The sequence below is a fragment of the Manis pentadactyla genome, chromosome 11, assembly GCF_030020395.1.
Source record: "Manis pentadactyla isolate mManPen7 chromosome 11, mManPen7.hap1, whole genome shotgun sequence".
Taxonomy (NCBI): Eukaryota; Metazoa; Chordata; class Mammalia; order Pholidota; family Manidae; genus Manis; species Manis pentadactyla.
The window spans coordinates 61,060,023-61,132,111 of record NC_080029.1 but is presented as its reverse complement, the minus strand read 5'-3'; positions in this window follow the sequence as shown (position 1 = coordinate 61,132,111).

The following is a 72,089-nucleotide window of genomic DNA, read 5'->3' as shown; positions in this document are numbered from 1 at the left end:
TAGACTATGTGTTAATCCAAGCTAGACAAGGGCAATAAAACATCCACGTATGCAGAAGATTTCTCTCAGAACAGGGGGGTGAGGTTCTAAGCCTCACCTCTGTTGATCCCCAGTTTCTCACCTGATGACCCCCCTCCAACTGTGCCTGTCTTAGGTTGTTCCTCCCTTGAGGAATCTTACCCGTCTCTGGCTAACCAGTCATCTTCCGGGGCCATACAGGAAAATGGAGAGTTGGTAAGTGAGAGAGAAGCCTTATTGTTTGAAATGGTTAGCTTTTTATTTCTTTGCATATTTATGCCCTGTAGCTTCTATGCCCAGCATTTGTCTTGAGGTATCTTTACCACTTAGAAGAATTATGATACTCGGTAAATTTGATATGAGGCACGAATTCTATTTAAGGGTTGTAATTAGGAAGGAAGAAGAAAAGCTATAGAAGTAGCAGGTGGCAGAAAACATGGGATGATTGATTATTTCTTTGACATATCTTCTTGTAGAGTAACTTCAGCATGTATAGGTTTTAAGCTACTACTTAAATTGCACGCACACATTAACATAATAGGAGTATAGTTACATAACCAAAGCATACCTGTAATTACCAGCCATCTCCAGTGAAACCAAGAAAACCAGTTATGCACCTTAGGCATTTGTGAAAACTTATCTATGATATGGTGGATATTGTCCAACTGAACTTGAATAGTCTGAGAGAAATGAGACAAATTAAAACAACCCATTCCTGGGGAATGTTCACATCCCTTATGTTCTTTTAACAGTAAATAGTCTGTAGTTGTAAGATTTTAGAGCGCTACAATTTGCACTTCTCCTAATTCTTGATTGAGTTCCAACAGTATAGATCCAGTCAAATTTGTTGTTTTACTGTATGCACAGGCCAGCTTAGATATCTCCTTCCTCATTCCCATGGCAAGTCCAGGAACTGGTGGGATGAGTGCATCTACAGCTGTAGCAGTGCGTGGATCTTTGTTGGGGTTTTTTGATGATCATCTTCTGGCATGAGTCTTCCAGAGAGTGCAGATGTTGGAAGTTCTTTTTCATATCGTATCTTAGTTCATTTTTGGGGTAGCCCAACTAGGCTATGATCCTCTGTATAAACACAAACAGACCCTTTGCCTACACTTTTATATGCCCTCTATACAGTTGTGTAGAACACATTGGACGTTACCACACAGGAACTGCCTTCTTTTTTTTTTTTTGGTATCACTAATCTACACTTGCATGATGAATATTATGTTTACTAGACTCTCCCCTATACCAGGTCCCCCCTATAAACCCCTTTACAGTCACGGTCCATCAGCATAGCAAAATGTTGTAGAATCACTACTTGCCTTCTCTGTTTTGTACAGCCCTCCCTTTTCTCCTACACCCCCATGCATGCTAATCTTAATACCGCCCTACTTCTCCTCCCCCTTATCCCTCCCTACACACCCATCCTCCACAGTCCTTTTCCCATTGGTACCTGTTAGTCCATTCTTGAGTTCTGTGATTCTGCTGCTGTTTTGTTCCTTCAGTTTTTCCTTTGCTCTTATATTCCACAGATAAGTGAAATCATTTGGTATTTCTCTTTCTCACTTGGCTTGTTTCACTGAGCATAATACCCTCCAGCTCCATCCATGTTGCTGCAAATGGTTGGATTTGCCCTTCTCTTATGGCTGAGTAGTATTCCATTGTGTATATGTACCACCTCTTCTTTATCCATTCATCTATCGATGGACATTTAGGTTGCTTCCAATTCTTGGCTATTGTAAATAGTGCTGCGATAAACATAGGGGTACATTGGTCTTTCTCATACTTGATTGCTGCATTCTTAGGGTAAATTCCTAGGAGTGCAATTCCTGGGTCAAATGGTATGTCTGTTTTGAGCATTTTGATGTACCTCCATAGTGCTTTCCACAATGGTTGAACAACTTTACATTCCCATCAGCAGTGTAGGAGGGTTCCCCTTTCTCCACAGCCTCGCCAACATTTGTTGTTGTTTGTCTTTTGGATGGCAGCCATCCTTACTGGTGTGAGGTGATACCTCATTGTAGTTTTAATTTGCATTTCTCTGATAATTAGCGATGTGGAGCATCTTTTCATGTGTCTGTTGGCCATCTGTATTTCTTTTTTGGAGAACCGTCTGTTCAGTTCCTTTGCCCATTTTTTAATTGGGTTATTTGTTTTTTGCTTGTTGAGGCGTGTGAGCTCTTTATATATTCTGGACGTCAAGCCTTTATCAGATGTGTCATTTTCAAAGATATTCTCCCATACTGTAGGGTTCCTTTTTGTACTATTGATGGTGTCTTTTGCTGTACAGAAGCTTTTCAGCTTAATATAGTCCCACTTGTTCATTTTTGCTGTTGTTTTCCTTGCCCGGGGAGATATGTTCAAGAAGAGGTCACTCATGTTTATGTCTAAGCGGTTTTTGCCTATGTTTTCTTCCAAGAGTTTAATGGTTTCGTGACTTACATTCAGGTCTTTGATCCATTTTGAGTTTACTTTTGTATATGGGGTTAGACGATGGTCCAGTTTCATTCTCCTACATGTAGCTGTCCAGTTTTGCCAGCACCATCTGTTGAAGAGACTGTCATTTCGCCATTGTATGTCCATGGCTCCTTTATCAAATATTAATTGACCATATATGTCTGGGTTAATGTCTGGATTGTCTAGTCTGTTCCATTGGTCTGTTGCTCTACTCTTGTGCCAGTACCAAATTGTCTTGATTACTATGGCTTTATAGTAGAGCTTGAAGTTGGGGAGTGAGATCCCCCCTACTTTATTCTTCTTTCTCAGGATTGCTTTGGCTATTCGGGGTCTTTGGTGTTTCCGTATGAATTTTTGAATTATTTGTTCCAGTTCATTGAAGAATGTTGCTGGTAGTTTCATAGGGATTGCATCAAATCTGTATATTGCTTTGGGCAGGATGGCCATTTTGACGATATTAATTCTTCCTAGCCATGAGCATGGGATGACTTTCAATCTATTAGTGTCCCCTTAAATTTCTCTTAAGAGTGACTTGTAGTTTTCAGAGTATAAGTCTTTCACTTCTTTGGTTAGCTTTGTTCCTAGGTATTTTATTTTTTTTGATGCAATTGTGAATGGAGTTGTTTTCCTGATTTCTCTTTCTGTTGATTCATTGTTAGTGTACAGGAAAGCCACAGATTTCTGTGTTTTGATTTTGTATCCTGCAACTTTGCTGTATTCCGATATCAGTTCTAGTAGTTTTGGGATGGAGTCTTTAGGGTTTTTTATGTACAGTATCATGTCATCTGGAAATAGTGACAGTTTAACTTCTTCTTTACCAATCTGGATTCCTTGTATTTCTTTGTTTTGTCTGATTGCCGTGGCTAGGACCTCCAGTACTATGTTAAATAACAGTGGAGAGAGTGGGCATCCCTGTCTAGTTCCTGATCTCAGAGGAAATGCTTTCAGCTTCTCGCTATTCAATATAATGTTGGCTGTGGGTTTATCATAGATGGCCTTTATTATGTTGAGGTACTTGCCCTCTATTCCCATTTTGCTGAGAGTTTTCATCATGAATGGATGTTGAACTTTTTCAAATGCTTTTTCAGCATCTATGGAGATGATCATGTGGTTTTTGTCTTTCTTTTTGTTGATGTGGTGGATGATGTTGATGGACTTTCGAATGTTGTACCATCCTTGCATCCCTGGGATGAATCCCACTTGGTAATGGTGTATAATCCTTTTGATGTATTTTTGAAATCGGTTTGCTAATATTTTGTTGAGTATTTTTGCATCTATGTTCATCAGGGATATTGGTCTGTAGTTTTCTTTTTTGGTGGGGTCTTTGCCTGGTTTTGGTATTAGGGTGATGTTAGCTTCATAGAATGAGTTTGGGAGTATCCCCTCCTCCTCCATTTCTTGGAAAACTTTAAGGAGAATGGGTATTATGTCTTCCCTGTATGTCTGATAAAATTCCGAGGTAAATCCATCTGGCCCGGGGGTGTTGTTCTTTGGTAGATTTTTATTACTGGTTCAATTTCATTGCTGGTAATTGGTCTGTTTAGATTTTCTGTTTCTTTCTGGGTCAATCTTGGAAGGTTGTATTTTTCTAGGAAGTTGTCCATTTCTCCTAGGTTTCCCAGCTTGTTAGCATATAGGTTTTCATAGTATTCTCTAATAATTCTTTGTATTTCTGTGGGGTCCGTTGTGATTTTTCCTTTCTCGTTTCTGATACTGTTGATTTGTGTTGACTCTCTTTTCTTCTTAATAAGTCTGGCTAGAGGCTTATCTATTTTGTTTATTTTCTCGAAGAACCAGCTCTTGGTTTCATTGATATTTGCTATTGTTTTATTCTTCTCAATTTTATTTATTTCTTCTCTGATCTTTATTATTTCCCTCCTTCTGCTGAACTTAGGCCTCATTTGTTCTTCTTTTTCCAATTTCGATAATTGTGATATTAGACCATTCATTTGGGATTGTTCTTCCTTTTTTAAATATGCTTGGATTGCTATATATTTTCCTCTTAAGACTGCTTTTGCTGTGTCCCACAGAAGTTGGGGCTTAGTGTTGTTGTTGTCATTTGTTTCCATATATTACTGGATCTCCATTTTGATTTGGTCATTGATCCATTGATTATTTAGGAGCGTGTTGTTAAGACTCCATGTGTTTGTGAGCCTCTTTGCTTTCTTTGTACAGTTTATTTCTAGTTTTATACCTTTGGGGTCTGAAAAGTTGGTTGGTAGGATTTCAATCTTTTGGAATTTTCTGAGGCTCTTTTTGTGGCCTAGTATGTGGTCTATTCTGGAGAATGTTCCATGTGCACTTGAGAAGAATGTATAACCTGTTGCTTTTGGATGTAGAGTTCTATAGATGTCTATTAGGTCCATCTGCTCTAGTGTGCTGTTCAGTGCTTCCGTGTCCTTACTTATTTTCTGCCCGGTGGATCTATCCTTTGGGATGAGTGGTGTGTTGAAGTCTCCTAGAATGAATGCATTGCAGTCTATTTCCCCCTTTAGTTCTGTTAGTATTTGTTTCACATATGCTGGTGCTCATGTGTTGGGTGCATATATATTTAGAATGGTTATATCCTCTTGTTGAACAGAGGCCTTTATCATTATGTAGTGTCCTTCTTTATCTCTTGTTACTTTCTTTGTTTTGAAGTCTGTTTTGTCTGATATTAGTACTGCAACCCCTGCTTTCTTCTCACTGTTGTTTGCCTGAAATATGTTTTTCCATCCCTTGACTTTTAGTCTGTACATGTTTTTGGGTTTGAGGTGAGTTTCTTGTAAGCAGCATATAGATGGGTCTTGTTTTTTTATCCATTCTATTACTCTATGTCTTTTGATTGGTCCATTCAGCCCATCAACATTTCGGGTGACTATTGAAAGATATGTACTGATTGCCATTACCGGCTTTAAATTCGTAGTTACCAAAGGTGGAAGTTTAGCCTCTTTAGTATCTTACTGCCTAACTTAACTCGCTTATTGAGCTGTTATATACACTGTCTGGAGATTCTTTTCTTCTCTCCCTTCTTATTCCTCCTCCTCCATTCTTCATATTTTGGGTGTTTTGTGCTGTGCTCTTTCTAGCAGTGCTCCCATCTAGAGCAGTCCCTGTAATATGTTCTGTAGAGGTGGTTTGTGGGAAGCAAATTCCCTCAGCTTTTGTTTGTCTGGGAATTGTTTAATCCCACCATCATATTTGAATGATAGCCGTGCTGGATACAGTATCCTTGGTTCAAGGCCCTTCTGTTTCATTGTATTAAATACATCATGCCATTCTCTTCTGGCCTGTAGGGTTTCTGTCGAGAAGTCTGATGTTAGCCTGATGGGTTTTCCTTTATAGGTGACTGTTTTCTGTCTAGCTGCCTTAAAACTCTTTCCTTGTCCTTGATCTTTGCCATTTTAATTATTATGTGTCTTGGTGTTGTCCTCCTTGGATCCTTTCTGTTGGGGGTTCTGTGTATTTCCGTGGTCTGTTCGATTATTTCCTCCCCCAGTTTGGGGAAGTTTTCAGCAATTATTTCTTCTAAGATACTTTCCATCTCTTTTCCTCTCTCTTCTTCTTCTGGAACCCCTATAATATGGATATTGTTCCTTTTAGATTGGTCACACAGTTCTCTTAATATTGTTTCATTCCTGGAGATCCTTTTGTCTCTCTCTATGTTAGCTTCTATGCGTTCCTGTTCTCTGGTTTCAATTCCATCAATGGCCTCTTGCATCCTATCCATTCTGCTTATAAACCTTTCCAGAGTTTGTTTCATTTCTGCAATCTCCTCTCTGGCATCTGTGATCTCCCTCCGGACTTCATCCCATTTCTCTTGCGTATTTCTCTGCATCTCTGTCAGCATGTTTATGATTCTTATTTTGAATTCTTTTTCAGGAAGACTGGTTAGGTCTGTCTCCTTCTCTGGTGTTGTCTCTGTGATCTTTGTGTGCCTGTAGCTTTGCCTTTTCATGGTGATAGTAATAGTTTGCAGAGCTGGAACAAGTGGCGGCTGGAAGAACTTTCCTTCTTGTTGGTTTGTGGCCCTCCTCTCCTGGGAGAACAGCGACCTCTTGTAGCTTGTGCTGGGTAGCTGCGCGCAGACAGGGCTTCTGCTTCCTGCCCGGCTGCTATGGAGTTTATCTCCACTGTTGCTGTGGTTGTGGCCTGGCTCGGGCCTCTGCTCCAAAGTGGTGGAGTCGCGTTGGAGGGGGAGTGGCCAGGAGGCTATTTATCTCTGTAAGGGGCCTCCCTGCTCCCTGCAGCCCTGGGGATTAGGGTGCCCAGAGATCCCTGGATTCCCTACCTCTGGATTAAGTGTCCCGCCCTGCCCCTTTAAGACTTCCAAAAAGCACCCGCCAAAAGAAAACAATGACCACAAAAAAAATAAAAATAAAAAATTTAAATAGTTAAAAAATAAGAAATAAATAAAAAATGGCTGCTCGTTTTTCTTTATTCTCCAGCGCCAGTCACACGCATCTGCTCACTGGTCTTGCTGCCCTGCTTCCCTAGTATTGGGGTCCCTATCCCTTTAAGACTTCCAAAAAGCGCTCGCCAAAATTTAAAAAATAAATAAATAATAAATAAAATGGTCGCTCGCTTTTCTGGTGTCCTCTGGTGCCCGGCCTCCGGTGCCTGCTCACTGTTCTTGCTGTCCTGTTTTCCTAGCATCCAGGGCCCTGCACTCTGGCCCGGATGGCTGGGGCTGGGTGTTCGGCAGTCCTGGGCTCCATCTCCCTCCTGCTCTGCCTATTCTTCTCCCGCCAGGAGTTGGGGGGATGGGCTCTCAGCTCCCGCCGGGCCAGGGCTTGTATCTTACCCCCTTCACGAGGCGCTGGGTTCTCTCAGATGCGGATGTGGTCTGGATATTGTCCTGTGTCCTCTGGTCTTTATTCTAGGAAGGGTTGTCTTTGTTATATTTTCATAGATATATGTGGTTTTGGGAGGAGATTTCCGCTGCTCTACTCACGCCGCCATCTTCCCAGGATCCTCTAGTTTCCTCTTGAGAATGCTTTTGCTGTGTCACACAGAAGTTGGGTCTTTGTGTTGCTGTCATTTGTTTCCATATATTGCTGGATCTCCATTTTAATTTTTTCATTGATCCACTGATTATTTAGGAGCATGTTGTTAAGCCTGTGTTTGTGAGCCTTTTTGCTTTCTTTGTATAATTTATTTCTTGTTTTATACCCTGTGGTCTGAAAAGTTGGTTGGTAGGATTTCAATCTTTTGGAATTTACTCAGGCTCTTTTTGTGGCCTAGTATGTGGTCTATTCTGGAGAATGTTCCATGTGCACTTGAGAAGAATGTGTATCATGTTGCTTTTGGATGTAGAGTTCTATAGATGTCTATTAGCTCCATCTGTTCTAGTGTGTTGTTCAGTGCCTCTGTATCCTTACTTATTTTCTGTCTGGTGGATCTGTCCTTTGGAGTGAGTGGTGTGTTGAAGTCTCCGAAAATGAATGCATTACATTCTATTTCCTCCTTTAATTCTGTTAGTATTTGTTTCACATATATTGGTGCTCCTGTATTGGGTGCATATATGTTTATAATGGTTATATCTTCTTGTTGGACTGAGCCCTTTATCATTATGTAATGTCCTTCTTTATCTCTTGTTACTTTTTTTATTTTGAAGTCTATTTTGTCTGATACTAGTATTGCAACACCTGCTTTTTTCTCTCTGTTGTTTGCGTGGAATATCTTTCTCCAGCCCTTGGCTTTCAATCTGTGCATGTCTTTGGGTTTGAGGTGAGTCTTTTGTAAGCAGCATATAGATGGGTCTTGCTCTTTTATCCATTCTGTTACTCTGTATCTTTTGATTGGTGCATTCAGTCCATTTATATTCAGGGTGATTACTGAAAGATATGTACTTATTGCCATTTCAGGCTTTATATTCATGGTTACCAAAGGTTCAAGGTTAGCTTCTTTACTACCTTACTGTCTAACTTAACTCACTTATTGAGCTATTATAAACACAGTCTGATGATTATTTCTCTCCCTTCTTATTCCTCCTCCTCCATTCTTCATATTTTGGGTGTTTTGTTCTGTGCTCTTTTTAGGAGTGCTCCCATCTAGAGCAGTCCCTCTAAAATATCCTGTAGAGGTGGTGTGTGGGAGGCAAATTCCCTCAACTTTTGCTTGTCTGGGAATTGTTTAATCCCTATTTCATATTTAAATGTTAATTGTGCTGGATACAGTATCCTTGGTTCAAGGCCCTTCTGTTTCATTGCACTAAATATATCATGCCATTCTCTTCTGGCCTATAAGGTTTCTGTTGAGAAGTCTGATGATAGCCTGATGGGTTTTCCTTTGTAGGTGACCTTTTTTCTCTCTGTGGCTGCCTTTAATACTCTGTCCTTGTCCTTGATCTTTGCCATTTTAATTATTATGTGTCTTGGTGTTGTCCTCTTTGAGTCCCATCTCTTGGGAGTTCTGTGTACCTCTGTAGTCTGAGCAACTATTTCCTCCCCCAGTTTGGGGAAGTTATCAGCAGTTATTTCTTCAAAGACACTTTCTGTCCCTTTTTCTCTCTCTTCTTCTTCTGGTACCCCTATAATGTGGATATTGTTCCTTTTGGATTGGTCACACAGTTCTCTTAATATTGTTTCATTCCTGGAGATCCTTTTATCTCTCTCTGTGTCAGCTTCTATACGTTCCTGTTCTCTGGTTTCTATTCCATCAATGGCCTCTTGCATCTTACCCATTCTGCTTATAAATCCTTCCAGATTTTGTTTCAGTTCTGTAATCTCCCTCTGGATGTCTGTAATCTCCCTCCAGACTTCATCCCTTAGCTCTTGCATATTTCTCTGCAGCTCTGTCAGCATGTTTATGATTTTTATTTTGAATTCTTTTTCAGGGAGACTGGTTAGTTCTGTCTGTGCAGATCCTCTCTCAGGTGTTGTCTGAACTATCTTGGACTGGACTAAATATTTTTGCCTTTTCATGGTGATAGCGGTGGCTGTAGGCAGGTTGCGGGTGTGTCAGCTGGGAGAAGAAAGTCCTTTCCTGCTTGCTGGATGCCTTGCCCTTCTCCGCTGCCTGTGTCGCTTACCCGCACTCCTGGAGCAGCCATCGGGTTAGTCCCCTAAGCTGCTGTCGGTGGTCTCTCCGTCCGAGCAGCGCAGAGCCCTGCGCGGAGTGGCAGGCACGCCAGGTGCGCTCTTCCGTGATACCGGTGTCCCTGCCGGGCAGCTGTGAGCAGCAGCGGCCTTTGGGTCTGGCCCAGGTGGCTGTGCGTTGGGCTGGGAGTCTGGTTGGCTGCTGGGAGCGTGCCTGCTCCCTCTGGCTCTGCTGCAGGTGTGGCTCCACTGCCACCAGTGTGCACAGCCGCACCCGGGCTGTTCGGTCACTGCCACTTCGGGCTTGCACAAGCCTCTCCTGGTCTCCTCTGGTGCCGTTGGCGCACACAATCTGCTCCCAGTCCCGTCTGGCGCCACCGCTCCCTGCACACACTGCCACTCTCCCACTACTGGGCCGGTGTGTCGGGGTCCACGCCAGTTGGAGGAACAACTGACAGGCTGCTTAGTGCCATGAGGGGCTTCAGAGCTGTGAGGCCTCCCTGGGGTTTAGGGCTCCTAAGTTTCCCCGGGATTCCCAGCTTCTGGCTAAGTGTGCTGGGACGACTTCATCCAGCTATGGGGTCCCTGTCTCTTTAAGACTTTCAGAAAGCACTCGCTTTTCTTTTGTCTCAGGGGTGCCAGTTGCGGGGACCTGCCCATAGGTTTTGCTTTTCCGTTTCTCTAATATCCAGCACCCCGTGCACCTTGTGTCTGCGTTCCGAGTGCCGATTTCTAGAGCTGGTTGTTTAGCAGTCCTGGGCTTTCACACACTCCCCATTCCAACTCCTTTCTTCCCGCCAGGTTCTGGGGTGGGGGAGCGTTTGGGTCCCGCCTGTCCATGGTTTGTATCTTACCCCCTTCATGTGATGTTGAGTTCTCACAGATGTAGATGTATCCTGGCTGTTGTACTGTATCCACTGGTGTCTCTTTTAGGAATAGTTGTGTTTATTGTATTTTCATAAATGTATATGTTTTGGGGAGGAGATTTTCTCTGAACTACTCATGCCACCATCTTCCCGTGATCCTCCCCATTTCTTTATAATAAACCTACTTCATATATATAGATAGATAGTCATCCTATTAATTCTGTTACTCTAGAGAACCTAGACTAATGCAGAGGCTTTAAGAAGAGTATGTAAATTTATACTTCCACCAGCAAGATATCAAAGTCCCCATCCACTTACATGACAGCCAATGCTGTGGGTTAACTCTCTATATTTACCAACTTAATACAATAAAAATACCATCACATTGCTGTTTTAATTTACACTTATATTGGTTAAAAGTATTGTTATATCCCTATGTTGTTTCCATTTTTTTCTGTGATGAGTTACTTCATTTGTCTATTTTTCTATTTATGTATACTTTGTAAAGAAGCTTTATAAGTCACAGATAGTAATTGTTTGTAATTTACACTATATACACCACATTTTCAGTTTTTTTGTTTTTCCTTAAGGTTTGCTTTTATTTTATTATTTTACAAGGGACTTTCATTTAGGTAAATGCAAATCAAGCATTTCTCTCCTTCATGGCTTCTAGTTTAGTGTCATTTAAGAATCTTTCCTTAAAGCAAAACTATCTAAATATTTACCTACATGACCTGGAACTTTTAATATTTCAATTTTTTAATAGATTTGTTATTTCATTTGGCATTTACTTCAGTGTAGAATGGGAGGTAAAGATGTAACTTTTTTCCCCCATTACATAGTCTATTCTTATTCCACTAAAATGAAATAAAATTCCATTGTTAGGTGCTGTTTGTTTTAATCAGAATGAGTATGAGCAAAATCAGGCGATAGAAATAATGGTCCCTTTCTTCAATAGGTCTTGTACAATGGGTTTTAATTTATACTGGTCTGTATTAATTATTTAACCTGGCGAGGGGGTGGGGGCAAAGAGTTCCATTTGATCAAGCCGATCATAAATGCCAAAGGCTTAATTGTATTCAATGATTTTTGGAGCTGGAACATCCATGCCCACTATGGGGTACTTACTGTAGGCCATGGGGCACTACAACCATGAGGAATTCAGGCAAGGCAATATTTCTGATGACTAAGGTGACGTGTAGCTATTTGTCCCCTATGTTCAGTATCTCCCTCAGAAGTATAGGGGTAGCTTATTTAATTTAGTAGTATCCTCAAGCATAAGTGCAATTCAAACCCCAGTATCAATTTAGGCCATGAAGTTTTGTCAATTGGCACGTCTTAGCAGATGCTAAAATAGAACCTCTGTGGTACAGACACAATAGCCAGCAAATACCTTTTTACCTTTTGCATTTAAATTCTTTTAGTACATTTTGAATTCCCAATCAGTTCGAATCACAGAACTCTGCAATAGTTCCTGTTTCCTTCCACTGTATGAAGAGATCATTTTATTTTATTTTGTTTTGTTTCAGTGTTTGGTTCCTGGGTATACTATGGAGAAGAGAGGAGCCCTCTCTGTCCTAATAGTATGTATAAGTCTCACCAGAGGATACCAATTTAGTATCACTGGGACTAGGGGCCTCTCCCATGGCAGATGTTTTTGGGTTTCAGGGTTAATTTGAGATTGACTTGAGCTTGAACTAACCACTCGACACATTGATAAGCTTGAGCCCCCAGTGGAACCCACAATCTTTGTCAGCTTGTTTTGTAGTTATACAGGAGAGTAATGGTGTCCTCTAGTCCACATCAAGGGGTGTCAAAGGAGTTTTTCCCCTATAACCTTGAGGATTATCATATTTATTGCAACAGAGGCATGGGCAGTGCAGCAGAAGCATTGAAAAGTGCTAAGGAGCTCTCAGAATTCAGGAGTTTGAGCCTCAGTATGTAACAGTGACTATTCTTCCTCACGCAAGCAACCAGCTGATGGTCCCGATATATCACACAGGAGGTCAATACCTGGCTGAGACACACAACCAATGGTCACAGGGTAAGAGCTGGTGCCCTGAGCCAAGAGGCAGCCATAACTTATGCTGCAGATGAGACACATGGACAGGTCCAGGTCAAAACCCACAGCCCAGATCCACGTTCAAGACGGCCTCAGATACCACACTCCTGCTCCTAAATGCTTATTACTGAAACTTTCGACCGGATATTTAAATCTGCAACAGATGTTATATGTTTATTTAACAGATGATAAATGCATGATAGCAAAGCATAACTCAAAATACAACAGAACTCAAGCTTACCAGGAATCGGCAGCACAGCTCAAAACACAAAACACATGCTTGCAAGCAGTCAGTGGAGGCCATTAGCAAGCCAGAAGCAAGAGACGAAGGACCCCCAGGCATCGCAACACCAAATGTTTTGCAGCTGCCCTGCAAAGTGTGGAATCAAATCCCCACTTGAAATTGTTTCAGATATCCAGAGAGTGATGGAACCACCTGTGCAAAAAAAGCGTATTACAAGATTTATTACACACATAAAGGGGCCTTATGCAGAGAGCAAGGCAGGCACAAAAGCTGGTGCAAAATGATTTGAGTGAAGGAAGGTGCAGGTGGCGTTGGCTTTTACTGGGGTCGGGAGTGGGGCTCTGGTCAGGGTTCTTGCCCACAGGTCGGTGCGTGTAGCTGGAACCACTCCAGGGCTAGGGAGGAAGTGCTCAGGGTTTCTTAACAGCTCCTCCGGAGGTGAGGCAAGAGGGGAAAGGAAGGGGCAGGGCTAGAAAGCTGTCAGCCATCAAATGTCAAAAATGCAATCACAGTCTTTACCACAGCGTTGATTTTTCTTTTTGTTCCATGATTGTTAGATTTTGGCATCATGATATTTACTGCAACAGAGACATGAGCAGTGCAGCAGAAGCTATATAAAGTATTATATAATATTATATAAATGTTTTATACATGTTTTATGTATATATCTTTATATATGAATGTCATTTAAAATGAGTAAAGATGATTTTGGAAGCTTTCTACACTTTTCTATTCTATAGCATAATTTGGTGAATATGTGAATCATTTATTCCCTAAAGATTTTTTAGAGCTTACACAGAAGAACTTATGGGTCATTTTTAGAGCTAGTTCTCTGAGAATTTAATTTTTTCAATGGTTATTGATAATCTTGACTTCTAGTTCCACTTAGGTCATTTTTTATTATGTTATATATTCCAGATTATCCTATTTAGTACATAAATATTTTTGAAAAAACAACATAAATTTTCCTTTAACTATATTCCTATTTTCCAAGTTTCTTTTGGTGTTTACAGGTATAGGTACCCCAGGTTCAGAATACAGAGTTAATCATAATCTTCACTCCATGATGTATCACAATTATTGACCCATTCCCCTAGTTTGATTTATTGATTTATTTAATCCACTGCATTTATTCACCTCCTTCTCCCTCTTACATCCTTCATATGTATATATATTTGTGATTTTTGTATTGTTTTGTGCATGTATTTTATTTAAATAAAAAGCATCATTCTGTAGATACCATTCTGAGTGTATGACATTTTAATTCAGCACTATGCCTTTTAAAGATGTGTCCATATTTCTGGACACATATCGGTTACTCCTAAATGCTGCATAATAGTCTGTAATGTGCATCTACTTATCCATTTCCCCTGTGATGGACACTACCATGCCCTCCAAGTCCTCATTACCATGAATAAGACTGTAATGAAGATTGCATTACATGTCCCCTTATGGGCCTGTGTGGAATGTCCCTGGGGTTTGTGATCAGGAAACAGTCTGCCGGAGTCTAAGGCACACACCTACTCATTTGATTAAGGATCCCCAAGTGCTTTTCTAAAATGGCCGTACCAGTCTATTCTTAAATCACTGAAGTGAGAGTATATTACTTTTTAGTTGAAAAAAAGTTTCAGATTTTTAAAATAACAAACATAGGTAACTTCTTCAAATTAATGGAAGTAAAATACCAATGAGAAAGGCACACCTCCTTATTCAATCATTCATTTATCACATATTTAATGAGCACATATCATGTGTAAAATGGTATGTGTTGATGTTCCAGAGTTGTCCAGACACAGTTTCTACTCTAAGGATACTTAGAGTCAAGTGGAGGACACAGACATGAAACTGACTGTGAGACACTATTACCATATACGTTTCTAGAAGATATGTGATTCGGGACATCAGAAAGAATGTCATCATTTCTTCAAGTTATCACAGAGGAAGCCATGCTTGAGTGAGAAACTGAAAAACATGGACATAATTTACATGCAGAAGACAGAAGGTGAAATTGCCTGGTGCATTCAGGATCTTCAAAAAGTTAAATGCAGCTGGAGTGCAGGATACAGAAATGAGAGATGAGAGTAGAACATTAGGAAACAACCAGTATTGGATGGAGAGTCTCGTAGGTGCCAAAGAATTGGAATATGAGCTCATTTATGCTATAGGAATATCTCTCTGATATCACCAGGAAATATAGATTAAGACACCCAAGGATTTGAGTCCTTCTCTCTATAAGACCAGAGTTCAAGAAGGAGATCTGGAACAGAATGGAAGTTCAGCAGCCATCTTCATCTACACAGCAGCTGTTGCCCACGATTTGAATGAGATTGTGCAGTATGTAAAATGAAAGCAAACAACATTCATATCTAGAGGATTAAAATGTAGTAGGAATAATTCTGCCAAGGCAAGAAGACTCAGAAAAGAAGGTAAAATTGTCATTTTTAGCAGTTATTTCTACCTTAAATTCTGCTCAGTCAATCCTTATCAACTCAGTTTGTGCTATATTCTTGCACTTATGCATATGTAGCTTTGAAAGGGTCTTTAAGTCTGTTCTACACTAATTTTTTTTTCTTCACTAATTAGACTGTCACTTCTTGAGGAAGTTTATAATAACCATAAATTAATCTTAAAATAAAAAGTGTAAATGTGTGTATAGAGAAACCCTGATAAACTTATTTTTTTGTTTTATGTCCATAAATGTCTAGTAGGGAGTAATGAAACAGTATGCTATTTAATAGTAATGTTAATGAGTCATAGAGATTTTTAAGAATTTCAGCTGATTCAATCATATCCATCCAGAATACACTTCGTTTTGATTAATTCAAAGTCAACTGATTTGGCACCTTAATTAAATCTGAAAAATCCTTTCATATTTTATTGGCAAGAAGCAAACCACAAGTTCTGTCTATACTCAAGGAAAGGGAACTATACAGGGGTGTGACTCACTCAGAGTCACCTATGGTCTATCTGCTATACATGCCCTTGATCAATGAACATTTATTGAGTCCATTTTGTTCCAGGTGATGAGAAAGAACAGAGTCCTTGATCTCACATAGTACATGTTCAATTATGGGAGACTGATAAAAGTAAACATTAACACACACATATATAATAAGTGCTATGAAGGAAGTACAGCAAGATAAGAAAGAATGAGGTATTGGCTATTTTAAGTAGACTAGTAAGGAAAAGCTCCATCATGTTCCTGAGGGAATATACACATAAAACATCATCCAGTGGAGCAAGACAAATAACCTTTAAATGATCAACTGGAAGTTGGGCCTCAACTCCAATTGAAGATGTTCTGATTAAATTCAGACCTTGAGGAAGGCTCACTTTTTTCAACCATAATTACACTTAAAGCATGATGGAGTTATACGTCTGCTCTTTTCATTACTATTCCTAGTTGGTACTATGGCTCCAAACCAAGACAAGACCCACTGAAAGCATACCTTCCATTCCAAAGACAAAGTACTGAGAAATCCCAGTTTCTAGAATTCTGCTTCACTCTACTGACAACCCCAGCCTATTTTCAAGTAGGGAGTAACCCCAAAATAGAGATTACCCATTTCTTTTGGGAATTAGAGGAAGAAAGGAATTTAATCACAAATGTGCTGACCTTTAATCAGGAGAAAGAATTCCATCCCTAGGAAATAATGTCTAATTAGAGTATTTTGACACTTCTCTTCCTTTGAGAGCATCATGTGAATAAAGAGGATTTGAGCTCTCTCTGGGGTGAAAAACTAAAGTAAAAAAGGAAAAAAACTCAAGAGTTTAAGGTGTATTTTTGTTCTCTAATAAAATCAGAAATACAAATATCCATAAAAAATAAAATTGCCATTGCGGTAGCCATTTTTAATCTTTCAATATTCAGTAGTACTGGTATGAAACTGTAAAACCCAGAAGTTGCAAATAATGTCAATATTTATTAAAAGAGTTAATATCAATCAAAAAAAGTTAAGACCCACTACCCTTAGAAGTTACTTAAATATGTGCATGTTTTAAAATGGAACCCTGATCCAACTGACTGATAAGCATTTCATGGACCTTAGAGAGTAATTGGTAAAGTTATGGAACTTTAAATTTGTAATCTCATCCTGGTTCAATCCACTTTATTGAAATGAAAGAAAATTACTAAGAGGATATTGCTGAGGAATAAAGATTCAGGATATATATTTAAAATAATTTTTTCACTTTCATTTGCGATGAATTGAACATTAAAAATATTTCATAAAGTTTATGAGCAGAATTATACAACCTAGTAATGAAATGCAAATATCTCTGTTCATTAAGGCTCAACTGTTTCATCAATTTTGCATGCATAGTTCAGTGGGGACTGATAATTATACTGCAATGTGAAAAAAAATGTTTATTAAGTATCAGTATGAGGCAGCTAGGTGTATCTAATTGTACCCACATAATATGATTTTACAAGGTGATTTGATTTTTATTTATTATTTCACAGTCTTAATTTTACTGAATTTGATGGAGTTTGGCATATTTTCAAAGTAAATTACAAGTGATGAAAACACTTAGATAAACATCCAGAGTCCTTAAAATTAGGAGTCTGATTTTGATGGCATTGTGTGCATATGTGTAATATAACCCTCTAAGATTATGGAGAGAAATGTCATTGATTTTTTTAAGGTTGTAGTTCTGTGTGTGTGTTTGTATAGTGTATTTGTTCATTTGATTAAATATTTTTATAAATTTAAACCACTGAGACTTTTGATTTTAAAATTAGAATTTTTTTGTTTGATAAATTAGTTTTGTCAAATTCCTTTTTCAACTTCATAATACCAATTCCATAAAATAGGGTGTACTGAAAGGAAAAATTGCAACCTTAAGATGAATCTTCAAAGTAGTGGGATTTTTCTTGTCACACAACAACACAATAGCAATATTGTCTGTAGGAATTTGTAATTTGATGTGCTTGCTGATCAATCACATTCATAGCCATAGTTTTATGGACACCAACTAATTATTCAGTGAGATTCTTTTGGAAATACCCAGCAACTACATCTTACTCTTCAACAATCATCTCTAATCAGTTTTCACTAACTTACTCCTAAAGTTATAGAGATTTTCCTCCTTCCTTCAACTCCCAACTAAACTGTCCCATATATATGCAAACAAAACTGGGCAGATGGCTTTACTACCATGGACAGATGTGACTTTTTTCTGAGTAACTCCTGATCTGAATTTATCTTTCTTTTCCTTCTGATTATGTTGTACATTTGATTTTTAGAGATAAACTATTCATCTTGTCTACCTTATTTTGCTCCATATGTGCTCCATCTCTTTGCTACTGATTTATTTCCCCTTTTCCTCAAACATACATGGTATTTCCCATTAAGAACAACAAGAAATAAAACCCTCACTATATTCTTATTTCTTTCAATACATCGCTTTGACTTTTCCTTTACTGCCACCATCCTTGAGTGTTTTAAATGAACTATTACTTCTTCTTACTCTATCCTTTTTGCTTAAAAACCTAGAATCTAATTTTCAACCATACCACTCTACTGAAGCTACCATTTTGGAGGTAATCTCTAACCTCTCTTTTAAATTTGAGTCCATTTCTCCATCATCAGCCTAACCTTGCTTCTTTCTCTGGCCTGATGATCAGCCACTCTGCAAACCACCTCCTGGTTTCTGTGATAGTTCATTCTTCTGCTTCTTTGACTTCTTTGTCCTCTTACTGGTCTTACTTCCTCCTTCAAGGCCCTCAACATGTATTAGAGTATAACATAAATAAACAAGAATTAAAAAGCATAACTGTGCAGCTTCGTAGATTTTCACAAAGTGTACGCTCTGGTGCAACTAGTGTCCAGGTCAAGAAACAGAATATCAGTACCATCCTAGAGGTCGCTATATCCCAAGCTATCCTAATAGTTAGTCCTTAAAATTGCATTCTTTTTCTTCAACAAGTAATTATAGTATCTGTTACCATGGAAGACTCAAGAAACTACATTTTATTATGACCCTGAAGCCTTAGCATGGATTAGAATCTAGAAATTTGGGGAACAGAGCACAACTGGTGAGGAACAACATTGTACAGAAGGTTGTAGCTCAAAAAGCCTCCACTTTCATACCTTAGGTCACCTCCAGTTTGTAGTTCTAGGTACAATAACTTAAAGTGGAATATTTCACATTAGGTTTTCATCATTGACAGAATGTTCATTTTCTTAATATTTACTAGTATGTCTCAAAAATCACATCCAGAATTTTTTCATCATTTTTTTCTGTCTCCAAATCTTTAAAAAAAAAAGATTTTATTGCAAACAACCACAAAAGTAATTTAGAAGAACTTGAATTCAAATGAAATATAAAATCTCAAAGCAATACATATACACACACTTGGAAATACTTACCAAAAAAGAATAAGTAAGAGTTAAGAGTCTGGAAACTGTTAAAAATACCCAGGGATGAAAACTGCCATCTGCACTGTCTTCCATGAAAAGCCCACTGTGAACACTGCAAGAAAAGATCCTACTGACAATGAGTCTAAATGCTTTGTTTGGATTTCTCAGGACTCTGAATTGCATGGTCACACTATGGAGAGGAAATGGCCCCCCTGTACCAACCTAAGAATTATGCAGTCAAGACAGAAGGAAGCGCACACTACGAGAAGGCATCAGACTAGACTATTTGCCTGCCTTTGTGCTACCCATGAAAGTATTCTGAAAGGTGCACTGTGACCTAAATTGGCTGCAGTCCAGTAACATTACCAAATGTAACCCAAGTAATAATAATAATAGTAGTAATGGTAAGAGCAGTAACTGAGGATCCAAGAGAGCAGGCACAGAGTGTCCAGCATCTATATGACAGACCTTTCTAGGCTACAATTCTTGCAGCCATTGTAACACACACCTACAAAAAAAAAGGCAAAATCCTAAATTACAAATAACATTTATTTTCCAAAGCACTGTTTCTTTTTTCTTACCATCTCATGTTTTCTTCTGGAGTTTTCTGGAATACAAAACTATAAACCATACAGAACTCACAAGTCTTTAGGGTATAGTGATTAGGATGAAGCAAAAGTTTATGGATATTTAAATGGCCTCTAGGGAAATCAAGTTTGCTGTGATTTTTCTGTGAAAAACAAAGCATTGCAATTTGTTTTTGCTCCATGATTACTTCGGGATGCCTAACCTCATTCCTGCACTTTCAAGGCCAAAGAGTGACCCTGTTTCAAAGGTTTCTGGGCCCTCTGCTCCCTGACCTGGGGAGAAAGCATTACACAAGGGTGATGCCCCAGAGCAAGTGTAAATTTTACCTGGGCTCTGCCCCTACACACTTCTTGCCACTTAGCAGCACTATGAATTAATATGATTCTTACTGCAACTTAGTGGCTTACTTTTAATCTTCAGTCTTTGGAAGGTATTGATCATACTCATCAGGTGATGGAGGTGCTGCAGACATCAAGGCTTTTGTAGAGCAGCATATTCAGTGTCTGCTTAAATTCTTAGTTTGTTCTTTCTTCTCTCTGAAAATTATTCCTCATTTTAATTTTCAGCTTTTTTGTTTCACCCTGATCATTACTAGCCTGAAACTAATTTCAAAAATGTTGTCAAGTATGATACTGATCAACTTAAACACTTATGTATCCAATATGTATCCAAATATTCTATTCAGAAACATTCATTCAAATCACATTTAATAAGTAACTACTGCATACATAGGCACGGAGCCCAGAACTGGAAACATCATTATAAAACCAAATACAGTATTTGTCTTTATGGAGCTCAAGGCTTAGTGGGGAGATATAGGCATGAGTCAAATAATCATAAAACAAATATGAAATTTCTATTACATCAAGTGTTATGCAAAAGAGGCATATCATGCCATGAGAAGGCATAGTATTTTTTTGAAAGATCACATCATTTTTCCCTGGGGAAGTGAAGTTGGAACCTAGATCTGAAGGATGATTAAGAGTTAAACTGAGAGAAGAGTGGAGAAATTAGTGTACTGGGTATAACAAATAGAATAAAGAAGACCCTGTGGTAGAAGGGTACCCAGTGAGTACAGGGATTGTAAGTGTAGCTGAAGCAGGGAAAGCAAGAGGGATTTTGGTATGAGATAAGTCCTATTAATTTTACCCTCAAACTACCTCTTGGTTGTGTTTCTTGCTCTCTGTCCTTACTCCTGCCACCCTACTTGAAAGTTTGCTCTTATTATTTCACTCTTGCCCCCTTTAATTGATTCTCTGCAATGTAGCCAGTGAGCTTTTCCAAAGGCAAATTACATTATGTCCCTTCTCTAACCAAATCAATCAGTGGCATTCTGTTTCTCACAGGATAGTAGAACTCCCAGAACTCCCTGAAGAGTCTGGCTTACCCACTTCTCCAATCTCACACTCCCATGACTCTACCCTGTGCCTACAATGCGGACACTCTGGCCTCTCTGTTACTCCAGGGAACATTTATGCAAGTGTTACCTCTGCATCGAAGATTCTTACCTCTTCACCTGGAAAACCTGGCTTCCTCAATGAGAACCCTGATAATGTAAACACCACCCCAACTAGGTTAGGTCTCCCTCCATTTATATTTTTGTAATAGTATCCTATACTTTTCCTTCCTGATTCATGCAAAGGATTACATTATTGGCCCCAATTTTTTCACTCTTCACTCTGTCCAAACTTAACCATGAAACTTTTTAGTTCCTGCTACAGAAGACATGTGTACTTCTTTATTCCTTGCTGTTGGGCTTAGCTACTTAACCTGCTTGGGGAAATGAGATATTAACAGACACCAAATAAGCTAGGACATGAAAACTTCTTTTGTGGTTATATTGCCCCCTGTGTGAGAAGAACATAGCACAGTTAGCACACTAGTCCAAGAAGAATGAGACATGTGGAATAGACCCAACCTGCACCCTAACAGTCTTGAGCTGAGTCCCGCAAAGATCAGCAGAGCCGTCCTGCCACAAAGCCATGAGAGAAATAAATGTTTTTTATTGTATTTATGTTACACAGCAGTAACTGATTGACTGATGCAACTTGTAACAGATATGATCTGTTCTAAAATGGGAAATATAAGGTATGCCACATTATTTGTCAAGACCAATAAAATACAATCAGTAGTATAGGTCAACACTGAGTAATTTTTAGAGGTGACGATTTAAGCTACCTGGAAGAAGTTAGTGATAAACAGAAAAATAGTTTACTGTTGCTAACTACCTGGATAATTGTGAACAAGTTATGCAACTCCCCCTGAGTTTAAAATGAGAGAAATAGTCTCAGCAGGAATAGTAAATAGGTTTGTCTTGAGAACAGACTCCAATATATGGTTATAACTTTCTGGAATGCTATGTTGACAGTGATCCTAAGGTCAAGTTTAGGCTCAGTTAACTAAGTATCATGATCAACTGGCAGTGTTTTCCCTGGACAAGAGATGACGGTTTTGTAGCACCAGAACCACGTATTTGACATACTTAGATGAGAGGATCTCTACCATTCATTTCATATTCGACAACCTATAACCTGAGAAGAGTCAATAAATTGGCAGAGGTGAGATCTAACTACAGTCTCAGACAGGCAATAATTATCTATTTTCTTTGGTTTTCTCCAGGTTTCTCAGCAAAATGGTGGGTACACGGAAGTTTAATAAAGAGTTGTGATTCTTTTACTCGTTGTGGCAGCTCAAGAGTTCACTTGATGGGCTTATAAACCAGAAGCTGCTTAGATGCAAGTGACAAACACTCACCTTAAACAAACTCAGGGAGGAAAAAAAAGGTGAAACTTACTGGCTTATATGACTGAAAAGTCCAGATGTTGTTGGCTTCTTTCATGATTAGATTTGGGGGTTCAAAATTGTCATAGAACTTAGGTCTTTTCTTTCCATCGCTCTGCTTGGCCCTCCTTGGGGACTCCACATAGTAACCAGCTCCTCCAGTCCCCCTTAATAGTGTTGGGAAAAAAATAAAGACTGAGTCTCATTGGACTTAATTCACCCATCTTAAGTCATCTGCTTACTCCTGAACCAGCCTGTATTTCCAGGAGGGATGTGGTATTGCATTGACCGTGCAGAGGACATAATGTGCCTGCCTGCGGGGTTGCAGTTCCTGTTTATTTTTTTCCCTATATTCTTCCTATATATTCTGAATTTTCTAAATTGACTATATGATACTTTAATAATCAGAAAAATGTAGGCATTATGCATTTTAAAAAGCACCAAAATAGAGGAGCAAAAGTTCTGATTCACTCTTCCTTTGGACAACATATGACATTACCATCTTTGAACCTATCTACTACACTCAGTTCTAGCAAAATGAGATCTTCAATCTATCGACCTCAGTTTTCTAAGCTTTATGTTATGAATTAAGATTGCTTTTGAACTAGGTCATCTTCATTCTGCTAAAAATATTTTTTACGTGAAAGTTACTAGACACCCTGACATAAACCCAACTTGCTTTAAAACGTGCTTGATGTGATAACAAAAGATCCTGGACATGGTGGTATATTGCTTTGTTCCACAGAGAAGACTCCATTATTTTTTGTATTTTATATGCCACTGTTGTTTGTGGGATTAAAAGATGCTTCTAAGTATAGACCTTCAACATAAACTTTGAGGCAAACAAAAGGATAAAGTTAATCATAAATTCAGAAAAAATCTGGTGCACCCAAAGCAAGTCTATGGTATAATGAGTAACCCTAACAATACTAATTTTGAATATGTATTGTTTATCCAATGCCATGTACTGTATGAGATTTCCTCCAAGACTGAAAGTTCATCATTGTTCAGTTCTTCAAAGGAATTCTTAAGATCTTACACTGTATAAGAACCACAGAATAAGACTCCAGTTATGTGCAATAGATTGCAACTAATAGTATAATTAACAATGTTAATTACCTTTGTGTTTAGGTCACCATGTATTAAATAAGCAAATCTACATCCTGCTTATCCTGACACTAGGATACCTCTTCCTTGACTGCTTTCCTTTGGTTAAATTCTAACACTGCACCCCCAACCTCCCACCCCATCCTTCCTTCAGCCAGTTCAATTTCTTCAGATCCTGCTCTGGAAAGAATCAAATAAGATCACCTATGCCAGGGTTTAAATAAATAATTTAAAATGTTGTTCATTTTATATATTTGGCAACAGTTTTTTTTTCTCTTTTGGGAAAGAGTACTTTTATTTCTGTAACTCAACATCCTAACCAAAGGAAGTAGATGAAGGTTTTGTCACCTTAACAGGCTAGTAAGCAAAATCATATGTTTACACACACACACACACACACACACGTACCTATATATAGGTAAAATGTGGATTTCAGGATGTTCAAATCACACATAAAGACAATAGATTAAAATATACTAATATTAAAAGCTGCTTCCTACTGGAAAGTTTGTCTCAAATACCTGCACAAATACATATCTAGATCTTGTTCTAGAGAAACACAATGAAAATTGAAGCGAGGGAATAAGTGAATTCAAAACAAAGAAAGTCTGTGTTTCAGATACAGCCAAAAATTCAAAATTAAACATTGAAACTCATCTTCAGGATCCTTTCTCTTTTTAACAATGAAAGAAAGTCCTCCATGGAGCACAAAAGTGGAAATAAATGAGGACCTATCATGCAGAGGTCAGTTCTGTCTAGCCATTTGTCCAGTGCTCCCTCTCATCTATCTACATCTGCCACTGAGAAATATTATTTCTCGGTTGGGCTGCAGGAGTCCCTCTACTCTGTCACACTGAAATCATGATGGTGTGATGTACTATTAGGGAAAACCTGGGACTGTTGCACTTCTGTAGTTTAGGTACAGAATTTAAAAACTTCATTTAAAATAACATAATTTGGAAATAAACCTTAAAGCAAGATTGCTTTAGCAAATTATAGTAATATTATATTAATATTAATAGTATATTATGCAGTCTTTTAAGAGAATATTTAAAAATGCTCTGTGGGAAAAGAAAAAATTTTATGATATGATTGAATGTATAAAAAAGCTGAATTAGAATGTGTGTCACAACTATCAATGCAAAGGATTAAAGACAAGTCTTAGAAAGTAACATGCAAAAGATGAATAATTGTGATTGATTAGGGGTGACATGTTTTACTATATTCTTCAATGTTGGTAATAATGATTTCAAGTAAAAAGAATAGGGTTAATGTCTTCATATTTAGTTGTGGCTCCATTGTTAACGGTTATTCACGGATGTGCTTTCACTGGAATTATGGAAGGTCACAATACCAACTGTCTCATTTCTTAAATACCTCATTGTGGAACATAAATCTTCCTGTTAAAGCATCCCGTGTTTAGTATTTCTCATCTGATTTCCCCATTTCTTCTTAGTCAGTGAGTGATATCACCAATGAGCTTGATTCATTTTCCTTCAGTTAAGAGCAAATATTTTGATTATTCATATTATCTTCTAAATATCATGCCACTAATTATATACACAACATGGTTCCTTCACAATCTTTCACAACATTATGAGTAGAAAGAAAGCATATGCAGACCTCCAAGAATTTTAAGTTCAAGTAGCTTAAAAAATATCAGTCTAACTAAAAGTATGTATGTATTGACTTGACTTTGATAACTATGAAGGAAAGTAAAAGAACAACTAGAGAATGTTAATAACCCACTTGCATAAAAATGTATAATTGGCTAATGTGTATCTGAAACATTAAAAAAATATATCTAGGGATGATTTAAATTTGAATATTCATCTTATATCATTAGTTGCTGCCATAGAATGGAGGGAGGAGAGATCTTCCTGCAACCATTAAAGAGGATTTCTGATACCCTCCATGGGTTAACACTCAAAGGCAGCTACAAGGAGGCAAAACCTTGTGTGTCTGAAAACCACATAATCCTCCTGTCAGATAACGGCCAGAGGTCATTATCAAGGTGTCAGCAAAGTTCCCTAATGGTCCTTCTCTTCCTTCTTATGTTGCCCTATCAGGATCACCACAGCCCACCTTCTACCAAACCACTGCCACCTTCCCAATACTGAAAGATCCTTGTTTTGCCTTAAGTTCTTAAAATGAAGATCACAGTGAAGAAATAGATGAGTTTCATTTTCTCACTAGCTTAGTCCCACAGCAGAACCTCTACATAACAGAAATTAAAATTAAGTAGTAAGTTTCAAAGCCCTCAGCACCACATTCTCCTCCCACCATGTTACCTAAATTTCTGATGTCTCAAAACAGCAACCTTATTCCATAATGTGCAGAACCATCACTTTGTTCTAGCAGCCTTCTCCCTTGATAGAAAGCCCTATCATCTTTGGTATTTTGTCTCAGCCTCACTCATCTTCCTGTTGTTGGTTCGCAAACTGGCCCCTGTACAGAGGGCAACGACAGACAGAACAAAGAGGGGAGCCACTCCAGGTTGGCAGGTGACAGGTTTAATAAGCAAGTGAACTTCCAAGGCTTGGCAGTTCCACAAGAGAAGCAGATCTCTGTACTGCTCACGGAATCTTAGAAGTTTATGCAGAGACATTAGCTGGGTTCAGTCATGTGTCTCACCACATCACTACCTCAAGGCTATGTCCTTGGGGCAGCTTCTGGATGTGGGGGAGGCAAGCAGAACACACATTCCAAGAACAGGGAGACGAGGGGCTTTGACTGCCGTGGTCCGGCTCACAGGCCAACGGACAGTCCAGTCCTCTCAATGACCTCCTTCAATACCTGTCCAGACCCCACAATGATCACGAGGTGACTATTTATAACTCACTTTGGTATTGGGTTCTAGAAGTCTTTTATCTCAGTTCAGCATTCTACATAAAAATTAAATTATAGAAACCTATTCTAAGCAGGAAGAGATAAATGGGTTTAGTTTGCTGTGTCATTATAGTAAGAGTCATGATTTCTTGAGTACTTGGAGGCCAGGTATCATGCAAAATTATTTTAATTTCATTTAATCTATACAAAAGCCCATTTAACAGATAAAAACAGTATGGAATACTCAAAATCAGGTCTGACTCCAGTGGCATCATACTCCACTGTCATCTAATATGTACTTTACTATAATATAGTATATACTATGTATACCATCCCAAATAAATCTACATCTCAACTCAGTCCCCATTCCTAAATTGCCCTGTCCAACATCTCCATGCTCAGGTCATATGCCCTGTACTCATCTTTATTAGAGATCTTTAAAAAAAATCCCAATATTGACTGTAAAATGGGACAGTCTCCCTGTATTAGTTAAAAATTGCTGCATAACAAATTGCTCTGAAATTTAGTAGCTTAAAACAAACACTTATTATCTCATATGTTCTGTAGGTTGTGAATCTGGGCCTGGATTTCTTGGGTGTCTCTAGCTCAGTCTTTCCTGAGATGTAGTCAAGCTATTGGCCAGGGGTAGTCTCACGTGGAGGCTTGACCAGGGGTGGAGGAAGTCAGAGGCTCTGTTCCCAAGTTCACTCATGCTGTTGGCAGGTCTCAGCATGTCCTTACCACAGGACCTTCTCATGATGTGGCAGCTCACCTCCTCCAGAAGAGGGATTTGAGAGAGAACAAGAGCATGCCCCAAAGAGGGGAGCCACAGGCTTTTTATAACATAATCTTGAAGGTGACATCTCATCACTTCTTCTGTATTGTCTTCACTGGAAGCTAGTCACACATCCAGCAGCGGCGCTTACATAACAACATGAACACCAGGAGGAAAGATCACTGAGGGCCACTGAGGGCCACCTTCGGCACCCTCTTCAGCACTCTCCCTGTCACATGGATCTCTTCATCTCCACATCATAACTGTGCCTGCCTACCACAGGGCTATGAAGACACATTTATTGTTCTCTGAGCCATTGTTCCTGAGCTCAAGTTCCTGTCACCCTTCCAAAAATGGTACCTGAAACCTCTGTCATATAATTCTGGAAATCTTTTTTTTATGCTTCTTATTGTGTTTAAGCTTTCCAGCTGTTGCTGAAGCTAGATTTGATTTGAAGGGAATTTTGGCCTGCCCTTCACCTGCTTTTCAATTTATTCCCTGGCTGTCCCCAGTGTTAACACATAGGCTTCGTCTGCCTTTCTATTATTTGTTTCCTACCTAATCTGTAGGATTATTCAGGAAATATTCGTATTTCTCTGAATATACTCATCTGCACTTCAGATAATATTTACCAGCCTTAAATGCCCAGCTGCACCCCATCCCCCCATTATGCCCCAGTCCCTCATTCTTGCCTTTCCCAGGATAGACCTTTGCCAGGGAACATCTTTTCTACTCTGGCCTCCAGAGATTTGCCCTTGCTGTCAGATTTTCCCGCACTGGCGTGTAGTCATCTCTTTCACCATTGCCCCTAGGAACCCAGAAATCCCTCAGTCCTTTCAGGTTGTTGCCTCATAACTCTTACCAAGTTGCTAAGTCTCATTATGCTCTTTGGTGAAGCTTAGTTCTTCCTAAATCCCAATCTAATGTTAGCACTCACATCTCCATAGCAATGTTTGTAAAATTTATTTATTTTTTTATACCACGAACATTTTGCAGGTGGGGAAGACCTCATGACACTTCCTCCAGCAGTTCCCACTTTCTGGTGTTGACATACCACTTTTGTTCATCACTTACCTTTTGATAGATATTTTGGTTATTCGCAGTTTAGGACTACTGTCAATCAAGCAACTGTCTTTGAGTGGACTTACATTTTCATATCTGTTTGATATAAATATCTATGATCAGAATGGCTAGGTCAAACAGTAAATGTATATTTAACTTCTTAAGAGACCCACAGTTTTTCCAAAGGGATTGCAATTTTATACTTCCATCAGCTGGATATGAGAGATGCGCAGATTGGCAATTTGTGTATCTTACTTTGTGTAGTCAATTTGCAAGTAGTCTGTCAAATTTTCCATTGGGTTGTTTTTCTTCTTGCAATTGAGTTGTAATTGTTCTTTTTTCTGGATGCAAATCCTTTGTCAAATATACATATTGGATTATATTCTCCCACTCTATGTCTGTTGATTTTCTGAATGGATATCTTTTGAACAGCAAAAGTTTTGAATTTTGATAAAGTCCAATTTATTAAATTTTTTCATTTTCACATTTTCTCCTACTTTTTAAAGAGTTTTATAGTACTTGATTTATATTTAGACTCATTACTGTTTTAGAATTAATTATTATATACGGCTTATGAAGTAGGGCTAATGTTCCTTTTTAAAAATGTGTCTCTCTCGTTGTTCTAGTACCATTTGGTTTAAGACTTTCTTTCCCCATTGAATTATGTTGACATTTTTGTTGAAAATCAAATGACTGTGTACATGTGGACTATGTGCTTTCTATTCTGTTCCATTGATGTCTCTGTCTATCCTCTTGGCAATACCACAATGTCTTAATTACTGTAGTTTATAGTAGGTGTTTAAGTCATATAATGTATGTAAGACACCCAAATTTTCCCTTTAAAAAATTATTGTGACTCTTCTAGGTCATTTGAATTTTCACATAAACTTTAGAATCAGCTTATCAATTTCCAAAAATTTTGCTATATTTTATTGGAATTGCATTGAATTTATAGATCAATTTGGGAAGAACTGATATCTTAACAATATGGGGTTTTTAAATCTACATGCATGCTATTTTGCTCCATTTAGTTAGAATTTCTATAATTTCTCTAAGCAATATTTTGTGTTTTTTAGTGTAAAAGTCATATGTGGATTTTAAGTTGCTTCACCTATTGTTATTATTGTAAATTGTTTAATTGTATTAAATTTCAATCTCATTTTCCAATTGTTTGATATGAATATATAAAAACACAGTTGACTTTGATTTATCAACCTTTTATCCTGCAAACCCGGTAACTTCACTTATTAGTTTTAATAATTGTTTTATGGATTTCTGAGGATTTTCTACATAAACAGTCATATCATCTGCAAACAGAAACAGTTTAAGCTCCATTTATGCCTTTTCTTAATTGCCTATTGCTGTGGCCAGAATCTCTAACAATGTTGAAATAAGTAGGACAAGCAGACATACTCACCGTGTTCCTGATTTTAAGGAGAAAACATTAATATTTAACTATTAAATATAATGTTAGCTGCAGGTTTTCCATAGATGCCTTTTAAAGTCTTGGAGTAGTTCCCTGAGAGTCCAGTTGTGTTTAGCATTATCTTATTTTAAAATCACTGGGGGTTGAATTTTGTATAGTGCTTGTTCTTCATCTGTTGAAATAACCATATGAATTTCTCTTTTTGTATTTACATTTATTTTTGAATGCTAAACCAACCTTTCATTCCTTGAATGAACCCTATTTGATTATTCTATATTATCCTTTTTATATAGAGCTGGATTCAATTTTTAAACATTTTCTTAAGAATTTTTGTGTGTATGTTCATGAGGGCTGCTTGTTCAGTTTTCTCTTCTTTAACACCAATGTTTGCTTTTACTATAGTAATGCTGACCTCATAAAATTATTTGATAAGTGTTCCCACCTCTACTGTTTTTTGTAGGAGTATTTGAGTGTATATTATTATTTAATCCTTAAACATTTAATAGAATTTTGAATTTAGCAGTGAAGGAAGGCATGGACCTGGCATTTCTTCAGGAAATGTTTTTAATAAGAATTTAATATTTTTAGTATATATTGGTTCTTTCTGGATATCTGTTTCTTCATGAGTGAGTTTTGGTTCTTTGTATGTTCAGGAATGTCTCCATTTCATCTTGGTTGTTAAATGTGTTGGCATAATGTTATTTACAATATTGTCAATATCCTTTTAATATCTGTTAAGTCTGTATTGAGAACCCCTCTTTTATTACTGATATTGTGATTTATATACTTTATTTGTCTTTTTAAATTCTTATTAGGGATATTTCCATTTCTTTTTTGTTAATAAACTTTATCCTTAGAGTAGTCTAAGGTTTATAGAAAACTAAGTAGAAAGTACAGAGTTCCCATTACCCCCATCCTTAGTTTGCTCTATTATTAACATCTTCCGTTAGTGTGGTATATTTGTTATAATTGATGAGTCAACATAGATAAATTATTATTAACTAAACTCCATTGCTTAATTAAGGCTCATTCATTGTTTGGTATAATCTATAGGTTTTGATAAATGTGTAGTGACATGTATCCACCATTACTGTATCATAATTTCAATATCTTAAAATTATTCTGTACTCCACCTATTTATTCCTCCTTCTGTCTCTACAAACCACTGTCAACCACTTATCTTTTTACTGTCTCTGTAGTTTTTGCCCTTTCTATAATGTCATATAATATCTGACCTTTTCAGACTGGCTTCTTTTACTTAGCAATATGCATTTAAGGTTCCTCCATGTCTTTTCATGGCTTGATATCTCATTTCTTTTTAGTGTACAATAATATTCCATTGTATTGATATATCACTGCTTATCTATTCACATATTGTGTAACCAAACAAGGGTCTGCTGTCTGCTGCTTACTGTAGTCAAACATGGGGCACCAGCTTTTGCAAAAGGGTAAGAGCTTATTATGAGGCTGACCATCAAGGAGACAGTAGATTAAGCTCAAATCTGTATCCCCATGCCAACCTAAAGGTTACACTTTCAAAAATGTGGGCTTGGGAAGAGGGGTTCAGGGTCAGAAAAGGATTGGTTAATAGGGGAGGGAGAGTTTGGAAAATCCCTTGGGCAGTTGTTAGTTGTATGTACAACTTTGTGTGTGTGTGTGTGTATGTGTGGTGGGGGTGGATGTTTGACATGAAACATGCCATGAAAATTCAGGTTGTGACACAGGAAGAGTTCTATTGAGGTATCTCAGGACATCCATGCTGGTTTTAACCAGTTTTTAGTAGTTCTGAAAATCTCTTCAAGTGCAAGGACTTCCTTATATGTCATTCTGCAAGATGAACTCAAGGATTTTTTTGTTACAATGCTATCTGTGGAATATGGTTTCAATTGAAGGGCATCTTGGTTGCTTCCAAGTATTGGTAATTATAAATAAGTTGCTATAAACAGCCATGTGCTAGACGTAAGTTTTGAACGCATTTGGGTAAATACCAAAGAGCACAATTGCTGGATCGTCTTACAAGAGTATGTTTAGTATTATAAGTATTATTTGTTAACTACCAACTGTCTTCCAAAGTGCCTATGCCATTTGCATTCCCACCAGCAAAGAATGAGAACTCATGTACTTCCACATCCTCACCAGCATTTGGTATTGTCAGTGTTTTAAAATGGATTTCAGCCATTGAAATATGTCTGAAGGATCCCACTGTTTTAATTTGCAATTCCCTAATAATATATGATGCTGAGCATCTTTCCACATGATTATTTGCCATACATATATCTTCTTTTGAGTGATGTCTGTTCAGATCCTTTTGCCCACTTTTAAATGGGTTTTCTTCTTGTTGACTTTTAAGACCTCTTTGTATATTTTAGATACCTGCCATATCATGTGTTTTGCAAAGATTTTCTTCCATTCTGTGGCTTGCCTTTCCTTCTTTTAACTGTACCTTTTGCAGAGCAAACTTTTTTTATTTTACTTAAGGGAAATCCAGCTTATCAATTCTTTCTTTCATTGATTGTGATTTTAGTATTGTATCTAAAAAGTCATTGCCAGACCCAAGAACATCTAGCTTTTGTTCTATGTTATCTTCTAGGAGTTTTATAGTTTTGCACTTACTTTTAAGTATATGATCCATTCTGAGTTAATTCTTGTGAAGAGCATAGGGACTGTATCTAGATTCACTTTTTGCATGTGGCTGTCCAGTTGTTCTAATACCATTTATTAAGACTATCCTTTCTCCCTTGAAGTGCCTTTGCTTTTTTGTCAGATCTGGATCAGTTGACTTATTGCCAGCATCTATTTCTATGCTCTCTGTTCTGTTACACTGATATATTTGTCTATTCTTTTATAGAATAAAATACCACAGTTTCTTGATTACTGAAGCTTCACAGTATGTCTCAAAGTCAGATATTGTCAGTTCTCTGACTTTGTTCTTTCCCTTCACTACTGTGTTGGGTATTCTGGTTCTTTTGTCTTTCCATATACATTTTAAAATCAAGTTGTTGATATCCACAAAACAAACACTTCCCGGAATTTCATTTTGGATTGCCTGGACTCCATAGATCAATTGGGAAGAACTAACATATAGAGAATTCAGAGTGTATGGAGAATCTATTTAGATCTTTGATTTCTCTCATCAGAGTTTTATGCTTTTTCTCATTTAAATCTTATACATATTTGGTTGTATTTTTTACTTAAGTATTTCATTTTGGTAGGGTTCTAATGTAAATAATATTGTTTTTAATTTCAAATTCCTATTGTTTATTGCTTGGCTTCTACTCTGGTAAGTTGTGACTTCTGTCTGTCTGTCTCCCCATTTGAAGGGCAATAATTTACCCTGTAACCTTAATTTTCTGAAGGATTATGAGAACTAGTTTTTAGCATTGTTAATTTTCTCTATTGTTTGTTCTATTTTATTCATTTCTGCTCTTCTCTTTATTATTTCCCTCCCTATATTTGGGGATATTCTTATTCTGGTGCTTTCTGATGGAACATTAGATCACTATTTTTAGCACTGTTATTTTATAACATAAGCTTTTAAAATAATTTCCCTCTAACCGCTGCTTTAGCACATTCCTCGAAATATTTTCTAAATTTCTTTATACTTCTTTCTTTGACCCATGGATTTAGAACTGTGTTGTTTAATTTCCAAATAATTATGGCTGTCATGGAAATCTTACTGCTTTTTACTGTCTAACTTTTTATGATCTAAGAATATAGTCTGTGTTAGTTTTATCTTTTAAAATATGTTAAGACTTATTTTACACCTCGGCATATGGTTTACTTTGGGAACTGTACCATATGAGCTTGAAATATTGTGTATTCTGCAGTTTGGGGGTTTAGGATTCTATAAATATCAATTACTCAAGGTGAGTAATAGATGAAAAAGAACTATCAACCTAAAATTCTATATATAACAAAAATATTATGTAAAAAAAAGTGATATACATTTTTAGAAGAATGGAAACAGAAATTCGTTGCCACCAGAACAACACTACAGGAAATACTAATGGAAATTCATCAAGCTGGAGGGACATGTTACCAAAAGGAAGCTTGGGTTTTCCGGAATGGATGAAGAACATTGTAAACTATAAATATATGGGTAAATATAATAGAGTATATTTCTTTTAATTTATTTTAAATACACATGACTCTTTCATACAAAATTATAATGTTGTCTTGTGGGGTTTATAGTGTATGTAGATAATACATTTAACATTTTTCACTTACTGAGTCTCAGCTGCTACAGAAAAACACTACAGAAAAACTTGGTTGTTTGGATAAACAATGTCAAATCTTCAAGGGTCCTTTAAATAATGCTAACTCATGAGTTTTCACTGACTTCAGAAAAAATATTTGTTAATAAAATAATTTCCCTGTTGAATATTAGCCCAAATTGAAAATATTACATAACTTTGATGTTGGATGGGTGTTTTAAGATTGTCTAGTGTCTTAAGTGATTATTTTTAAACCCAGCTGGTGTAAGCAGTGGACCCCAGGGCACAGCTGAGAGTAGGATCTGGGTTCCCCAACTCCTCATCAAGCACTCTGGTTCTATCCCCTTGCTTTCTTTTATCCTTACTTTCCATCTTGTTGTGGTCCATGTTATCTTTAATTCTCTCTTTTAATGTTTTTTTTAATACTTGCTTTCTTGGAGGTTTCTATACACAGGAACTATTTCCTCTATTCCTCATATATCTCTTCCAATACTATATATATTAGGGCTTTACTGATAACAGAGGCCTCAAAAATTCTCATGGATTAAATGAACCCTTGTAAATGAGAATAAGCCTTCTGAAAGTTCAGAGGGACTTCCAGGCAGTGTATGCCACAGGAAGGGGCAACTACATTGTTAAGGCATAAGCATAAAATGTAAACTCTGAGGGGACTCAGCCACTGTCCCTTCCTAAGCCTTCCCTGACCAGATCTGCAGAACTATAGACTCCCTCTCACCCTCTCTAGGGTCATATGTGTTCTCATTGAACTTATTTTCCTTTAGGCTTCCCTAAATTGGGCCTCCCCAATAATTCAGTAAACCTTGTTTACATTTAATAAATCAAACATGTTTCTGTAAGCTTTTAAGCCAGAATTTGAATCATAGTTTTTGCACAAGAAGCAGTGCAAATGGTGATACAGCTATTTGTGCCAACTTCAAGAAACACTTGCATAACTTGCTGCACTGATGGACAGTGACTGCATTGGGTTATGGGTGGGGACTTGATAATATGGGTAAATGTCGTAACCACATTGTTTTTTCATGTGAAACCTTCATAAGAGTGTATATCAATCATACCTTAATAAAAACTTAAAAAAAAGAAACACTTGCATAATCCTTAACAAACCATCATATAAGCAAAAAAAAAAAAATGTAATTGCCTTATTGCAAAATGATCACTTAGACCATGATTCTTTTTTTCATCATCATAAATCTCCATGTTGTAGAAGACACGAGTCCTCTGGATAAATTTCTCTCTCAAGGCTTACAGCAAAAAGCTTGCCAATGTGCAATCCTTTATGCTAAACTGAATGATTTATAGAGTGCCCAGCAACTTTTTAGCACACTGTCAGTTTATGAAAATAAAATAATGAGTTTTGTTAAAGAAAGTAACACTTTGAAAAGTAGCAATTCAAAGGTGCTATTTCTAGCCATATATTACATAGTTTCCTAGTATTCTTAGTTTAGGGTGGTAATTATGTAATACTGGTAGAATTTTCAAGCTAAGTAAACAATTCATAATATCTCTTCTACCTATCCCTTCCTTTTCATTTCCTCTGTCAGCCTCTTACCCAATTCTTTCTCTTTTTTGCTCATGGATGACTACAGTAGCTACCTCATTTGTTTCCTTATATCCGTCAGCCCAATTCAACCTGTGCTGCCAAGTATTGTTCTAAACACATTGCTTTCATCAGTGACTCACTTGCTTAAATTATCTTAGTAATTCCAATTATCCACTCTCTATGTATCCCCAATTTCTTAGCCTCACATTCAAGAGTTCTGTGACCTAACCCCTATTATCATCCACTACCTTCACATGCCTACCCCTTCCAACCCAACTGGACACATTTATTCTTTCATGTATTCTTCCTCTTGCCTCTGATCCCAATGTACCCTGTAGGATGCAGACATCCCATGTCCTCTTCTCCACCCTCCAAACAGGACAGTCTCCCATGGCTTTCTCCAGCTCATTATTACTTTATTACTTGACATTAGATTTGTAGCCCTTGCTGAGTTTTCTTTTTCAGTGTTTAATCTGTATTGACTGACCTCAAAAGACAGTTGCTCTCTTAATCATATTTCCAACCTTCCTTAAAGATGATTTAGGGACTGAGGCCACACACCCGACCCTTTCTTTTTACCCTCCTACCTACAGAGTGATGAGCCAAGGAGGCCCAGGTCTGGATCCAAGCAAGGCTTAATCACTTTTTTCAGAGCCGTTAGTTTCCTCATATGTGAAATGGAGATAGCACACATCTCATATAATTTTATGCTAATAATAGCACCCATGTCATATAATTATTGTGAGAATCAAATGAGAAATCTATAAAAGGTATTTAAGCTATCTGCTGCTGCAGAATAAGCACTCGGTAATATTACACTTCACATTGTCATTATTACCACTTATCCTCCTTTTTTTTAATTCTACGCTACTTTTAAAGACTGCAGACAGTTTCTAAGAATATGCAAGGGTAGTTGAAGCATTCTTGGCTGTGGACAATGGGACTAACTCACTTTCCCTTGCTTTCCACATTTCTCTGTCAATTTCTCTGAACCCTGAGAAATGAGGTCATTTATACCATGGGAGTGAAAAGATGACACTCAGAGTTGGACTTCTGTCAGAATAGAAGAAGCTGGCCTTTACCCTACTTTAATTTGGGGCTGTAGAACCAACTAAGTATTGCCACAAAAGTCACTGGATGGGATACTTGCAATAATGAGATCCTCAGAGTTCATGCATGGTGAGAACTATTAGGATCTTGTTAACAAAGATTTTAGCATACTGAAAGCCACCAGCAGAGAAGGTCAAAAGAACTAAGACTAGTCTGTGCAGGCCTTGAGGATGCTCATCACTACCTGCTTGTAAAGACCAGAGAATGATCTAGTCCATATGCTGTACTAAAAGCCGAGCCACTGCCATAAGAAACTATCTGTGAAGTCACTTCTATTTTGCTAAAATTTGTCAGTTATAGATTGAACGAACTTCAGAAAAAATACTTCTTTCACAGAGACTCTATGGACATTGTTTTTTCTTTTACTTTCCTTGGCTTGTGGTCTGTATCTAGTGCTTGAGGTAAAGAAATGTGAGTTCATAAAAGTCAATGTGTTCTTCCCTTCCTCCACCTCACTTTACTTCCTTATAAACATATGGCTATTGACTTCTGGGCATTTTGGGCACAATGCAGTTGTTTACCAAGAGCAACCTTCCTACCAATTACTTGAATGGAGGTAGGACCCTCTGTGCTCTAAAAACTTTCAAAGTTCCTTTGGGGCCTGGAAAAGGCCTAACTCCCCTTGCTTGTATTCAGAACACTTCAAAATTTTATTTCAGCCTATATCTTGAGTCTTATGTCCCAGAACTCCCTATGGCATAACCTATGCTTCAGCCTAATTCATTCATTTATCTAAGACATAGTTATTGAACACCTTCTTTGAACCAGACCCTGTACCAGGTCTTGAGGATTCAGTGATGGCCAGGACACAGTGCCTTAGCCAGTGGGACTTAGGAGCTAGTAAAAGAGACAGATATTAAGAAAATTGATTGGTCACAATTTTAAACACAGGTATTGTAAGCACAAATATACAGTGTACAATGACACTGTATAACAACAGACCATCCTACCAAGTCTGTGGAAATTAAACTTGGTGAAAATTATATATAATCTGGACTATAAGATTTAGTAGGTGTTAATCAGGTGAAAGTAGAATGGGCAAAAGGAATGTTCCAAGATGAGGGAATGGCATGTCCAAAGGCCCTGTGGTAGGAAGGTACTTGGTGTGGTTGAGCAGAGTATCAGCAGTTAAATCCATTAGAATTAGTCAATGGACAGATCATGCAGGATTTGTGAAATAATTTAAGTATTTAACTATGTTTCTTTTACATCATGAGATTTTCTGCCTTGGGCTTTTGTGCATCCTGTTTTCTCCTCCCTCTCTCTATTTTTAATATGTTTTATCCTAAAAAGCTAACTTTATGTGCGGTGTCCCCTGTCCAGGCACCCCTGTCTTGAATCTGGGCACACCAAGGTAGGAAGGGGCTCCTGTAGTTCTAATCCCCAGTGGCTTCTGTTTAAATGCCTTGACCACGTGGCTCCTCAGTTAGGGCAGCACAGCTCTCGTGCCTCAGGAACTGAACACACAAAACAATGATAGCTGCGAGAGTAATTGTTTCCTCAGTTTTTCCAAGGGCACAGCTGATCAGTCTGAGAAATGGACAATTTTCTTGTCCCTTCCTGGAGTCTCTTGCTTTCCAAACACTGACCACAAAATATCCCCAAATCTAGATAAGGCTCAGTGGGTCTTATATCACCATGGGATTAAACAAAGTCGAGTGCATGAAGATCGGTTCTGGCAAATCATGAGGACTGCCCTTCTACCCACACTCCAGCCACAGCTTTACCTTTCTCCAGGTTATCACTTGGCAGGGTGCCATATTAACTTACTGCTCAAACTCAGGCACTTTGGAGAGTGAAAGTTAAGGCAATAAATAGTTGTGCTGGAAATAGGCATAAACTGAGACTGTCCTGAGCAAACTAGGACTCAGGTTCCAACATCAGTCAATCCCTAGGCTCTAGGCCCCAGGTTTCAGGACAGAGTGGGAAGGTATGTGATATGTAAGCACTCAGCCTTCTCTTACCTGGGGGTCCATGGGCAGTCTGATGAGTGCTTCATGCTCTCTCTTCCCCCTCTATTCATCTAGTTCCTGGTGTTAGATTCCAGTCTGAGTCTTCCTCTGGTCTCTTAAGATACCCCAAACATCCCTTAGTTTTCATATTAATAGAGAGAGATTCGCAGACATGGCCTATCATGAAATATCCATTGTCCCTACAAGTAAAACAAAAAGAGGGGTTTTTCCACTTTCCTAAACTCTTGGAGGTTATCTTGGAAATATTCACCCTTTAAGACTAAGGAGCCATCTTCTAAGTTTCCTTTTGGAGTCTTATCTCCACCCAGTCCTATTGTCTCAGCCTTGAGGACAATATTAGTAGCTGACTGGAAGGCATATAAGTTTGATGATGTTCTCTTGTCCTTTCTCCCGGCCATCTGGCCCTCTGAAGACTATGACTAGGATTCTTATGATTTTACAAAAACACTATAAAGTGGCCACTGAGTCGTTTAATATTTTAGTAGGTTTTCATCACTTTCAATTGGCAGGGCATGAGTAAGGCCACAGAAATTGACCCATTTATGTCTGGCTCCTGCAAACCATCAGGATGGAGCTAATACCTCCAGCCTCTCCTTTTGCAGCTGTTGTAGAAGTTCAGAGAGACGTTAATATCCAGGAATGTGAAGCTTGGAGGGCACTATGCCCTTCAATTTTGTACCTGCCCAATCCTACTTGAAACAGACTGGATGCACAGGTACAAATCTGAAGATTCTGGGCCAAAACTATCTCTAACAAAGTCTTTAAATTGTTATGATAAAGCACTAACTGTACTAAATATGTCAGTCAAGGTCCAATCAGGAAACAGGAACCACATGGGAAAAATTTAATATAAAAATCATGAACTAGTGAAAGGTGGTGTACTACTAAGTGAAATAAAAGAGATCTTTAAAGGCGCTGACACGGGGAGCGCTCCTGCAGGCAGGGCTAGGAGCCATCAAGGAAGGAACACACTTCCAGGAGGCCCCCGGCCCAGGAATGAGATTCACATCTGAGAGAGGGTTTGCTTATGGACCCCATGGAGTTCACTGAGATGCCAAGTCTTTAATCTTAACCTGATGGACATAGAAAACATTTACCTGTTTCTCGAACTAACTCAAAGCCTGTTTCAAATTACACAAATATTCAAACACAGTCTCCAAAGTATTATTTCCTTTGAGGATATGATGGTCTCAAGTCTTGGATCATGGGCTTAAATATCCCTCCAATGTTGTATGAAGTGACACTTTCATGTCTAGAAATTCTTCTTCTGGAAGGTCACCATTGCTTTCTTCCATAAAACAGCCTCCCCACTACCCCTCCCACTGCATCCATCTGTAGTTTGGGTGCCTTGTGTGGGTTAAGGCTGTGTAAGTGTTCTTCTACCATGGGATTCTGCAACTGTGGCTCCCAAGTACCCTTCTCTTCCTTAAAAAATCAAAGTAACATAGGGAATTCAAGTCCATTTTTTTATGATCCTCCCTTTCAAATTATTATTTGATGAATAAGAGAGACACATCCCATTAGTAAAGCATTAGAACATGTATTTTCCCTCCTCTTGCCAAGGGCTTATAATTTTCCAAAAGTTTTAAAAGTCAGTCTCACATAATACACTGGTTTATCTCAATTCAGTGACTCCTGAGAGCCCAGAACCTTCTCTGAATAACAAACAAATTTTCAGCAATTGTTTCAAAATATGTTGGCCCCCATCGTAAGGAACTATAATCAGTCCATGGAGAAGGTCTGGTCTGTGCAGAGATTAATAGTAATGTCTAGTTAATCTCTACATAACAGATATAAAATTCAGCACACAAGCTCACATGAACAAGAAATAACACATTATTTCATTTGCTTGAAATCCAATAAAATCAAACCCTGAGCCACCATCCCTCTCAAATATTACTGGAGCTCCCCTGCTTGGATACAAACACAGGTATCCCTTCTGAGAACCTACTATCCCCTGGAAGACTCATACTAAGCATTGCCCAGCTCCCAAGATTCTTTCTACTCCAACCTCCAACTGCTTATTTTTGTTATAAAGAAATTATTCTCCATTCTCACTGACACTCATTTAGCATCATATCTCCAATGACCTCATGTTTTTGGATAAAACAAGCCAGGAAGGCAAGTGCCCAATAGCCAGCCCTACACTTAGGCATTCCCCATGGCAGAGGCACTAAAAGAGCTGGCGATCTTAGGAAACTGAAGGATAAATATTAACATATCATAATATTTTAATAAATTATCTGTCACAGCTGTAAGTGATCAATTCTTCCTTTTGATAATCATAGCACATTGTATCTTATTACTCTTGACTTTGTGTGTATGAATGTGTTTGTATATACATATATATATGTTTTATTTCCTTATCAGCTAAAAGATTTATAAAGGAAGTAATATAACTTATTCTTCTATAATGCCTCATAATCACTAGTATGAAGTGGGCTCTAAATAATATTTTGAAAAATGAATGAATTAATTAATGTTTATAAAACAACATAATGCTATTTCGTCTTAAATGTAAATTATGCTTTCTAAGTAACAAAAAATTAGACTAAAAAACTGAGACAAGAAATTTGTTTTATTCTCAGTTATTCAACTGTTATAAGACATCATTCTAACTGTAAATGCTCAAAAAGGCTGAATTTGGTTTAGAGTATTAAATTTGTGTCTCAACTAAGGATTGGTCCAGGAATCATTATTTAGAACTAGTACCTCATTCCTTGGGAAGATATTCTTGTTTCAAGGCTACTAAAGAAACCACCTTATACAATTTTTTTCTTTATTAAGGTATCACTGATATATTTCCTATAAAGGTTTCACAAGAAAAACAATGTGGTTGCTACATTCACCCATATTATTGAGTCCCTCCCATACCCCATTGCAGTCACTGTCTATTAGTGTAGTAAGATGCCAAAGAATCACTACTTGTCTTCTCCGTGCTACACTGTCTTCCCCATGACCACCCCCCACACCATGTGAACTATTTATAATACACCTCAATCCCCTTCTCCCTCCCTGCCCCACTCCTCTCCTTTGGTAACCACCAGTCCCTTCTTGGAGTCTGTGAGTCTGCTGCTGTTTTGTTCCTTCAGTTTTGCTTCATTGTTATACTCCACAAATGAGGGAAATCTTTTAGTATTTGTCTTTCTCTGCCTGACTTATTTCACTGAGCTTAATGCCCTCTAGCTGCAACCATGTTGTTGCAAATGGTAGGATTTGTTTTCTTATGACAGAATAATATTCCATTGTGCATATGTACCACATCTTCTTTATCCATTCATCTACTGATGGACACTTAGGTTGCTTCCACTTCTTGGCTATTGTAAATAGTGCTGCAAGAAACATAGGGGTGCATATGTCTTTTTGAATCTGAGATCTTGCTTTCTTTGGGTGAATTCCTAGGAGTGGAATTCCTGGGTCAAATGGTATTTCTACTTTTAGTTTTTTTGAGAAACCTCCATATTGCTTTCCACAATGGTTGAACTAGCTTACATTCCCACCAGCAGTGTAGGAGGGTTCCCCTTTCTCCGCATCCTCACCAGCATTTGTTGTTCCTATTCCTTTCTATGTTGGCCATCCTAACCGGTGTGAGGTGATATCTCAATGTGGTTTTAATTTACATTTCCCTGATAATTAGCAATGTGGAGCATCTTTTCATGTCCCTGCTGGCCATCTGAATTTCTTCTTTAGAGAATTGTCTGTTCATATTCTCTGCCCATTTTTTAATAGGGTTATTTGCTTTTTGGGTGTTGAGGGTGTGAGTTCTTTATATATTTTGGATGTTAACCCCTTGTTGGATAAGTCATTTACAAATATATTCTCCCATACTGTAGGATGCCTTTTTGTTATGCTAATGGTGTCCTTTGCTGTACAGAAGCTTTTTAGCTTGATGTAGTCCCATTTGTTCATTTTTGCTTTTGTTTCCCTTGTCTGAGGAGATGTGTTCAGGAAAAAGTTGCTCATGTTTATATTCAAGAGATTTTTGCCTATGTTTTCTTCTAAGAATTTTATGGTTTCATGACTTACATTCAGGTCTTTGATCCATTTTGAGTTTACTTTTGTGTATGGGGCTAGACAATAATCCAGTTTCATTCTCTTACAGGTCGCTGTCCAGTTTTGTTAACATCAGTTGTTGAAGAGGCTGTCATTTCCCCATTGTATGTCCATGGCTCTTTTATCATATATTAATTGACCATATATGCTTGAGTTTATATCTGGGCTCTCTAGTCTGTTCCATTGGTCTATGGGTCTTTTCTTGTGCCAGTACCAAATTGTCTTGATTATTGTGGCTTTGTAGTAGAGCTTGAGGTCGGGGAATATAATCTCCCCCACTTCATTCTTCCTTCTCAGGATTGCTTTGGCTATTCATGGTCTTTTGTGGTTCCATATGAATTTTAGAACTATTTGTTCTAGTTCATTGAAGAATGCTGTTGGTATTTTGATAGGAATTGTGTTGAATCTGTAGATTGCTTTAGGCAGGATGGCCATTTTGACAATATTAATTCTTCCTATCCATGAGCACAGGATGTATTTCTACACTTTTTATCTCCTGAACCCAAATGCCTTGAACTGTTGTCTCAACTCAGTGTGAACATTCAAGGTCTAGGTTTACAGACCTAGCCAAAGGTTATACTACAAGTTTGTTCTCAAGGATAAACATCAGGTCTTTCCCACCAAAAGATAATTAGATAATAATAATGTGGGGGTATATTATAGATGCATTGAACAGATCTTTACAAAATTGCAAATTGTATAAGCTTTTCTTAATAATTTTATATGCTCAGTCTGCCCTAGTGAGGCTAACAAATACTTTGGTTTGAAGAACTAGAAATAGTTTCACATCCAAATCAAGAGATGAGTAACATAAGGAAATATTTCAGAGAAACATAAACTTCATTAAGGTTTTAGAGCTCAAAGTTTCTTCTTCATTGTATGCTCTTAAATGTTAATTATTACAGAGCACTCATATAAAACTACAAAGGGGGACAGTTTAGTTTAGTGGTCTTAGAAATACATTTGCTTCCACTAAAGGACCACATTCTTTTTCTATCTTAAACTCAATTTATCTTGTCACATTGTTAGATAAAGGCATTTCCTAAATATTTTAGTGTCAAATAAAATCATCACCTTCATTAGCTTTAGGAAATTGGAAAGATCAGATTGATAAGAAGTGTCAAGAGTTCTAAGTTGGCAGCTTTGATTGTGGCAAATAGCCCAGCCTCATGCTAGTCATTAATATCAAAAACTAATCTGCTACACATGTCCACACACAGACCACTCACACAGGTACACACATACGTGTGTGTGTGAGAGAGTGAGACTGTGGTGGTGTTTGGACTTGCCCTCAGGCACTTTGGTTTTCAAGCCTTCTGGATTCTTCTTGGCATTTTTTTCTAAAGAAGTCATATTGGGAAAGCATTAAAAACACAATGAATGTCAGTATAACTTAAACAGCATCCTTAGTCCTTCAGTAATGTGCTTTGGCCCTGGACACCTGCTCTCCAAGAAAAAAACAGATTACATTCTCCTTTGAATCTAATAAACCACAATTTTATGTCATTTACTTGGCCAAGGACTAAATATGCAAATCCCTGACGTATTCAGCTCCCCACTCTAATACCAACAACAGTAACACTACTAATAAAAATCCCTTGATTCAGGCAGGACCTATTAATAAACTACTCATAGATAGTAATTACTACTAACCACAAAACATCACTCTTAATAACACCCTAGTAACTAAAATGTGTTACCAGGGCTCTGGAAGAAGCAAAATTCTAGTGAGTAATTCAAGCAAGAAGGAGATAAGATCCAATTCTGACAAAAATATAGTTCTAAAAAGAAAATAGAAGGCTTATATTTTTAAGGAAAGACCAGGACAAAAGCATGAGAACATAAATAATGAATCATTTTTAATTTTACAACCCAAAATTTGGCTTATAAACTGTATGCTGAAATTGTATTCCCCTATTTCTTTGGTGAGAACAAGTCTCTTTTTAACTGCGGTGAACATTCAACATCTCAATGTACGGCATGATCAGTAAATCAATGAGCCAGCTTTTCCAAGCAGCCTGTGGTAATAAGCCACTCACAGCCTTCTTCCTCGGTACTATTCAGCCATTGTTGTACTTCACTTTGCTCTTCTGACCTTAGTAACAGTGCTTTATTTTACTACAACAAAGACAATATTTCGAGAGCAGATTCTACCTTTAGCTGCACATTCTCCAGTTCTGATTTTGCCCTGTAATGCCAGAAAACTTTCTCAAAGAAGAAAGCCAAAGGAATAAAAGTTCGTATTAAGAATTCAATATTTTTCACTGACATGAGCCTTTTCATTTGCATAAGTTGTTAGATAACCAAAACAACCAATAAACAAATATTTATTATGCATGTGTTTTATTCAGGGCACTGTGCTAGCTAAAGAGGGTATAAAAATGAATAAATAACATTCTTACCCTCTAAGAGTTTATACTGTAATTCAAGAATGGTAAATTTGTGGCACACATGCCACTGGTCCCTTCTAGTGGGCCAGTGTCAACATCTCTAATCAATTTGAATACAAAGTCCTTCTGACCTGCAAGTTGACCCCAGAATCCTTCTCAGCAATTAAAACTAGCATGCATGATGGTATGTATCTGCTACTGATGATCCAAATGGAGAAGTGGAATAAATATTAAGGAGACAACCAAGAATATAAGATGTACTCTAAATGAATGATACATATATTAAGTGCCACAAAATTTCAAACAAAGAAGAGCCCACAGTGGATGGGAAAAAAAAAAATCTTTCCAAAGGATTTAGGACCTCAGCTAGGTGGCCTCAAAGATAACTTGAATTTAGCTAGAGAGAATGAAGAATGTTTCAGAGAGTAAGACAATGACAAAGTATGGAGGCAGGAATTAATGAAACAGGCTCAGAGGATGATTACAATAGGACAGTTTGATCAGAGTAAAGATTTATGTGAATAGCAGCAAATAGGGGTCAACTGAAAGGACCCCAAATGCCACACTATCATCTACTTATTGAAATCAAATTTGATTCTGCTATAATCCAGAGGTAGCAGTGATTGAGTTGATAATCCAAAACATCTGAAATGGGACTTGCTACTTACTTTCTGTTTGCCCCATCCAGCTTCAATTTCTGCCCACCTTTAGTCTGTGCCCAGGATGCGGAAATCTATGGAATGCACCCCCAGGCTCCATTGCCCTCTGATTCTTGGACGGTTCCGGCCAACACACCAGGAGGAGCTCAGAAGTCCTTTTCCCACTACAGCTCTCACCACAGTTCAATAACTCCACTCCTTCTCATGTTATATTAGGCCTCCAGAGGGCATCCTATTGCTAGTTGCTAGGTGTTACCATCCTTTGTAACTTAGTTCCCTTAATCTAGCCACATCTTTGTCCCCTTATGCTCTTCAGTCAACTCTTTGAGTGCACCATCTCTTTCTTGCCAGGATTCTGACTGATACAAAGTTTAATTCTCGTTAAAGTAGAGTCAGTCAAAAGTGATGTCAGTCTTACTCCAACTTGATGCATTAATAATTAAATAATTCTGCACCAAAGAATTAGTTCCTTTGTGAAGTACTCCACTCCTTCCCCCTTCTATGTGTAGCCTATAAACACCTTCAGACAGGATGGAAAACTGATTCATCATATATGCCTACTCTAGCAGTTAGTAGCAGAAGCCTATGAAGCTATGCCTGGTTCACTAGGAAAAATTTCCATGACTTATGAATGATGTCTGTCCCAGATACAATACTTCCTTTTTGCTTCTCTGTATTACCAAATGTCCTTTATACCTACATATTTTCAACAGTCAAAGCTCCAGTCAAAGTATTTGATATGTCGGGTCAAGATCCAGCTATATTAATGACCTCCATGTGATCCTCAAGGCACTGGAGATCAGCTAATTGGCTATCACTTGTGGATCACCCAGAAGAACCCTGGAAACTTTCTTGCTTAGTATTTGCTGGCCCCTGACCTTGACTGGCATATGCTCCCTACCCCAACACCTTTTCCAGTCTCCTCCCTCATTAGAGCTTTTCTACCTACATCACTTAAAGCAGAGGCTTCTCTCTAAGGTCACAGTCAATACCAGGGTCGAAATACACCAGGGAAGAATTACCTGAAAAACCAGCACTGGTTTTAGCAATCCCAAAATTTCTCCCATATATGTCTGTTACTTAATATTTTACTTACTATGTAGAAAAGAACTCCTTTATATAATTTCCTCATTAGGGCATCACTATTTAAAGTCAATGTCTCTAATGTTGATTGTCTGGGTCAATTTAGGGTCGTCCCTGGAAAGATAGTCCAGCCAAATCTTTCAAAGGTATTTATCTACAAGTACCTAATACAATATAGACCTGACTTGTTTGTTGTGATTCATAATTTGTCATTTCTAGATTTTTAAGTTCCACTGGGTCTTAACTAGAATTATTCTGAAGGGTATCTCACTTCAGAAATTAAATTAGTTTTGTTTTTTTTTAAAGTAGACTCAATTGACTATGACTTGACTTTTTTTGAAAAAGATCTCAGGGTTTTTCATCCACATTCAAAACTGACATCTTCTATCTCCTTTTAGAAGACAGACTTATTACTATCTTCTTTGTTCTACCAAAATCACAGCAGCATTCAACAGCAAGGAAACACAATCGACTCAGAAATCAGAAATGCAAAAAATGCTTTCATAGTCCCTGTTGCCTTTAGTGTAATGAAGTTCTGGTTGCATATCTTTGTCATTTTTGGTCTGTAGAAGACATGTTTATCTAGTAAATTATGCTAGGTAGATTTGACTCATCAAAAATGCTGTCAGAAAGGAAGAGATTTAGCATATTATTGAGTTGTTCAAATATATAAAGAGCTGAGTAGATAAGAAGGTTTGTAACAAAACAATTTAACAAAGACAAGTCCTATGTCATTTGGATTGCTGATGCCCAGGAAATAATCTTTGCATTCCCTTGGTCCTCAGTCCTTCTAGTAAGCCAAAAATAATTGAGTCATTGTTATAAATTAAAAAGTAAAAGTACTTTATGGCATTCATGGAAAGACCTAACCAGAAAGTATAACATTTATTTCCAAATTTTCTAATTGATTCCATACAGTCACTTACGGAGACTGATACCTGTCATTTTGGGATTTTAGGGAAAATGTTTTCAAAACAGCATTTTTGACGTATGAACTATTTTGTCAGCCCTAACATAGGGCATACTCACAGCCAGAAAAGCCAGAATAAGAATTAAGATACTGGAGGAAATTGTGGCTAGCCCTTTTGACCCCACTAATGCAAAGAGCTGATAAACCATCTGCGCTGAGTATCTTTACTGACTGCCAACCGCAGCAGCTTTTTTATAATCATTGTTAGATACCCAGCCAGCATACTCATCCTCTGCTGGGTACCTTACTCTTCCTACCGCAGTTACAATGCACCTCCTACAATAATTTTTTTTTTCTTTTAAGAATCTGAGGACTTCTCTGATTGTATCATTCCCCTGAGAAGTGTTTTATGCCTTCTGACTCTGGTCTCAGGTTCTTGATAACATACAGTGTGGAACTTACCACATCGCATATAAACAAGCCTTCCCAGCCTAGCACCAGGCATATCATTTATCTAAGGGTGCTGAAGCAACCTGACACTTTTAGCACATCTTTGGAGACAACAACCCATAAATGCTGGAAAATATACATCTATATGTACCATTCATTGTCAAAAATGACACGACTGGGAACATCTTCAAGAGAACTAAAGAAAAAAGATCAAGCAAAGTAGCCTGTGGTATGCTGTCTATTCTTTTTTTTTTAAACAGGATGAATGAGAATTTAATATATAATATTTTTCATTAAATATTATTTGAATAACTGTTAACCTCATAATTGCAGAAGCAAATCATGTTAAATATTTCCTTGCTTAATCAGCTAAGATTGTGGTCCATACATTGAAAAAAAGTTTTGTTCATCTCCATACCAGAATTATGCTGTCTCTTCTTAATTATTAATCTTCCAAATGCCAAATGCTGTGTTCAGAGGGCAATCAACAAAGCTGACAAGTGGAGAAAGAGGGGAACCTATGCAGAGCAGACGTTCAATAAATATATGCCAATTAAGAAAAGAGATGATAAAAGAGAGGAAAACAAGAAGTATTAGTTTCCCAGCGCTGCCATAGCAAAATACCACAAACTGGGTAGCTTAAAAAAACAGAAATTTAGTTTCAGTTCTCGAGGCTAGAAGTTCAAAATCAAACTGTCAGCAGGTCTATGCTTTCTCTGAGCCTCTGGGTAGAATCCTACCTTGCCTCTCCACAGCTTCTGCTGGCCCTCATTACATCTCAGTGCCCCTTAGCTCGCAGCTACATCTCTAAAATCTCTTCCTCTAATATCAAATGGTGTTTCCCAGTGTGTCTCAGTCTTCACATGGCATTCTCCTCTTCTTATAAGGACAACAGTCATATTGGATCAGGGTGCATCCCAAAGAGCTCATTTTAACTTGATCATATCTGCAAAAACCCTATTTCCAAAGTCATATTCACAAGTACCAGGAGTTAGTACTTCAGGATATCTTTTGGGGGGACACAGTTCTCTACCCTTAACACAGGAGTAGAGAAAAATGAACAGAGTGGAAATATTGCTTATAACACTTCTGGATATGAATATATTAACTACAGTAATGTTTCCTAAGCCCACACTTTAAAGCTGGGTTTCTTACATGTTTCCTTTGTTGCCTTTTCCTCTTACCTTCCATATTTTATTTAATTTTTTTCACTTTACTGTCAATGTTTTCTAAGCATCCAACCAATTGTTATTGGTTTCCACCTCTTCACATTTTTTTCAGCTTACAGATCATCTGACCACCCATGGGAGAATGTTCGTTTTTTTGTTCTTCATAGCAAAGTACTATCAAATTATTGTGTCGCATTATGAAGGATTTTTGCCTCCATAAAAAAATTATCTGATCTATTGTGAAAAATTTTCTACTATTCCCAACACTGCTGCTAATGTCAAGTGCAGATTTCTTATAAAAATCAATCATTTGTCTTCTACGAGCTGTATTGCCTTCCTTGTGACTTACCCGATATTGTGAATGCTAATCATACTATCCCTCAATCCCCTTCTCCCTCCCTCCTCACCCGCCCTCCCACACCCCTCCCCTTTGGTAACCGCTAGTCCCTTCTTGAAGTCTCTGAGTCTGCTGCTATTTTGTTCCTTCAGTTCTGCTTTGTTCTTATACTCCACAAATGACTGAAGTCATTTGGTACTTGTCTTTCTCCACCTAGATTATTTCACTGAGCATAATACCCTCCAGCTCCATCCATGTTGTTGCAAATGGTAGGATTTCTTTTCTTATTATGTAATGACTCTATAGCATCTTACTACGCTGATAAACAATGACTGCAATGGGGAGAGTGAGGACTTGATAATATGGGTGAATGTTGAAACCATAATGTTGTTCATATGAAACCTTCATAAGATTGTATACCAATCATACTTTAATAAAAAAGGAATCAATCATCTGGGTGGTTATCCAGTTACCTTGTCCTTTCTACTGAATTTGGCACACACTTTTATAACTACCTAGACATTCCAAAATTACTCCTGGAGTAAATGTTCATTGAAATCTCAACATTCCCAAAGTCAGACTTGCCTCCTGTTCTTCAAAACTCATTTTTTGTTTCCTGGGTAATATAACCCCATTAGTGGCAATCATTTTCTTCTAAATAAAGCAAACCAGAAAGTTCAAGGCCATTTTGGTCTCCTTTGTCCTCAACATTCAATTGGTCTCCAAATCACGTCATTCTCTCTTTAAACCTTTTTTTACCTTGTTCATTTGCTCTTTTAGAGTCCATGTTGCCTTTGATGCATTGTTATAATTGTATAGATCTTTATTCTCCTACATTGCCATAAGCTTTTTGATGACATAAATCATACTACAATCACCCACGGGGCATAGATCAGGTTCTTACACACAGAGTATTAATTAACTGACAAAGCACATCATTAGGGGGAAAAAGATATTTAAGATACTATCAGATGTAAGTTATATGGAAAGGTTTTTAATAGGAGTCTGATTTAGAAGAGTGATATGCCGTTCACCACCCTCGTCCCACTCCTCTCACCCCAACTATCTTTTGAATACAATTCTGCTCACAAAGTCTTTTCTATGATTTCCTAAGGTACCTCATGATCACAAAAGTGTCAGTTTTGAAATCTTGAATGGTTGAATAACCTCATTACTGTTCTAGCCATTAAATAATGAAAGCAGCTGCTGAAATCCACTATTTGGCTAACCATTATTGCTCTATTAACAAGAAAACTGTCATCTTTATAAAGCTATAAGTCAGCTCACTTTACTCAGAAAAACTGTCACAAATAACAAAAAATGTCTGTCTTTGACAAACTTTGAAAATGACCCTCTGTCAGGGTCAAACTTAATGAGTCACAGAGACACTCATAAATGGACGATCTGCAGTAGAGGATTTTTACATACTTTGAAGGTTCATTCTTACCTTATACCTATATCTTTTCAGGTGCTCTTGATATGTATCTCTGGATATCTCACTATAATCTACACTTCAAATATTAGTTGAGGACACCTGACATGTTTCAAGATTCTATAAGTCTCTAAGTTTTACAAGCTCTTGCTTAGCAAGGAATCCAGTTGAAAAAGAAGGCTAGACAGAGTATCTTTGGCACCAATGAGATAACAAATGACTGCCCTAGTCAAATGACAGAATAAAATATCTTTACAAAACTCAAATGCCCATAACAGCCAATGCAACTTGCTTTCCTTGCCATTTTAAATGTCTCCTCTATGTAAGAAGCTCAGCAATACAGGATATAGCCCAACCCAATAATTACATCTGAATAGCAATGTACAGCTTGGAAAGAACTTCTGCATGTTTATTTTATTTCACTGTCAAAACTTTACTATCAGTCAGCGTTAAATGATGGTATCAGAGCTATTACAAGAATTACAGAAATAAGGGGTTTTATAGAGGAATGAAAGTTTACAGAGATGTGACAGGAGTTGGTCAAATGAAGGTATGGAAGCAAGAAATAAGAGGATCAAGTAGAAAATAATCACCACCATGTCAGCCAAAGGTGCCAGTCAAGAGACTGGAGGGAAATTTAAGGAAATTTAGCAACCATGCATCTTCTATGAATTCTATCTATGGCAACTCTTACTCTGGGGAAGTTTCTGCCTTTGTGGAAATCATCACATTTGTGGACCTGGAACCAAATGCAGATTGGGGGGCTTAGGGCCACTGTTGATTAGCAGGGCCAATGATCAAGAAAATGAGCAGAATGCAAAGCAGGAAGAGAACAAAGATATCATGGTCCTCACCAGACACCTCTGTGTCTTGTCTGTCACCGTTGCCTCCCCGAGTCTTCCAAGATACCACCACTTCACTTCCACCTTCCAAATCTCATATGAGTTCCTCTTTTGATTGACAGTAATTTGCAACAATGAAGAACAGAGGATTCAAGTGATTGTAATTCTCCACCTTGGACAGAAGCTGCAATGCCAAGTTGGTGTTACTGTGTTAAGATATCAAAGTCAGATTTTATTACTTTTTTTTTCCTCTACAGATGAGGAAATTGAGATACGGTTTGTGATGGGGTTCAGGGCAGGCTGCCCCAGAATGGCATGTGTATTATCTGAGCTGAAGGCAATCAAGACCTAATAAACGCAATATTTAAGAGCTTTTACCTCCTCCTTAACTGACTAAAAGAATTTAGAAAGGGACCCTGTACCTGGAAGAGAGCTATTGCCAAAGACAACTTTTTTATATAATGTAAGAAAGACTTCTCCAAATAGCATGACAAAGATTTGTTTAACAAACATTTGCCCTTCCCATCTTTGTGTGAATTGTCTTACTTTGCTTTGAAGCACCAGGCTCCAATCCCCTTCTCCTTAGCTCAGGGTGGCATATAAGCCTCAATTGTCTAATTTGTGTTTGACCCTCTCATGTCTATGTGAGGCTCCTGTACATTCAAAATTAAGCTTGTGTTCCTCCTGTTAATCTGTTTTATGTCAATGGAATTATTAGGCCAGCCAAAGAACCTAGAAGGGATGAAGGGAAAATTTTCCTCCCCAACTCTTGCTTAAAGTTACTTGCCTAGTAAATGATAGATTCAAAGAAAATATTTAAACAGATACTTCATGAAAGAAGACATCCAAATGGCTAATAAACATTTTGTATCAATTAATTTAAAAATCAGATGTTACTGTATGCACAAAACAAAAATAAACATTTCTAACAATACCAAGTTTTATTGAGAAATAGGCAAAACTACTTTGAAAAACACGTTGACATGACATAGAAAAGCTAAAAATTACCTGTCTTATGTCTCAACAATCCCTCTCCCAAGTATAGTATACCCCAGATAAACATGTACACATCTGTGTGTGTATATGTGTGTGTGTGTGTGTGTGTGTATAGTGTTCACAGCACAGCAGTATTATTCATATTAACCTGAAATTGGGACCAAGCATATGACCATCTACAAAAAATATATAAATTTTGACATGCTCATACAATAGAATCCTGCACAGTGAGGAAAATGAATAGATTAGAATTAAATACAAAATAATGGATTAATCTGTAAACATGATAATAAAACAACAATTAGAGTAGAGTTATTTACCTATGGTTCTTCAGCTTTTTGGTGATTAGATGCCCTACTACATCCAGTAATTAAATGCACATAATATTCAATGTTTGTGCAACTCAACATCTCATTTTAAAAATCTAGGACAAAAGATATCCCTGAATCAACGCATTTTTATAATACACAAAGTTACACTAACCTCCTAAATCTGTATAATGTTTCTCATGTACCTCAGCTGTTTACAAAACGTGTCTTTAATGTATGTGGGATTATTCAGGTAATGCAGAAGAGCTGTATGCCCCCTTTCTTCAGGGTACAGTCAACCCAGTAAATGGCCACAGGCCTCTTTGGTGCAAAGTCTGGGGGAGTCACTATTTTGGTTGTTAAACATCCAGTGAAATGCCTTATAAACCAAAATCGAAAGTATTAAAAAATATTCCCCTTAAAGTCCTATTCTCAGATCCCAGATGGCTTTATTATAGGTCTTACTGAAACAGAATACATAGATTTTCTCCACGATATAGAGAATATCCACAAGAACTGACTGATTTTGGTATGCCACCTAGATTCCTTTACCTGGTCAGTGTACCCAACCCTCCAGGTGTTGGCACCCAACAGCAGGATTATCTGAGACATTCACATTACCTTAAAATACTTGGGAGGTCACATCCCACCCTGAGGGTCAGAAACGCTAGCTGATGTGATAGTATAACACTCAGCCCCTTCGCCTTTGGGAAGGACAATTTCTGTAGCAAGATCCACACTCCAGAGCTCCCTGTAGGGTCTGGCCAAGGCTAGATTTCTTCTGAAACATAAATGGACGATCTGAAGTAAAGGATTTTTACATAATTTACATAATTTACATCCTTGCCTGGCTTCCTCTGCTCTCCTACACTCCCCTCATTCCCTTACAGGTTTCACTAGAGAACAGTCCCTCTGCGAACAACTTGCACAAGAATCTCATGCTTCTGGAAACCTTACCTAAGACAGGTGGTAATCAGGAGTAGAGCAAAAGGTATCTCTTATCCCCATAGATCAGGAGGATGTAATTATTCAAAATGGGGAACAAAATGGAATCTCAGCCAGGGGGCCTGACTCAAATGGCTCTGTGGTATGGGTCACACACATTTACTGTATTATGTATGTGTGTATTCTGTGTTGCAAGATAGTAGGGTAGCTAACAAGAGTATCACATATAAAGTATCAAACAGATCAAGAAAGGACAAGCAGAAGGCTGAGATCACACATCCATGAAAAGTCACCATTTCTTGCCCCATTTCTAGACATGAGCCAGCTCTCTGACCCAGAACCTTTCTCCTGAAAGACAGCCAGTTTTCCGGAGCAAGGCCCCGCAACATCACAAAAAAGATGCAAAGTAGTGACTCCTCCAGACTCTGCACCAAAGAGGCCTCTGGCCATTTACTGGGTTGACTATACCCTGAAGAAAGGGGGCATACAGCTCTTCTGCATTGCCTAAATAATCCCACATAAATTAAAGACATGAAATTGATTGTTAAAATTCTTTCATTGACCAGTGACTTCACTGATGAATTCTACCAAACATTTAAGGAAGAAATAATTCAATTCTACACAAATTTTTCTGAAACAATTGAAGAGGAGAGAATAGTTCCCCAACATCAAAACCAGACTCAAATATCTAAGGGCTTAAAACTTCATTATGGTGCCCTTATTGAAGTAGGTGTGTACAGAATCAGGCAATAAATGGATTCCAGGCCTAAGGTCATCCTACAGTGAGGCCATTGGGTCCAAAGTATACCAGGTGGAATTTTCCCAGTTCCCACATGAATAATTGGACTGGCCATACTCAAATACTGATTCTATCTAATATAGGTCCCTTTGTCTATGAATGAAACTACTACACTTGTGAAAGTGAAGTTGAAACCCTGAGAATTACCACTCCCCATTCTCAACTAGGATAGCAAATCAAAAATATATTGTATCATAGGTAGGATAATAGACATTAGTATCAGCCTCAAAGATGCAAGCACTGCAGGAGTGCTGCATCATCACATTCCCATTTAATTCACCCAGCAAACACCAGTCCGGATCACAGTGTATGATGGTTACCTACTATCCTCATTACTAGAACAGATTCTTAACACAGCCTTTGTTATGTCCCAGTTGAGCTGGCAGGTATGTTCTTTTCCTTCCCCATCAGATACCAGAATCAGAAGCGGTTGTTATGGACATTGGACGAACAGCACTATGCATCCACAGTTTCATTCCAGAACTTGTTATTCTCCTGCTTCTAATCACAATATTTTCTTATCATGAGCAAGAAAAGACTAAATAGAAGAGGAACTATGGGTTGTCTTATGTCTGTCTTCCTTCCCCTGTCATTATTTTCAGTGGAAATTGTTGGCTAATACAAGAAAGTAACGTGAGTGAGAAGGGATATGATCCAGTTCCTTGGTTGTTCATGTTTCTAAGGACTGTAGGATAATTCTGAAATAATTAGAACACCCAAAGAAGAAGAAGAAGAAAAGAGAACAAGAGAATTATTTAAAGTACTAATAGCTCAGAATTCCAAAAATAAATATATATACACACATATAATTTCATTCTCTCTATATATATATAAATACACACAATACACAGATAAACATATAACTATATATATGTATGTTATATATTATATAATAAATATAAATATATTTTTTAAATATATGAGCGTATCATATTCAATCTGCAGAAAATCAAAGATACTGAGAAAAATCTTGAGGGAAGATAGAGGGAGAAAAAATACCTTACCTAGAGAGGAACAAAGATAAGAAATACAGTGGCTTCTTGTCGGATATCACTCAAGCAAGAAGAGAGGCATGAAATATTTAGTGTTGAAAGAAGAAACCAACAATCTAGAATTTCATATCCAGTGAAATTATCCTTCAAAGGTAAAGGAGAAATAAAAACAGATACCAAGAAGAATAAGCATAAGATATTGTTCCTGCTGTTGTAGTGATTTATGGTTCCATTCATCCACAAAACAGAGCAACCAAACTGGTCATCCTTACTCTAAACATCAAGCATAGGGAGGGAAGGAGACCAGGACTGCATTACAAAAGACCCTAAGAAATAAAAGTCAAAATGAGAATTATTGGTAGAGGTGGGAATTAATGCAGGGACAGAATCAAGTGTGCTAGTCAGTGAGTATGCAATTTACAGCTGGTTGCTTTTATTGCTTGACCTCATCTTTTTTTCTGGTTGCATGGTGTTTCTGCCTAAAAGTGGGAAAACTTGCCATACACTACCTGGACTTAATGTCTCCTCTTAAGGAATATAAAATCTATAGATATCCAGACAAATACATAAATAACAGCAAAATATCATAGGGTTGTAGGAAAGTAAATGCTAAATTATAAGCTATGAGTGTTTATCTTTCAATAAAATTACTTAAGAAATACTTATTGGGTTTCTACTCTGGAGTTACTCTTGTAATCTTAGGAATTTTCATTAAAGTGTCAACACAAAACCCAATACATAAGTAAACAAATAAGAAAGATATATAATGGGAGGAAGGATTAAAGATGGTGGCATGAGAGGAGAGACAGAGGCTTCCTCCTAAAACTGGATACAATTAGAAAATATAGTTGGTGCAACTAATCCTGAGAGAGCAACAGGAAAGAGGATGGCGCCAGACTGCACACACCTGGAGAAAAGAACAGACCTCACCGAACGGGGTAACATACCGGAGCTGTGGCTCCACGGGACCTGAGCCCCTCCCCACCCCAGCTCACCGGCGGGAGGAAGACAAATGGACCAGGGAGGGAGTGGAAGGCTTGGGACTGCTGAATACCTAGCTCTGGGAGCACAAACCTACATTTCATGGTGCTTTCATGGGACTCACATGACTACCGGGTTGGAAAGTTAATACAGGCAGAGTTCCTGGGGAGACTGGGATTCCCGCTGCTTGTGAAAAGCAAGGATCCATATCTGGCTGCTCTGGGACAAAAACTTATACCTGTGTGCTCTGCCCACTGGCTCAGGCAGTGGAGACAGGCACAGCACCTGGGAAGCAGGGAACATCTCTTTCCTCCCCCAGAGCACCAATACCGCTCACTCCCCTGCGACCCCTGACATTGCTTTGGGGGCTGAGCAGCTCCAGAATAGAGCTTCTTGACACTAGATGGCACCATATACAAACATGAAAAGCCAAAGGAACCTTGTCCAGAGTAAAACTATTAATACAACTCCCGAGAAACATTTAAGTGATATGGACCTCGTGACTCTTCCTGAAAAGGAGTTCAAAATAAAAATCATCAACATCCTAATGGAGGTACGGAAAGACATCCAGGAACTCAGGAATGAATTCAGGTCAGAGATCCAAATGTTGAAGAACACGATGGAGAGTATTAAAAGCAGGTTGGATATGGTGGAGGAGACAATAAATGAAATAGAAACTAGAGAAGAGGAATACAAAGAAGCTGAGGCACACAGAGAAAAAATAATTTCTAAGAATGAAATAATATAGAGAGAACTGTGTGACCAATCCAAGTGGAACAATATTCACATTATAGGGATGCCAGAAGAAGAAGAGAGAGAGAGAAAGGGATAGAAAGTGTCTTTGAGGAGGTAGTTGCTGAAAAACTCCCCAATCTGGGGAAGGAGATAGTCTCTCAGGCCATGGAGATCCACAGATCTCCCAACACAGGGGACCCAAGGAAGACAACACCAAGAGACATAGTAATTAAAATGGGAAAGATCAAGGATAAGGACAGACTGTTAAAAGCAGCCAGAGGCAGAAATAAGATCACATACAAAGGAAAACCCATCAGGCTAACATCAGACTTCTCAGCAGAAACTTTACAGGCCAAGAAGGGAGTGGCATGATGTATTTAATGCCATGAAGCAGAAGGGCCTGGAACCAAGATTACTTTATCTGGCAAAATTATCATTTAAAATTGAAGGAGGGATTAAATAATTTCCAGATAAGCAAAAGCTGAGACAATTTACCTCCCACAAACCATCTCTATAGTCTATTTTGGAGGGACTGCTATAGATGGAAGTGTTCCTAAGGTGGAATAGCTGTCACCAGAGGTAATAAAACCACAGTAAAGAAAGTAGAACAGCTAATTATGAAGGAAATGCAAAATTAAATTAACTATTCCCAAAGTCAATCAAGGGATAGACAAAAAGTACAGAATTTGATACCTAATATATAAGGAGGAGAAATAGAAAAGAACTTTTCGATTGTGCTTGTAACAGCATACTAGGTGAGTTAAGTTAGACTCTTAGATAGTAAGGAAAGTAATCTGGAACCCTTGGTAGTTATGAATCTAAAGCCTGAAATGGCAATAAGCACATACCTATCAATAATCAACCTAATTGTAAATGGACTGAATGCACCAATCAAAAGACATAGAGTCACTGAATGGATAGAAAAACAAGACCCATCTATATGCTGCTTACAAGAGACTCACCTCAAACACAAAGCATGCACAGACTAAAAGTCAAGGGATGGAAAAAGATATTTCATGCAAACAATAGGGAGAAAAAAGCAGGTGTTGCAGTACTAGTATCAGACAAAATAGACTTCAAAACAAAGAAAGTAACAAGAGATAAAGAAGGACATTACATAATGATAAAGGGCTCAGTCCAACAAGAGGATATAACCATTATAAATATATATGCACCCAACACAGGAGCACTAGCATATGTAAAACAAATACTAACAGAACTAAAGGAGGAAATAGAATGCAATGCATTCATTCTAGGAGACTTCAACACACCACTCACTCCAAAGGACAGATCCACCAGACAGAAAATAAGTAAGGACACAGAGGCACTGAACAACACACTAGAACAGATGGACCTAACAGACATCTGTAGAACTCTACATCCAAAAGCAACAGGATACACATTCTTCTCTGCTGCACATGGAACATTCTCCAGAATAGACCCCATACTAGGCCACAAAAAGAGCCTTAGTAAATTCAAAAAGATTGAATTTCAACCAACCAACTTTTCAGACCACAAAGGTATAAAACTAGAAATAAATTGTACAAAAAAAGCAAAATGGCTCATAAACACATAGAAGCTTAACAACACACTCCTAAATAGTCAATGCATCAACGACCAAATTAAAATGGAGAATCAGCAATATATGATTTGACATATATAAATGACAACAACAACACAAAGCCCCAACTTCTGTGGGACACAGCAAAAGCAGTCTTAACAGGAAAGTATATAGCAATCCAGGCATATTTAAAGAAGGAAGAACAAACCCAAGTGAATAGTCTAACATCAAAATTATCAAAATTGGAAAAGAAAAAGAAATGAGGCCTGAAGTCAGCAGAAAGAGGGACATAATAAAGATCAGAGAAGAAATAAATAAAATGGGGAAGAATAAAACAATAGGAAAAATCAATGAAGCCAAGAGCTGGTTCTTTGAGAAAATAAACAAAATACATAAGCCTCTAGCCAGACTTATTAAGAGAAAAAGAGAATCCACATACATCAACAGAATCAGAAACGAGAAAGGAAAAATCACAACAGACCCAACAGAAATGCAAAGAATTATTAGAGAATACTATGAAAACCTATATGCTAACAAGCTGGAAAATCTAGGAGAAATGGACAACTTCCTAGAAAAATACAACATTCCAAGACTGACCCAGAAAGAAACAGACAATCTAAACAGACCAATTACCAGCAACGAAATTGAAGCAGTAATCAAAAAACTACCAAAGAACAAAACCACCGGGCCAGATGGATTTACCTCGGAATTTCATCAGACATACAGAGAAGACATAATAATCATTCTCCTTAAAGTTTTCCAAAAAGTAGAAGTGGATGTAATACTCTCAAACTCATTCTATGAAGCCAACATCACCCTAATGCCAAAAACCAGGCAAAGACCCCACCAAAAAAGAAAACTACAGACCAATATCCCTGATGAACATAGATGCAAAAATACTCAACAAAATATTAGCAAACCAAATTCAAAAATACATCAAAAGGATCATACACCATGACCAAGTGGGATTCATCCCAGGGATGCAAGGATGGTACAACATTAGAAAATCCATCAACATCATCCACCACATCAACAAAAAGAAGTACTAAAACCACATGATCATCTCCATAAATGCTGAAAAAGCATTCAACAAAATTCAACATCCATTCACGATAAAAACTCTCAACAAAATGGGCATAGAGGGCAAGTACCTCAACATAATAAAGGGCATATTTGATAAACCCACAGCTAACATCATACTGAACAGTGAAAAGTTAAAAGCTTTTCCTCTGAGATCGGGAACAAGATAGGGATGCCCACTCTCCCCACTGTTATTCAACATAGTACTGGAGGTCCTAGCCATGGCAATCAGACAAAACAAAGAAATACAAGGAATCCAAATTGGTAAAGAAGAAGTTAAACTGTCACTATTTGCAGATGACATGATATTGCACATAAAAAACCCTAAAGACTCCACTCCAAAACTAATAGAACTGATATCAGAATACAGCAAAGTTGCAGGATACAAAATTAACACACAGATATCTGTGGCTTTCCTATATGCTAACAATGAACTAATAGAAAAAGAAATCAAGAAAACAATTCCATTCACAATTGCATCAAAAAGAATAAAATACTTAGTAATAAACTTTACCAAGGAAGTGAAAGACCTATATCCTGAAAACTATAAGACACTCTTAAGAGAAATTAAAGAGGACACTAACAAATGGAAATTCATCCCATGCTCTTGGCTAGGAAGAATTAATATTGTTAAAATAGCCATCCTGACTAAAGCAATATACAGATTTGATGCAATCCCTATCAAATTACCAACAACATTCTTCAATGAACTAGAACAAATAGTTCAAAAATTCATATGGAAACACCAAAGACCCCGAATAGCCAAAGCAATCCTGAGAAGGAAGAAAAAAGTGGGGGGGTCTCGCTCCCCAACTTCAATCTCTACTACAAAGCCACAGTAATCAAGACAGTTTGGTACTGGCACAAGAACAGAGCCACAGACCAGTGGAACAGAACAGAGAGCCCAGATATTAACCCGAACATATATGGTCAAATAATATATGATAAAGGAGCCATGGACATTCCCCAATGGGAAAATTACAGTCTCTTCAACAGAAGCTGGCAAAACTGGACAACTACATGTGAGAGAATGAAACTGGATCACTTTCTAACCTCATACACAAAAGTAAATTCAAAATGGATCAAAGACCTGCATGTAAGTCATAAAACCATAAAACTCTTAGAAAAAAACATAGGCAAAAATCTCTTGGACATAAACATGAGCAACTTCTTCATGAACATATCTCCCCGGGCAAGGGAAACAAAAGTAAAAATGAACAAGTGGGACTATATCAAACTGAAAAGCTTCTGTACAGCAAAGGACACCATCAATAGAACAAAAAGGTACCCTACAGTATGGGAGAATATATTCATAAATGACAGATCCAATAAAGGGTTGACATCCAAAATATATAAAGAGCTCATGCTCCTCAACAAACAAAAACCAAATAATCCAATTAAAAAATGGGCAAAGGAGCTGAACAGACAGTTCTCCAAAGAAGAAATCCAGATGGCCAACAGACACATGAAAAGATGCTCCACATCGCTTGTCATCAGAGAAATGCAAATTAAAACTACAATGAGATATCACCTCACACCAGTAAGGATTGCCACCATCCAAAAGACAAACAACAACAAATGTTGGCGAGGTTGTGGAGAAAGGGGAACCCTCCTACACTGCTGGTAAGAATGCAAATTAGTTCAACCATTGTAGAAAGCAGTATGGAGGTTCCTCAAAAAGCTCAAAATAGAAATACCATTTGACCCAGGAATTCCACTTCTAGCAATTTACCCTAAGAATGCAGCAGCCCAGTTTGAAAAAGACAGATGCACCCCTATGTTTATCGCAGCACTATTTATAATAGCCAAGAAATGGAAGCAACCTAAGTGTCCATCAATAGATGAATGGATAAAGAAGATGTGGTACATACACACAATGGAATATTATTCAGCCATAAGAAGAAAACAAATCCTACTATTTGCAACAACATGGATGGAGCTAGAAGGTATTATGCTCAGTGAAATAAGCCAGGCAGAGAAAGACAAGTACCAAATGATTTCACTCATATGTGGAGTATAAGAACAAAGAAAAACTGAAGGAACAAAACAGCAGCAGAATCACAGAACCCAAGAATGGACTAACGGTTACCAAAGGGAAAGGGACTGGGCAGGATGGGTAGGAAGGGAAGGATAAGGGTAGGGAAAAAGAAAGGCAGCCTTACGATCAGCATGTATAATGTGGGTGGGGGCATAGGGAGGGATGTGCAACACAGAGAAGACAAGTAGTGAGTCTACAGCATCTTACTACACTGATGGACAGTGACTGTAATGTGGTTTATGGGGGGGGACTTGGTGAAGGGGGGAGTCTAGTAACCATAATGTTCTTCATGTAATTGTAGATTAATGATAATAAAATGAATTAAAAAAAGAAAGATATATAATGGTAAAGCTTATGCATAGAGTTAAAATCAAGTGATGTGATTGATGATAGATGACAGCTCTATGAACATTACACAATAACCCTATTTTTTATATAAATGCATTCATCCTATGCGTAATATTTTTCAGCTTGCTTTTTTTCAGGAATTATATTATGAAATATATGGCATCTTTGCATGTCAATAAATAGAGATCAATATAATTATTTTATTAGGCTGCATAATATTCCATTACGCCCCCATTTCATAATTCACAACATTTTATTCAAAGCATTGTTGTCAGCTATTGCTAGGCATGGAATCCACATTTTCAAGGAGTAGAAGGGTAAATAAGTGAAAAGAAATTATACTGTAGTATGATAACTGCTTCAACAGGCACAAGCACAGAGGACTGTGAGAGGGGATGGAAAGGTATTGCAGGCACATGGAGCAGAGTATACAAATGACAGGAGATAAGAAGAAATAATCCTTTGGAGCAAAGCAAACAGCATCTCATATTTCTCACCAGTGACTACAAAGAGAGAACAATCTACAAAAAAGCTCTGGAAGATGAAAACTGGTCAATTTTCCTGGATTTAAATAGACTGACTTCAAGAAGGGTCTGTAAAATTATTTAATGATCAATTGGCTCCACACAATGTACTATATGTCCCGAATATTTTATCAGTTCAAAGAAGTATGATTTCTTCTACTGGTGCTTTCAAAGATGCACACTTCATTATAATATAGGTCTCTGCTGTTGGCCCTAATGAATCATTGCTTTAATTTCCAGGAAGCGTTTTTAAGAACACAGCTCTGTGGTAGGGCTCCGGACAGGTACTATCAGGGAAACGAGGCCAAAGAGCATAGCTAAAGTGATTTTAACAGTGCTGAATAATTTGGAAGGCAAAATCCTCAAGCTCAGTCTAAATGAATCCCATGGAAGGATGATTTATTACCAAAGAACAGAGCAAAATGATTAACTTTAATGAAGCACCTCGTAGTTTATGCAAATTGGATTTGATTCACCGTGGATCTTGGACTCAAAATTCCCAGTGACTTCTAGCTAATCAGCTTTAATCACAGACATGCCTAATGGGCCTTTTATCTGAAGCCTTGATGTACTGCCTTGTTTTACTATTAGGTGATGGGGTGGGAGGGCACGTGCCTACAATTTGGAATGGAGTAGGATGAAGTAGATAGCAAGTCACTCCCTTTGGGAATGTCTAAAACCTTCCTTCCACTCATCCTTCCCAGTGATCCTTCCACTCAACCAATAACAACAGTGATAGTTACCAGGGGGAAAAGCAGATCTAAGTTTTCTACCTCCACTAATAAAGAAAGGCTCAATTACAATAGGAAGAACTGGGACAGATCCCCCCCAAACCCATTCTGGAACGTGCAAGTTACTTGGTAATCTAAGTGTTAAGACAAAAATAACATCCAGTTCCTCATTTTGTAGATTTTTGGAGCATAACTGATCGTAGCAGAGACTCAGGCTGGCATAGCTGCAGTGCCATTTGGAAATGGAAGAGAAGAACCTGAATAAACCCTTTCAATTTTAGCTCACCTGATGTTCATTTGTAAGTCTGAAATAAATATGTATGGGAGTGGTAATTGTGTGATTAAGAATAGATTATCATTGAATTACTTACTCCCTAATGGCTGATTCCTCAGTAATTACTTGGAAAATTTTGTAATAAGGGAATTGCATGTGTACTGGCTGAATGCTATCTGCTCACCTGCAGGACAGTCAGTCTGAAAGTGTCTGTGGCAGTGGAGTCCTAAGACCAGTATTTCATTCAGTTACAAAAACAGTTTATCAGGGGCAGGCATGGAGAAATGTCCTTGGCTAGTTAAAGCTTGCCTTATCCTCATAATTTCTCATTCCTAGTCTTAGAATATTTTCCATTTAGCAGATTCTGCTTCCTGGCTTTATTGCTGAATCAGCCAATAAGAACTAATTTCATGTCTCCTTTGAATCCTGTCAATCTGATTTCTTTTGGGGAGAGAAAATGGGAGCGTCAGTCAAAGCAGCCACATTTCACAGTCCCTCAGACAGCTCTTCAGGACCACTCAACTGAATCGCATTCAATTCACTGGGCTGGATATTCAACTCAGAGCGCAGGGGAGGGGAGCTGACTAGGCACGTGCTGAGGGCTTCTCTGACCTCAGGCTTTGGATTCTGCAAAGCAGTAAAAATTTAAAAGCCAATGTATATTTTCCAATTTTTTATGTGGACTGGCTAGCAAATTTTAGAAAATCAACTGCCATCTACAATTGCAGAAAAAGACACTTTAAACAAACAAAAAAAAAACCAGGAAGTTCTTAACTAAGAATTTTCCAAAATTGAAGTATAAAATTAGCAGTATGAAAAATCAGTGTATTGTCCTTATGTTTTCTGTTTGTCTTTAAAATCGGTGGAAACTTTCTCACAGTGAAGGGCCCTAGAGGACAAAAACAACAATTTCCCTCCTGATTTGAGGAAGACAAATATAATGGATAAATGAGTCTGACTTTCTATGCCAGTGTCTCTGTCCTTCTTCAGCAAAGGTACAAGTTTTCTATGCCCTGTGACCACTTATGCCCCAACCCTGACCTCAGGAACCCTTCAGAATACCCTTAGACCTCCACATTCCACACTGTCCTTTTACTTAGGATCATATTGACGATATTCAAAAATGAAATTGAATTTTAAAGAAAAACCCTATTTATAAGCCACTGTATGTAAGAGAAAAAAAACCTTATATTGTATCTATTTCAAGAAATATGTACTCCGATAAAATAGCTGTGTTCTCTCAAATCAGTGTAAAATGTTCTTTAAAGAAGCTTTGACCAGTGCTGATGTTCATTAAGAATAACTCTGTCACCAAGCTACATTATGTCTGTTATCACTACCCGGCTGCTCCCATGTAAGTTACCTCAGTCATTTCCTGGGCCAGGCACTATGGGGCTAGGGAAGCAAACATTACAAGCCAACTGTTTGCCCTTCAGACCATTACTAAACCTCCCTGAGACCATTCTGTAATGTGGAGATACTAGTCCTTCTGCACTCAGAGCATTGTTGGAGCAGATCACACATGTAAAAATACCACGTAAACTGAAATTATCTACACATAGAAGGAATTATTCACGTTGCTTTTTAATAGAAAGAAACAATGAAAAGCTGGTAACAGTATTTCCAAAATAACTTCCAGAGTAATAATAACAAGGATGATAATGGCAACACAAAGTAAAAATAAGAAAACCAGTAACACTAGGACTTTCTTTGTGCCAGATATTGTGCTAAGCATTTTCCATATTTTCCATGTTTTTTTTCCATGTAATCTCCACAACAATCACATGAGATAAATACCAATATTACCCCAGCTTATGAGGAACTGAATGCTAAAGAGTTTGATCAGCTTGCCAGCTTCACACTATTAGCATAGAACACAACTGAGATCCAAGCCCTGGTTCTGCCTGATTTCATAAAATTCCTATGAGCAAGACTTAGCAAACATTTCTAAAGCTGTCAAAAAGAGCTTTTTTTTAAAAAAAAAAAAGCTAGACTGAGGGCAAAGAGAAAAAATAAGCAGAGCTTGGCCTAAATCTTAAAGCAGATGGCATAGCATTAACAGAAGACAGAAAAGAAATAGAAATATTCAACTACTTTGCGTCCTTTCACACCATCAAGCAGAGTAATTCTCAAACTGGAAAGGCTAGAATTAAAAACTGTAAGGGAAAATCAGAACTAAAATAGAATTTTGATACTGGAAGTAGCCTCAAAAATCATACAGTACAATGTTTTTGGTTTACAGATTTAAAAAGACCATGGAATTCAGTGTCTTGTTCAAAGTCACAACTAAGTCCATGGCAATGTTTGGGTAAAACTGGCTTCCTGGCTCCTGGTTTAATGCTTTTTGCACCTACTGCATTTGAGTGATAATAGCAAAGCAAAAGTCCTTGTTTTCTAATGAATCAAATCACACAGGACCTGAAAAAAAGAATTATAGAATGTCTGATGGTCACTTTTGAAATCATGGGAAATGAGACAATTTATTAGAAGATAGAACAAAGCCATTTGTCCTTAAACTGCATAGCAACTAGAATAGACACTGTTAACTCAATAAAAAGGTGCTGCTTCTCTGGTTTGCTCACTCTGCACCAGAAGGTTGTCTGAAGAAGAAAGGAGAGTTCACAGTTTATTTAGCTATAAATCAATAGCTAGAGAGTTCTTCAAATTTAAGAAGCAAATAGTTCATTGAAAATGAGTGCTCCTTTACTAAAACATGAGGATTGTATGTATCTCATTATATATGCACTATCTATATTATCTGCCATGATTAAAAGAATCATCAACCACTTTTAAACAGAGCTTACTAGAAATAATTAAAAATTAATTTTGGCACTTCAGTAATTTCTTGTCATTGTAATAATTACTAAGCAGTTGAAATAATTTTCAATTTTGTAATAAATTATTTGGTCATTGCCCATTATATGTCCAGGGCACAGAGGAATAAACCCATTCGGCTGCCTTGTCCTGGACACCCTCCACAGAGGTTATTTTGTGTAAGCATCTGCTTCTTGACTTCGTGAGAGTCATAATAAAGTAGATTCTCTCTATGATCTGCAGATATTTGCAAGAAAAGAGATTCAGTGGAATTGACAGACTCCAAAGCCAAGCTATCACCAACACTTACTGAAATGCAGAGGGCTCTGCCATTGTTGGGTTTTTGAAAATTGTCTGGATTCTAGGTGTCACACTCTTAATCATGATTCCTTTAATCTGTTACTGTCTCCAATGTACTGTTTTACAATACATTATTGTATTCCAGTGTGATTTTTACCAGCAGAACAGTTTGCCATTTAGGTTCAGCTTTACATTTCAAACAGAGAGGGGAAAAGCCCAGTAACAGAATAGCATAATCAATGTAGGGTTCACCATTTTTTTCCTTGTCAGTAGCTCTTAGACGATACAATGTATCTTTATCAATTGGCAGCCAAACATCCCTCCAGTTAGACAATATTGTAGCTGCCTGTGAAAAAGAAAAAAATCATGCCTCTCTCTTCTCACTCCCAGTTTCTCCCGTAAGTGAATTCTAGAATGTTGTTCGTCATTGGTTTCAAGTCAAACCATTGCAATGGTGAAAAGCCATCCAGCTCTTTTGGTTTCTGCCGACAGATACCAAATTTGATTTTGGACTGCAAAGCATGATTGGAGTTCTGGTATAAATGTACAATTCTTCCTCCTGTAGGGGAGGAAAATTTTTTTCTCTACCTTTCTAGGTTCTTCTGGCTGGTCTAATAATTAAATTGATGTTTATAGGAGTTTATAGGAGATACAGGAGAAAATCCAATTACGTATGTACAGGGGCTTCATAAGAATATGAGAGTCACAGGCAGCCCTGCAATTAAGGCTTATATGAGATTCTAAGCTAAGGAGGAGAAGGCAGACAGTCTGGGACTTCAAAAGGGAGGAAGACAGTTTACAGGAAGATAGAAGAGCAAATATTTGGTAAACAAAGTTTTTCATGCCTTCTAGAGAAAAATGGGACACAGAAGGAACTTTGAATAAACAGGCCCTGCCTGGCTCCCTGCAGCGTACTACACCTAGCCTGTGCTTTTCGTAGTTGTCTCTGATGATAGCTCTCTTCCTGGGCCATAGCCTCTATCTTAATTCTTTTTTGGAAGATAAGGGGGAGGTAAAAAAAAAGCTCTTCCTGAGTCTATTGGGCTGTGATTGTCTTCAGGTCAAAATAGTCTGTATGCCAGTGTCACGTTCTGGAGAGATTCATCCTGAACCCCATCAGTCTCCTCCTTTGAAACTTCCCTGGAAGTTTCATATATTAAAAGCTGATCAGGTGGCTATAGAAAGAAGAACCAGGTTAGTAGCCAAGTGGTAAGAGATCCGCAAAGAGAGGAAGAACATAGATTATGATGAGAATGAACAAAGAGAAAGGAATAAATCAAAGCACATGTCCTCACACCCCATTACACAAGCCCTCAGTCCTGGGAGCAGATCAGTCAGTACAATGTCTGTGCTTCATTTATGTGATTGAAAGTGTTAATCTTCTCTTTTAGCAGCTTTAAGTTAGACTCTTTGTCCTGTTTGATTTACATAGAAGTAGCATCCTTCGCCAATGATTGTACAAGCTCCTCTTGCTGGGCAGTGAGTGTAATTAGGGCACCAAGATTTTGGAGTCCCACAGGACAAAGCTGTTAACTCCCGACTGGAGTAGTTCCAAGTTCACACAGTGGTGTGGAACTCTTGTTCTATTACCATGAAAAAAATTAAGACTGTGTCTTCTAATTCATAATTTCCAAAGCTTCAGAATAAGATCCTCACTACATGAAAGGACTTCCAGTGGTGATACACAGGTGAAATTTCTGTGACTTCTCATCCAAATATGCATATATGTTATGACTAGATGGACACAGGAGCCCAAGTTTATAATGTGGCTGGCATTTCAGATGGAATATCTGGTGACAGATGCAGCCAGGTATCTGAGTCCACATTGTTCCAACCATTTAGGTGGGAACTCTCTATACACCTTGTCACCACATAATATGAAAAGTCCAGTGTGATTCACAGGTAAGGGCAAAGCGGAACCTGTGACTTCCCAGATCTGGGGCATTCCAGGACATTTGCTACTGGTGCTGTTAGCATCTCTACCTGTCCAGTTTACATGGACTCCTGTCAGTTTCTAAGAACACTCCAGGCTGTGAAATATCTGATACAGGAAGTCTGGAGTCTGGTTTTGAAAGCCATAAAACTTGGTTTTGCCCCCTGGCCAACATGGTCCTATTTTTGGTCACTCATATATAGTCTGGGGTATTGAGCAGTCTACACAGGGGAGCAGCTGAGATACTCCAAGTCACGTAAGGATGGCCTGTGAACCACCCAGAACACTTGGTGATCTGGCAACCATCTGTGCTGTAGGTTGTGTTAGAGGCACATTTAATCTCTTTGAAAGATTTGAAGATGTTATTTATGGAATCAGACCACAGGGTTTGATTGTAATATTGTCTAGTTGTACCACCCAGGAAAGGTTCAGTGGCATGCCTTTTTTCAATACAAAGGGAAATTTTTGCACCTATTATGTTTATCTGGGCAAAAGGCAGTCCTTGAGCTTCTAGAGAGATTTTCTTGAGCCCAAATGACTCACCAGAAGAGGGCAAAGTGTCATTTTCTAGCCCTGGATACCCTACCCTGCCATTCATCCGTCTTCCGTACTTAGTCCCCCACATGTTCACACAGGCAGGGATGAAGACTAGTTTGGGTTTTTTTGCTCTATCTAGATGTTGACATAACCAGCAGTCAGATTGATTAGGTAATGTGGCCAGAGTTTGGTAAATTGGCATAAATGGGCATTTGGTCTGTTCCTGACTTGTTGAAAATGCAAGAGTTAAGAAGAGCAAGACACAGTGGAAAAAAGATCTCACAGTGAAAACTTAGAGGAAGCTGGATAGATACAGACAAGCACTGTGTGCAGCCAGCCTTCTAATAAATGATTAATAAACATGGAGGAAAACATTCATTAATAAGAGAAGGTGGGGTTGTTTTTGTTTTGCTTTGTTTTTACAGTGTGTGTGTATAGTGAGTCTTAAAAGAGCAAGCAGGGGCTGGGGATTCTTAAAGTGGTTTCTTGATCCATGACCTTGGAAAAAGCTATCTACTTCAAGATGCTGACTGCTTCTGGGGCCTGGGAACTGGCTCTATTAAATCACTAATTTAAAGTCACATGTAGGGATTGTCTGGAGAGCAATGTTCTGGGTCTATTTGATGTGACTTGTATGAATCCAGGAGTATTCTTCTTTTATTTTGATGGTTGTGTAGGGGCAGTACTTCATAAGGTCCTTTCCATTGAGGTGACAGTGCATGTTTTCTTCTAAAGACCTTGATGCACACCCAGTCTCCTAGCCAAAAGGGATGGAAAAACTTAGCAGTCATGGGGACCATGCCTCTTTCACCTGTTGATGATAGGCTTCAAGTGTGTTAATTAGTTTTTGTATATAGTTAGCTGTAGCATCAAACTGTTCACTTAAACTCCCCTACTGCTCAGTTAACCCATGAATGGAAGGTTTAGATATGCCAGTAGGCATGGGATGACCAGACAGTATTTCAAAGGGGGTTAATCTATGTGTGCTATTGGGAGTATTCAGGATCTTTATAAAGGGCAAGGGTAAGGCTTCTGGCTATTTAAGTCCAATTTATTGACATACCTTTCCTAGAGTTCTTTTAATGTCTAGATTTTTATATTCCACTTGTCCTGACGATTGAGGATAATGTAGGGTATGACATTTTAATAAGTACCCCAGTGTTTTGCAAGCAAGTGGTTTATCTCTGCTGTAAAATGAGTTCCTTGGTCTGATTCAATCCATTAAAAAATGCCAAAATGAGAAACAATCTAAGTTATTAATTTCTTTACCACTGTTGTAGTATCATCCCATCTAGTTGGGCAGCATTTGGTCCATCCACTAAACATGCAAAAAATAATCAAACAGTGAGAATAGACCGAAGCTAAAAGCAAGTCTATAAAAGCCATCTGGATGCCACAGGGCAGTTGTGGGCTTGGGAAGATTTCCTGAAGTATACTGATTTCTTCCAGAAATTTGGTGTGCCATTTGCAAGTGGTGCAGTGGGGGAAAGTTTGGTCAGATACTTTGTGGGTGCCAGTGCAAAACCACTTGCCTGTAGTCCCTTTACTATCCCCTGTCTGCATATATGTCCCATTTGGTGGGAGATAAATGCAAGCCGAAAAATCAAAGAAAAAAAGAACTATAGGAAGTCCATTTGGCCCAATGTATAACACACCTGATTATTGTATGGCACCCTTTTGTATCCATTTGTCTCTTTCCAATGGTGAAGCCTTTACCTAATAGTTAATACTATCAGTCAGGGATAAAGGCAGGATTAGAAATTGGATAGAGAAAGGATAAGGAGTCCATTTTCCCCCTTTGGGGCTACAGACTTAGCAGCCTTATCAGCCCTAGCATTTTCTAAAGTTAAGGTATCAGTTTCCGTACTATGAACTGATCAGTAAAGAATAACAGTTTTAGAAGGGAGGTGAAGAGCTTGCAATAGGCAGCAATTATATGCCCATTAACAATAGGAGTTCCCAACGAAGTTAAGAATTCATGGGATTTTCAAGTTGTGCCCATAGCATGGCAGACTCCAAAAGCACATCTGGAACCTACATACATACTGGCAAATCTCCCTTTTTCCAGTTTGCAAGTTCTAGCAAGAGCTATGAGTTCAGCAGCTTGGGATGATTTTAGAGTGGACAAAGAATATGCTTCAAGTGTGGGAAACTATGGCACAAACAGTTATTATGTTTCCCCAGAAATTTCTTTTATAGGAGACATCACAAAATAGAAGTCTGCTTTGTCCAACGAGCTAAGAAACCCTTTTGTAGTTTTGAGACTATTTCTATACTTGGCAGACATTCATGTGCAATGGATTGGGGCTCTCCATCATCAGGGACAGAGAGCAAAGTAGCTGGATTTAAGGTGTCACGACAAGCACAGAGAAGACAAGTAGTGACTCTGTAGCATCTTACTATGCTGATGGACA